A 72,089-nucleotide genomic window follows, 5' to 3' on the forward strand; every position below is an offset into this window, starting at 1 on the left:
CCTGGACCGATTCTAGCGGACACAGATTCACAAGATGCACGTCAAGTCGATGAAGCCTCGTGCACCGATGGTAGCGTACAGCATATCGACCAACGGGAAGCTCAAAAAACCCCGGCCCGGGAAGAACAGGAAGTTAGTCTTCATGTTATTTTTGAAATGTTGCAGACACGGCGGTTGGCTATCGCTCAGCTACAAAGTCACCTGGAGACTCCCAGCACAGTAGTGCCGGAAACATCTCCCTATGTCGAACGAGTACCCGAGAGATCAAGCAACAACTGATCGGCAGCCGACCCCACCACAGCGAGGATGCTTGGGGATCTCTTCAAAAGGATCGAGTCAGGTTCATGGAGGTTCATGTAATAGCTCCCCCCAGCGGCAGCGGTCCCGGAACCCGCTTCACAGAAATCTGGAATGCCAGAACTCCCTAGGCGCGACAGGACCTTGGATCCCGATGAGCGCACCACTGCTTACGCATGCGCGGAGAAAGGCAGTGACCTTCAAGATGGTAAGTTTGAGCCCATATCGCTGGATAAGCTCGGAGGAACAATCTCAAAAGAAACCATGATGTGGCGCTGCAGCCTGTCAACCGACCTTACATACTCGCTCACCGCACCAGCAAATTCCTCCGTATAAGCATATGCCAATGCCATCGAAGCAGTAACGGAAGAGCCCGATACATCGAAGGCCGAACAAAGAGAGAATGAAATACCTCAAGGGGTCATGCCTCGTTCCTTGACAGGCTGAGTGAGATCGACACTTAGTCGGATATCCAGCGGAGACCTGGACGTATGCCCGTACCCGGTACCGATCACAAATCGGGGCCACGGGCAATCGTTCGGGAGCCTCTACAGGCCCGGTGTACCCAAGCAGACCCCCATCGAAGAAACTATACCGAACAGGTAGAGATACCATCCATGCGCCGCGAATGGGAAGAACGCCACAAGGTGCGACCTACCTTGCAACAATAGGGAAATGGCCTGAGGACGACACCCTTGAGGAATCTCCAGTGGAACCAGATTCAACAAGGCACGGCCGGCAGGGTAACCCCGCCCAGCTAAGTACGATTTCAGCATTGCTATACCAAACATCGTGATCACCATAAGCGAACCCAAGGATGCCAAATGACTCGGGCCTATTCGACCAAGACCCCTTCAAAAGAATCACGACTCGGCGCGGGAACTGTAGAGCACGCGCAGCCATGAGGTCGAGAACAGACACCAACTCAGAAGGAAGACAGTCGTGATACTCAATAAAAATTACCACCAAGTATCATCGAGCGGTTAGATTTGAACCCTGCCCCAAGGGAGGAAAACAACCGGGAAGAATGAAGCAAACAAGCCACGTCGTATTACCGCAACAGTGAAGGAGCGGCGACACCTCTCAAGAACTCATGAAATGGAAAGTGAAAATCTTCGTCGCCAGGTAAAAACAGGTCCGGGTTCCAGAGGGCACCCCTACATCCAGAGAAGAGGACACAGAGACCTCGCCTCAGTCTCACATTGACACATTGGTAACCCTCCTACTCGTTTAATCTATTTTCAATAAAATGTATGTTCATGAGTTCAAGAGATTCAATCAAGTACACCTACAATGTCAGACCAAAATCAACTGAACGGTTCGGACTAACGAACCAAGTCAGTCCCACATCTCGAATCATTGACGGATTCCAAACGCCGATCGCCACAGCAATCAGGAAGACCGCTCCCTCTATACAGCCCGTCTAAGCTCGAACTGGAATGCCTAGCTCACAAGGCATGGACGTCCTATTCAGACGGCCACCGGCACACCGCCTGGAGATGGCATCAACCCCACTTCGCCGAAAAGATTAAATCCCATGCAAAGGGCGGGATTAAAATAAGGCGGCAAGGGGCAACACGCGGCGAGAGAAAATTCCTCACCACATAATGCATCGCCAGCATCAATGCCTCTGCCCTCAGAGGGATAAAGGGTAAGCAGAACTGTACCTTCGGCCAAGCCTAGTTGAACACAGCAAAAGGCTGTATTAAGGCTCGCGCCTCGGAACGGCAGAAACATACCGAACCTTGAAATGTTACCTACACATCCCGCAGTGAGGAAGAACTACTTCACTCCTCTGTTATGTTTTCACTAACCTATATGCAGGTAGTCAATCGGGGCATTCGGAAGTTCTAACTCTACCCGGAGATCCAAAGCCTTAGCAGGGCCCACCGTGTTCTCTTCCCTCGATCGGACTTTAGACTCGAAGAGGGTCCTGCCAGCAAGATTATTAACGGTGCAGCGTACCCCCAAAGAGGGTCTTGCCAGCAGGATCCGACAAGATTACAGGCCTTCTTCTTCAATCGGACGATGAGCGATGATTTTCTCTTATGGGCACCATCCCCTCGAAAGGACCGAAAATAGCGGACTGAGTTTCAAATCAAATGGTCCGAAGAGTCATATCTACGTGGGCCGATCTCACAACAACGAAAACACATGTATTTACAACATATATTCACGCCAAGCAATAAAGAATATCTTTTCGGCATTTCGTACTTCGGAAAAGGGATTTCAATATACTCGGGGCAAGGGCCTCTCTGTCGAATGCGTCCCGAGATACTCGGAGACATAGCATTAGCAATTCAACACCTGCACGACCCCAGTGTCGGAACTCCGGGCTCAAGAAGCCCCTACAAGGCAACTCCAAGCTCATGAGAAGTTGTCTTCTAGCTTAAACAAACTCGACGACTCGGAGACTGCCATTAATTGCCATACGCTGGAAAACCCGAAAATATAAGACCCCTAGCGGGCAGTCTCGGCGTAACCAGATCTATTCTACATTATACAAACTGTAAGAACTCAACAGGTATGACGAACAGTAAGACCTCAATAGACATGACAAACTATAAGACCTCAACAGGCATGAAAATCCTGAAGTTTAGGTTATACGTCGCATTTGTAAGAATACCTAAAGGGCATACCCTCGGTGTAGACACCTATACTACCACTCGGGATCAAAAATGGCTACGGCCAAACGCATATGACTACGGTCAAAACGGCTGATACAGCCAAAATAACGCGACTCGGGGACGCCCGACTGTCGCTAAAATCGTCGGCCACTACTTCGAATATACTTCGGAAAGAACCGGTTAAAATAGGCTTCGCTCAACAGGCAAAAACGAGCTCCGACCATGTCGGCTCCAAATCGCAAGAGCATCGATCTACTCAACCTACGAGCTATGAACCTTCCGAGGTGCTCGAAACATCACCGATAACGACTTTAAATTGAGGTTCTCCAGAACCGGTGATAGGTCAGGCAAAAATATTCCAAAAGACCTTAAAGAGCGGAAAACAAAGCCTACAAAAAATCCCATAGGCAAAAACAACGTAAGAGTCATTGTCGCCAGCTAAGCAGGCCTACGGGCCACACATTAAAAAGTCTCTATGACCAAACAGCGTAAGAGCCATTGTCGCCAACCAAAAATTGACAACGTGAGATTAAAGTTAGCTCAAATCGTAACCCGATTTGGAGACCGGATCCAAAATAGTTACCTATGCAAGCCTACGGGCCACATATCAAAAGGTCTCTACGACCAAACAATGTGAAGGCCATCGTCGTCCGCCTATGCGGGCAAGAAAGAACTTAACGGTCAATTACAGCTCGAATCGCAATGCGACTCGGAGACTGGACCCGAAACAGTTAAATTACAACATGCCTAAGGGCACAGCGTAAATGCCATTGTCTCCAGCCGAGCAAGTCTCCGGGCCACACGCCTGTAAGATCACTTTGGCCCGAAGCACAAAAGGCCATCGTCGTCCGCCTATGCGGTCAAGAAAGAACTTAAGGGTCAATTACAGCTTGAATCGCAACGCCACTCAGAGACTGGACCCGAAAGAGTTAAATTACAACATGCCTAAGGGCACGGCATAATTGCCTCTACCGACAGCGGAGCAAGTCTCTGGGCCACGCGCCTGTAAGATCACTTCGGCCCGAAGCACAAAAAGCCATCATCATCTGCCCATGCGGGCAGGAAAAAGCATGAGTGTCAATTAAAGCTCGAGTCACAATACAACTCGAAGGCTGAACCCAAAATAGTCGAAAAGGCAAATGCCCAAAGGCAAGAAACAAAAACAAATACTACCTGCCTGCATGGGCATAGAAGATTCAAGGGCAAGAAGGCTCGAGTCGAAGACCTACTCACAGACTAAGCCTAAACAGCCGGGCCAAACACGGAGGCCCCAGCACCTGCTCGCACCAAGGATAGCATGTAAGAGCCCCCGGGCCTATCCGATCAGTTCCGAACCTACGGGGATCCCGCCAAACACGAGCTTGGTCGAAAGCAATAACAGAAAAAAGGTACAGAAAAAAAAAAGTTTCAAGTTTCTTCCTATATATTATATATGCGAAAAAGGCAAGTTATCCATCTACAGGCATGTTCTACATATATCAGAAACAAAGCAACAAAACGGCGAAATCTATGCTCCGCACTAAAGGGATACAGCTTGTCAAGTTCGCCCTCCGCAACATTAGAGAGAAGTGACCGAGAATCGCGCTCATCCGCCCTTGCCCGAGCCAATTCTTCCTAGAAAACGAAGCCTCGTGCACCGACCTCCTCGTGCACCGACCTCCTCGATCCTCTTCTCTCGATAGAGTGCTCGCTTTAGCTTAGCTTGGGCATCAGCAGCATCCTTCATACGAATCTCCATCTCCTAATCAACCTTGGTCCGGCTTAGCACTGCTTCAGCCTGAGCATCAATTATCTCAGCCCTGACCTTCAAGAGATTAGATTTGAGTTTCTCAATCATGTCTGCTTGAACTTTGGCATTATCACGAGTCAAGCGGAGTTGGGCCTCAAAGGTAGGGACCTTGGCCGAGGCACTTAACTCCTCCAAAGCTCGAGCCTGCACTTGAGCCCTTAGCTCCTCACAAGCAACTCTGACGCAGTTGACGTCGCCTTTGAGGTACTCCAAGGCCTCCGCCTTTTTTTGCAGCCGATATAACAAAAGGGGTTAGCTCTAAGGTTAGAAAGGAGCGAAGCGTGTACTACAGGAATTTACCTGTTCCATCAAATAGCTCTCATAGTTTGAGCTCTGATACGCCTCATATCACCAAGCACCAACTCAGCCTCCTTCTCCTCGCTAAGGAGCCTAAGGGACTTGCCCTCATTCAGGATTTTATGGAGCCTGACCCCTTGACGGATCAGCTTAGACATAAGTCCATCACAGGCCTGCATAAGGAAAACTCAATAAAGGGAGGTGGGCATGTCATACAGGAAAAAATGCGCCTAAACTCACCTCGAAGAGAAGCCGACGGACTTCCTCTAAGTCAGAACACACTCCTGTTGATCCTGCCTCTCCGGCCCCAGGAAAACCAACCTCTGGCAGAGCATATTCACTCGGAGGAACCGCAGCCCAGGAATTTGATACTCCAGGAACATCAGGGTCGGACGATGCCCTCTCCTCAAAGATCCGGGACCGCCCAACACCACTAAAAGCTCCATCACACCGTGGGTGCCTATTCCCCTTATTGCCATCGTCCCTCGGCTTAGAGGCCAATGACTCCTTCCCCTCTTCGGAAGAATACTGCCTCATCCCAAAGAACCGCCCTATATTTGCATACGGCAAATCTAGTACAAATGAAAGCGGAAAATATTACCTTGAATATACGAAGGCCAAGGCAAAGGCAAGATATGCACATACCTTGGTACTTCGCTCCCCATTCGGTACGAGATACAGCTCACCACCTGCGCTCGTTATAGGTCGAATGGCTCACCAGCTTCCGGACCCAGCCGGGCAGGTCGAGGACTTCGCCTGGCATCCACGAAGTTGCTACAATAAGGGAGACAACATTATTACTCAACTAATTTTCGCTATAGGCAAAATCTGAAAAAGCGCCAGACGCCCCACTCACGTGCATGATTCCACCCTTCGGGAAATGGCAAAAGCCCCGCTGGGATAACGTCAGTCGTCCGGACCTGGATAAACAAGCTAGCCCACTCTTGATCCTCGCCTTCTCCATCGTCAACAACAAAGGGCGTGGAAGAACGACACCTCAGAGTTAGCAGGCCTTGATGATGTAAGGACTAGTATAGCCTAACGAGGTGATCAAGCGTGAATTCGAGCCCAGCCTTCTCCACAAAGAACCTCATCATCAACACCATTCGCCAAAACGACGAATGAATCTGTGCCAGAGTAACCCGATACTTCAAGCAAAAATCAAGCACAACCCTATCAGGGGGGCCAAATGTGAAAGGGTATAGGTATACGCTCAAGAATCCATCAGTAGAGTCCGTAATACCCTCATCTGAAGAAATCACCTGCAGTGTTACCCCCTCGCTCCACCTGCCCTCACCATCTCTAGGCGTTCCTCTCTTATCAAGGACACCGTCTTTAGAATGAACTCCCTCGGTTCCTGAGCGCCGGGAGAAACAACCCCCGTTCCCTGCCGGATCGGTCCCGAAGTGGTTTCCATGACTATGGTAAAGCTAACAGGTCAAAGCAAGGGCATGCACCAACACTTTTTGAGCCTGAAGAGATGAAGCACACTATGCCAAAGCAGGAAAATAGCTATCTAAAAATAGTGAGGTCTTGCGAAGAAGACGAAGCCGCCCCACATATATGCGAGAAGCAGCGACGACTCGCCTACCCGATGCAAGCCCTGGGAAGCCGACGGCCTTGATACAGATCAACGGATCGATACCTGATCCACATAGCATCCTTCAACAAGAAGTCAAGACCCGAGGGGCCGTCCATATTATCTCCAAGTTTGAGACAACATTATATCTCGAGGATCCCTGACCCAAAGAAGACGGACTTCGGGAAGCTTTTAACGCCATCACCCGACATGAGTCAGGTACCTGGTCTCGTGGTTCCCCTTTTCTGAAAGAGAGGAATAAGCACGGGAAGCTCCGATCACGAAAGCTCTACGAGGATCTGAGGCAGCACTTGAGTACAAGTAACTCCTTAGTAGAAGTCTACCTTATACGTTTTAAAGGTGCTATTTGCATCAGGATCAAAAGGGACCCCGGGTACCCGAAGCTAACCTTCATTCAGGATAACATTCCTGAAGGCTCCGTAATTTGGCACATTATCTCCATACAACTCGGAGGACCTCGGTAGCCCTAGTCTATCAGATCAATCCGGGATTGGTCCGAAGTACGGCGATGGGTTCGAAAGAGAGCCATGTCGATCGGCAGAAGATTGGAAAGAATGCCCACGCCCAAGTCAGATATCAGTAGTGAACGAATAAAAGAAGGCATTCAAAAGGCCTCGAAGGGCATGAGATCATACAGAAACAAAGCAAAAATCAAAATTTGAAATCAATGGGGTATATTCATATTCATAAAAGATCCATGTACAACAGCCCTCGAGGGGACACTACATACAATTACAAAAGCCTACAGGAGTCTACACCTAAAGTAGAGGAACAGAAGGATGTACATGTGATGAAACCCGGGCACACGGTCCACCCTCGAGGATCCATCTCCGATATCAGCATCCTTGAGCGCCGCACCCTCGAGCGCGTTTTCCTCGAGGGTGATTCCTTCGACCTCCACCTCCCATAGGTTCCCAGCTCAATCCCTCGAGGGATTGCCATCGGAGAAGATGAAGAAGAGGAAAAGGAGGGGATGCAAAGGAGGCAGAGAAAAGAGACATGGCCCGCTGAAGCCAGAAGTTAAAGATTCAGCGGGCCTGAGCCTCAACGGCAGGTAGTGCCACTTTATCCCTTGGGAAAAAAAACCCTAGGGATGAAGTGCCACACCAGGCCCGGGTAGGAGAGTGAGCAGCGTCGCATAATCCGAACAGTTGTCTACATGAGAGGGAAATCAATTCCCCGTCCATCATCACCTCGGGCCAATAGCAGCAGCCACAATGAACATATTAACGACCACAGCAGTAGCGGGACAGCGTGGTTATGCTCGACAAAGGGAAGCCCCTACAGAAGGCCACAACACAGTCTAAGGAAACTCCTCCAAACGGCCTTAAGGTCATGAGCCCCTAGCATGATGTCCAAGGTTGAAAGAAGATGATAAGAAGAAATAGGCAAGCAAACCAACGAAGGCACTGGGATAGGAAAAGCAAAGCCAAGGCACCCCCATTTATAAGGGGTTATGACATGGTCATCTAGGCTTTGGGAGATGGACTAATGGGCACAGTCAATGCATCTATGGAAAACCAAACCGACGGCAGTACCTTCACCTTAGGAAGCGAGAATCAGAAGTACAATGAATGAGGTCGAAAAGCACGAGCCCGTGGATGTCCAGTTACTACAAAGCTCGCGCCAGGAGTCGGATCATCGATATGACGTCACCGAAAGAAGCTCAAAGAGTCAGAATCATTTTCCATCACTTCATTATGGGAAACGCGGAGATTATCTGTACGCGGCAAAATCAGAAGACTTGATTTCTCGATATCGAGTCATTTCGGAAGCCTACCTCGGGACCTTGAGGATGGGAGGCCACGACCGAGTTCCCGACCTCGGGGCTCATCAAAGCTCGACTCCGAGGAAATGGAGACCGAAGCCAGAACAGAAGGGGAAGCTACCAAGGCACACGGCTAAGCCTGACAGGGCCGGCCTATCCAGAGCCTATGTTGAGGCATCACGTCAAGCCATCCCATCTCCATACTTTGTAATCAATCTCCACATACTAGTACCCGAGTCCCCCCTCCTATATAAAGTGGACTCACCCTACCTTGTAAGGGACTGATGTTTCTCCATTTCTCAACAAGTGCAATAATATCTCTCTCTCTCTCTCTTTTCTTTCTAACTTGTTCGTTCTCACTAGCCCGAGGTCGCTTCAATATTTATCGTACTCTTACTTGTTCTTCATTATATTGCTCAATATTGGTCGTATAGAGCCTTGCTTAACCGTATCCTTAATTGTTATCCCACTCCCGGCTTTCGAGCTCGACCCGAACCTGGACCTCGAGGTCCCTATCGATTAGCCCCACATATGGGCACCAGGCCCCTCGGTTTGATTACTACCTCATTTAGTCTTGCATTTCATCATTAAACTTAATATTATTAGCATCAACTGCTCTAACAACTAGCTCGAGAATAGATCACGTATTTTTAGAATCTCATTTACAAATTTAATTGTTATTACCATTTTCACTGTAAACAATGAGGATCTTAAGTTTGCCGAATACATACACAAAAATATTGGCCAAATAGAGAGACGCAATTCGAATAGAATTGGTTTCATATGAAAGACAAGTATTGGGACCTGCAGTTCAAACACTTGAAAGTATAAAGTCAATGGTATATGCAACCAATTTTCGATATCTTATTTGTCTAGCATGACATGAAAACTTGATATGCATCTAATTAAAATCTATTATATGAATTATATTACTTAACTTATATGACTGTCACACCTCCTTTTTTACTACACCCGGAAGGGTATAAGGGAGTTTTTTCAAATTTAAGTGACAATCGAAACGGGATTTATTATTAAAAGATTCAGAGGCGCCACTTGGGATATTTAATAGTGTCCCAAGTCACCGATTAAAATCCCGAGTCGAGGAAAGGTTAACTCTGCATTACAGTCCGCGAACCAGAAATCCGGGTAAGGAATTCTCTTAACTCGGGAGAAGGGGTTAGGCATTCCCGAGTTCTGTGGTTCTAGCACAGTCGCTCAACTGTCATATTTGGCTTAATTATCTGATTTTAGAACATATTTTAGCCTATGGTGCAATTTTAACTTTTATAACCGCTTTTATTCATTTTTAGGAAGATTGCAACGCTATTAAAACACGTCTTGGACCACGTCACATAAATGCACCCGTGATCTTTGACATATTTTAAAATTATTGAGATTTGGATTTTGGTCACATAAATACGCACCAGAGTTTTAAGAAGGTAAATTATTAAAGTAACGCGCCTAAAAATAACTATGCGTTTGCAACTTTGCAAGGGCCGTGAAAATTCTCTAAACGGCACGCCCCGATTTCTAAGGATAAATAAGAGTAACTAACCGAGGGCTATGCAATTATCATTTTTGTTTGACATTGCGAGCCTCAATTCTAATTTTAGGAGAAATTCAAGCTAATTTCTTGAGGGCCATAACTGTATTTTACTCGACTCGGCGTGCGTCAAAGAAATTTGTTCGTTAAAAGAGCTCAAAAGAATTTATCACTTCATCTTAAACTAATGTTTGAATCAATCTCAAGCCCATGTCCAAGGTCAGCAAGATCGAAAGAAAAGGCAGAAATGATCTCCAAAATAGCTTGAGCTCCAACAATTGGCCTTGAATATAAAGAAATGTGGCCGATTTTTAACCCAGGCCCAACGTGAGCCCATGTTCTTGGAGGATTGAGAATCAGCGGAAACGGGACTCTAGATTGAGTCCAAACATGCAAACATAAGATTATTTGAAGCAAAAAGTGAATCCAATTCAAAAGAAACACACTGGCAGTCTCAAAATGGCCCTGATTTCATTAATTGGGCCATCACCAGGTCCAGGTTCAGACCTCGCCTTTGTGTGCAATAGATTAATTGTAAGTCAATAAAGATACTACATGAAATATGAGATGGTATTAACTATCTACTTATGGATTGCAAGTTATTTAAATACAAATTAGTTAATTAACCTTTCTAGAATTCTAACACCACTGCTAACTTAAATTGTTCATGCACGACTAATCGTAAAAATTAACACATGCCATTTACACTACCAACTAATTAATAAATTCAAATTGAGATGAGCATGATCTAACATTATCAAAACCCCTGAAGTCGATATGCAGATTCACTCACTTCTTAACAAATTACCTCAGATCCTCAATCACAAGGACTTATTTTAACAAATGAGTATAGAAAAATGATAGAGAAAGACACGTATGCAAGCTTTGAATCTAGCTTCATGGAACATTCACATTTACTAAGAGAATCCTAAGGCTCTCCCCTGTTGATCCTACCACAGGTCGACTAATATAACTTCTAAGAGATGCATCCAAAACAAGTTGAATCAACAAATACCAGGCAAAATTCAATTACAATTATCATGAAACTTCACAATTCACAGCACAGTCCCATTTATACACGCCATAATAGCAAATTTAGGTCATTATATTAACTGAAACATTTTTAAGGTTGAATATTACAAACATAAATGAGGTTGGACAAAATGAATGAGATCCAACATGGATTTCATCATTCTTATTCAAATTCCAAAGCCAGACTTCAAATACACCTAGGTGATGTCCATGGAGTTTTGGAGAATACCTGTTCACAGCAAACAAACAACACCAAAGCATGAAGTTATGACCCAATAGCAGGAGCAGCTTAGCAAAGAAGAGACAGCAACAAAATCAATTCAAAACCAGTAATGGAATAATGACCAGCAGCTTTCGAATCAGTCTTTGTATCCCAGAAAAAGAGAAAAGTTATGAAGATTTCAGAATCAGGATCAGTTGCAAAAACCAGTCAATTTTTACCCAAAAATGCAAGAATTCTCCAGTACTTTCAGCTCAACTTTTCATAACCCCTTTCAGATTTTTTACCCGATTTTTTTCTTCTTTTTCTTTTTTTTTCTCCCCCTCCTCCTTTTCAGCTCTCTTTAGCAATCTTTATAGGCAAGCTACTAGGGCAGCTTTAAAATGTTCAGTTTTGTATTTTAGACCTTTTTGAATTTTCTTTTTTTTGCTTAAAAGTCTCTAGATTATTAACTTGTTGGCCAAGTAAAACCTATTTTCAGCTTCTAGGAAGCTTCTTCAGGTGGTTACCAAAAGATTCCCTAGATGAACTTACCCAAATTGCCCCCCCCCCCATACCCATGAAAATTACTTTAGTTTCAGCTCTCTAACCTTTAGCTTATGGGTCAAGTTGACCCAAAATTTAGCCCCGAAACCAGATTGACTTCCCTTACTTTGGGCCTTAGATTTTAACAGGAGCCCATTCCAATTTGATAATTAACAATGAACCCAACCCAAAATTCACAACCCAAACCAGTTACGAATTGCAATCAGAAACAAACAAAAACGAATTACCTAACACTAACATGAGAATCAAATAAATGCAACTAACATGATTTCACTTTAATCATCAAAACATTACTTCAACAAACTAACAATAATAAGGCACAGAAAAGATGAACAGCAGAAGGTGACAATGGGGTGATGAACAACAGAATGGAGAAAAGGAGAAGAACAGGGGTATCTAATCAACAGACGTAAATAAACGAAACTTGATGGAACTTGGACCTTTCGATTTCGAGCTGAACTTGGTCTCAATCATGCGTTCTTGTCAAGAACAGACAAGCGAGGCCAGTTTCGACTCTAAACCTCTTGCTAAAATTGGAGAAAAATGTTAGGAAATTCGTCCCCTAGAACTTCGAACCTTGGATTTCGAATTCGATGAATTCTGGCCTCACTCGAGAGGAACTGGCTTGGGATTTGGAGAGAGGGGAGTGTGATGGTGATTTGGTGTTAATTTGGGTGAGGTTGGAGCTTTGTTGCCTGTGAAAATGGTGGATTAGGGTTTTTTTAGAGGAGGAAGAGATGAAGGAGACGGGGCGGAACTGATTTGGTCTCTGGGGGTGGATTCAGACACTTTTAAGAGAAATGGGGAAAGTGTGAGAGCTGTTGGATGGGTTAGATTGAAGGGCTCAGATTCATTTTAGATTTGGAACTCGAAACTACGTCGTTTGTGGTATTAGGAAAGGCTGACCGGGTTGGGTGTAATATTGGGCCTGGAATTGGACGGGTATGGAGAATAAAGAATGGGCTCGAATGAAAATTGCTGAAGACTGGCCCAAACTTCTTCCTTCTCATTCTAATTTCTTTCCTTTTCATCATTTTTTCACAAATTCTTTTTTTTTTCAAAAATTAAAACTAAAAGTCCTAAATTAAATTAAAAACCGAACTAACTCATTAAAAATACTAACTAATCCTAAATAATTAACACCATTAATAAATTAAATAAAAACTACTCGAAAATCAAAAATTAAAATTAAAGGGTGCAAAATGACTATTTTTGTGATTTTCCTTTTTATAAAACAACTTAATTACTAAATAATTCTTAAAATGAAAAATTAACTCCTAAATGCACATGCAACACATTTTTTGTATTTTTCACTAATTAAAATACACAAACAAAAATGCAAACAATTAACAGAAAATGCTACGAAAATCCACAAAATTGCAAACACTGAAAGAAATTATTTTATTTTGAATTTATGGGAGTAATTCATATAGGGCAAAAATCACGTGCTCACAGCTACCCCTCTTTGCTCGGAAACATGCAGAGTTTTCGGACAAAAATAAAGTGAGCGGATACGAGTGATTTTTGCCCATTTGAATACTCCGTGGGAAGCATTTTTGAAAGAGTTGACCGCACCCTGCTTCTGAGGTTGCCTACATATCCTTGGCTAAAAAGGAATCAGGTCAGTGTAGTTTAGGAATGTCTGGTAGCTGGGACTACCATGAAGCTGTGATTTCACTGTTGCTGTTGCTGCTACTGCTTACTGAACCCCCTTATTACACCATGCCAAAAATAAAAGAAGCTAGACTAGACTATAATCTATGAGTTTACAAGAGATCCTATCTATATCTTTAAACTTGCTTCTTGTGGTTCTTGTTGCCTTGTTGACGTGTATTCTCCCAGTGAAATCCCTTTGTTGCCGCCTTGAATTGTAATATGAGATGTTTTCCCTTTCTCCAGGTGGATGTCTGACTACCAACTACACTTTGAGATGTTTTTCCTTTCTCTAGGTGGACGCCTGACTGCTGAACTTGAATGTATTCCATGCTCTCTAGACGGGCTCCTTATTGCTGAACTTGAAATGTATTCCCATGCTCTCTAGGCGGGCTCCTGATTGCTGAGCTTGAAATGTATTCCCATGCTCTCCAGGCGGGCTCCTGATTGCTGAACTTGAAATGTATTCCCATGCTCTCCAGGCGAGCTCCTGATTGCTGAACTTGAATGTATTCCCATGCTCTCCAGGCGGGCTCCTGACTGCTAAACTTGAATGTATTCCCATGCTCTCCAGGCGGGCTCCTGACTGCTGAACTTGAAATGTATTCCAATGTTCTCCAGGCGGGCTGCTGACTGCTAACTTGAAATGTATTCCCTACTCTCCAAGCGAGCTCCTGACTTCAACAAAATAGACAAAAACAAAGAAAATTTTTCTCCACCAGTTTGGGTATCTGGGCACATATGTAAGTGTAAAACGAACCACATTACCAAATATCAATAAGAACTTGAAAGCTAAAACTTGAGTTATACTCCCTTGTTCTCCAGGTGGGCTTCTGATTACTGACTTGAAATGTATTCCCTACTCTTCAGGTGGGCTCCTAACTGCTGAACTTGAATGTATTCCCTGCTCTTCAGGCGGGCTCTTGAGTTCTGAACTTGAATGTATTCCCTGCTCTCCAGGCGGGCTCCTAACTGCTGACTTGAAATGTATTCCCTGCTCTCCAGGCGGGCTCCTAACTGTTGACTTGAAATGTATTCCCTGCTCTCCAGGCGGGCTCCTGATTGCTGAACTTGAAATGTATTCCCTACTCTCCAGGCGGGCTCCTGACTGCTGACTTGAAATGTATTCCCTGCTCTCCAGGCGGGCTCCTGACTACTGACTTGAAATGTATTCCCTACTCTCCAGGCGGGCTCCTGACTGCTGACTTGAAATGTATTCCCTACTCTCCAGGTGGGCTTCTGACTGCTAAGTTGAAATGTATTCCCTTGTTCTCCAGGCGGGCTCCTGGTTGCTACAAAATAGACAAAACAAAGGAAATTTTCTTCCCCAGTTTGGTAGCTGTGCACATAGGTGAGTGTTAAACTGGATCATTATACCAACTATTATTAAGAATCTGAAAGCTAAGTCCTATTATCCAGAGAGGTCCTGACAACTCTTAATTAAACGACAATTATAGATCTAAGTTTTATCTTCTAAAGGTATTACTTCCGCTAAGTCCTGTTATCTAAAAGGGTCTTAAAGTACATCCCATTATCCAAGAAGGTCCTGAAACTCAAAATCAAGTCTTGTCCCTAAATAAATGACACTTTTATGACTGAATTATACTACCCTACGACAGAATTTATGATACATCTTGTGATCTAATGGAAATCTTAAAACTAGGTCCCATTATTCAGGGAGGTTCCTGAAAACTCCTAATTGAATCATATCTTAAACATGCAAACTTTGAAACCAACTTACCTTCCTCTATGCTATTCATGATTGTTTTGAATTTTAACTAAGCCACATTTTCCAGGAAGGTCCTGAGAGTTTACGGTCAAACCTGATTAGTGTTTGCTCTTCCCTTACGGAGAGTTCCTCTGAAACAAACAAAAATTTTTGCCCTTGTTTCAATCAAAGGAAAATCTTCTCAGTTTAATATGGTGGTTAGTTGATGGCATTCTTGCTGAAGGTCTTTTCGTTTACATGTTTCGTTTCGACCTACTTTCCCGAACTGGCCCTGAATCACTTGACTTTCTGTCTGACTTCAAACCCCATGACCTTTGACGACCCGAATGTTCTATACCCATACTGTTGTTTTACACATCTGACCCCTTTATCTGAACCTTTGCATCTCCTATGAAATTGCCAAATTATTTCACCGATGAAACTTCTGGTGACTTTTTATATCTCGTTTTACATCATACTGTCTTTGGTATGTTCTGGCCAAACTGTGCTTCGCAATTTTGGAAGTTGGTAGTGAGCTTTGAAATTCTTTTTTATTTTGCTTGACCAAGACCAACACTGAAACATCTTAGAGAAATGAGACCCAAAAGAAATGATATGCAATGACCCTGAGAGTTAAAGAAAATCCAAAACTGGATGGCTTGCTAAAAAGGAAAAAAGAAAGAGACTTATCTGAGTGGAACAGCTGGTACCAGTGATCATGACATGCATTTCGGATTAATCGGCCCAATTTTTCTAACTAATCAACTTTCAGTTGCCATACTTTGTTGCCCCGGAGTTTCCATAACCTGACTTCTTTGCCAAAACCTTGACCTTGTTCAGCCTGCGGTGCCCTGAAGGGTTTTCACCAACATGCCTCTCTCATTTGTTCATCTCTCCACTCACTTTCGCCTTAAGGTGCCCGTGAAGGTTTTCACCAATAAGACTCTCTCATTTTGATTTCTCTCAACTTTTGTCGTCTTATGGTGCCCGCGAGGGTTTTCACCAATAAGACTCTCTCATTTTCATTTTCTTTGTTTGGACCAGAGTGTTGCACCTAATATGAATCGCCTCCACTTGATCAACTTGGCATCTCTCAAAGACTGATCGGAAGGTCTTTCTTTGGACCGTAATGTGGGTTTGGATGGGGTTAGAAAGAAGGGGTGTCAAAGGCTCAAAACAATTCAAATGGGTTCAAAATTATAACTTTCGAAATCAAATTTCTTGCAACAACCACAGCTTCTACCCCAATTTCTTTGCTTGGGGGCTTTTGGATTTTTGTTTGATGGGACCGAACCGTGAGGCTGCATACGTATCCTTAAAAGAAATCAGGTCAAACGTAGTTCATATCATAGAAATTGCTTTGTTGTTGTGATTTTCCTTTTTTCTTCTCTTTTCTTTTTTTTCATTTCTTTCTCTTTTTCTTCTTTTTTTTCTTTCTTTTCCTTTCCTTCTCTCTTTTTATTCTTCTCTCTCTTTTCATTCTTTTCTTTTCTCTTTTTCCTTTACTCATCTTTCGCACTTGCGCTTCTGATCTTTGCTACTGATTCCAAAAGAGGGGTATGAAAGGAAATAAATAAGGCTCAAGGGGATAACAAAGGATAAATTGTTTAGATAGCAGAATAAAATGTCTTCATCATTCCAATCTTCAAAACATGCCAAGTACAAACAATTACAATTTAAACAAAGAAATCATACATAATATCTCTTGACCGCATCGGAATTGATGGTCATTTCTGCACATTTGCCTTCTATATCTGTTAAATACAAAGCACCATTGGACAACACTCTTGTTACGGCGAACGGCCCCTGCCAGTTTGGAGCGAACTTGCCTTTTGCTTCAGCCTGATGAGGAAGAATGCGTTTCAATACTAACTGACCCACTTCAAACTTTCGTGGACGCACCTTCTTATTATATGCTCTTGCCATTCTCTATTGATACAACTGGCCATGACACACTGCTGCTAATCTTTTCTCATCAATTAAACTCAACTGTTCCAATCGAGTTTTGACCCACTCATCATCATCAATTTCGGCCTCAGCGACAATCCGAAGGGACGAGATTTCAATTTTCGCAGGTATCACCGCCTTAGTGCCATATACCAACAAACAAGGAGTTGCCCCTACTGAAGTGCGAACAGTAGTGCGATAACCCAGCAATGCAAAAGGCAGCTTCTCATGCCATTGCCTGGAACCTTCCACCATTTTCCAAAGTATCTTCTTTATATTCTTGTTGGCCGCCTCAACTGCTCCATTTGCCTTGGGGCGGTAAGGGGTGGAATTACGATGCGTAATCTTGAATTGCTGACAAACCTCTTTTATCAGATAACTATTGATATTAGCCCCATTGTCTGTAATGATCACCTTTGGTATCCCAAACTGACAAATGATATTTGAGTGCACAAAATCAACCACCGCTTTCTTGGTTATGGACTTGAATGTTTTAGCCTCTACCCACTTGGTGAAATAATCGATGGCCACTAGAATGAATCTGTGCCCATTTGATGCTGATGGCTCAATTGGCCCAATAACATCCATGCCCCACGCGACAAAAGGCCATGGTGCAGACATTGTGTGCAATTCAGATGGTGGAGAATGAATCAAATCTCCAAGCACTTGACACTGATGACACTTGCGCACGAAACTGATACAATCTCGCTCCATAGTGAGCCAATAATAACCTGCTCGGAGGATCTTCTTTGCCAATACGTACCCGCTCATATGTGGTCCATAGACTCCAGAATGTACTTCGGACATGATAGATGTGGCCTGTCTAGCATCTATGCATCTCAACAATCCAAGATCCGGAGTCTTTTTGTACAAAACCCCTCCGCTGAAGAACAATCGGCTAGCTAACTGCCGAATTGTTCTCTTTTGATCACCTGTGGCTTATGCCGGATACACCCCCTTCCTGATATATTCCTTGATATCATGAAACCAGGGCTCACCATCAAGTTCTTCTTCTACCACATTACAGTAAGCATGCTAATCATGGACATGAATATGCAACGGGTCAACATAAGCCTTATCCGGATGATATAGCATTGATGCCAAGGTAGCCAAAGCATCAGCAACTTCGTTATGGATCCTTGGAATGTGCCTGAACTCTACTGATCGAAACCATTGACAAAGATTATGCAAACATTGCCGGTACGGTATGAGTTTTAGATCTCATGTTTCCCATTCCCCTTGAATCTGATGCACTAGAAGGTCTGAGTCCCCTAAGACCAAAACTTCCTGGACACCATGTCTGCAGCTAATCTCAAACCTAAAATGCATGCCTCGTATTCAGCCATGTTATTAGTACAGTAGAAGCGAAGCTGAGCCGTAACAAGGTAGTGATGTCCTATTTCAGAAATCAACACCGCTCATACCCAATGCTTTTCATGTTAGCAGCTCCATCAAAGAAGAGTTTCCAACCTGGCTCTCCAACTTGTTCCAACTTATCAATATGCATTACCCCTTCATCAGGGAAGTAAGTCTTCAAAGGCTCATATTCTTTATCCACTAGGTTTTCAGCCAAATGATCGGCCAATGACTGGCTTTCATTGTGGTCCTGATCACATAGACGATGTCAAATTCTGTGAGCAAGATCTGCCACTTTGCGAGCCTCCCTGTGGGCATAGGCTTCTAAAAGATATACTTTAATGGATCCAAACGCGAGATGAGGTAAGTAGTGTAAGATGACAAATAGTGCTTCAACTTTTGTGCTACCCAAGTTAGGGCACAACATGTCCTCTCAAGGTGAGTGTACTTAACCTCGTAAGATGTGAACTTCTTGCTGAGATAATAGATGGCCTGCTCTTTCCTGCCGGTGATGTCACGCTGACCCAGCACACAACCAAACGAATTGTCCAAAATCATCAAATACAGAATCAAAGGTCTCTCTGGTTCTGGTGGCACCAACACAGGTGGGTTTGACAAATACCCTTTTATCTTATCAAATGCTTCTTGACACTCATCTGTCCACTTGACTGCAGCATCTTTCTTCAACAGTTTGAAGATAGGCTCACAAGTTGTCGTAAGCTGAGCAATAAACATGCTGATGTAATTTAACCTCCCTAGTAAACTCATCACCTCAATCTTGTTCCTTGGAGGTGGCAATTCTTGGATAGCTTTAATCTTTGACGGGTCCAATTCAATACCTCGACGGCTGACTATGAATCCCAACAATTATCAGGATGGCACACCGAATGTGCATTTTGCAAGATTGAGCTTAAGGTTGTACCTGCGAAGCTTTTTGAAGAATTTTCTCAAATCTTTGACATGATCAGACTGCTTTCTAGACTTTATGATTACATCATCCACATAAACCTCGATCTCCTTGTGTATCATGTCGTGAAATATGGTTGTCATTGCTCTTATGTAAGTTGCCCCAGCATTTTTCAACCTGAAAGGCATGACCCTGTAGCTATATATTCCCCATGGTGTGATGAATGTCGTCTTCTCCGCATCTTCCTCATCCATTAAGATCTGATGATAACCCGCATAACAGTCCACAAAAGACCCAAGATCATGTTTGGCGCAATTGTCAATCAGAATGTGGATATTCGGTAGTGGGAAGTTGTCCTTAGGACTCATTTTGTTGAGATCACGGTAATCAACACACACCCTGGTCTTGCCATCCTTCTTTGGCACAGGTACTACATTGGCTAACCAAGTGGGATACCGAGTGACCTGAATGACTTTTGCATCAAACTGCTTAGTGACCTCTTCTTTGATTTTCATACTCATATCCGTCTTAAATTTCCTCAGCTTCTGCTTGACAGAAGGGAATGCCGGGTCGGTGGGCAATTTGTGAACCACCAAGTCAGTGCTTAAACCTGGCATGTCGTCATATAACTATGCAAAGACGTCTTTGTACTCAAGTAATGCTTTAATTATCTCTTCCCTAAGTTGAGGTTCAAGTTGGACACTTATTTTAGTTTCTCTGATATTATCTGGGTCCCCTAAATTGATTGCTTCTATATCACTCAGGTTAGGCTTGGGTTTTTCTTCAAAATGGCTTAGTTCTTTACTAATATCTTCAAAGGCGTCATCCTCGTCGTATTCTGATTTATTATCACACTCTATTTCTTGAATTACTATTTCCGAATTAGATTGGCTTTTAAGACTGGGTCGAAGATTCCTCATGCATGTCATGTTATTGAAACCAACATAAAAAAAGCTGTATAAGGAAGAAAAGAAGACAAAAATAAAACTGTTAGGAATGCGGAAAAGGGAAATTGCATTTCATTGAAATTGAAAGATAACAAGGTTTATACATCCAAACAGACGTAACATAGAATCTGAATTATAACCCTGGAATAATCCAGATAAACTGAAAGAAAATCAAAGCAAACTACCAAAACTCCTTCCTGGTGGGGAGAGGAGTAGCTTCCCAATTGTTAATCCTTGCACTGTGCTCAACAATTTGCACATCTGCCTCGCTAAAACCCTCTCCAGCTGCCACCATATTTACCTCGTTGAATATTTTCTCAAACCTTTAAAGCAACTTCTTATCAGGACCAACCACAGAACTGGGAACTGTTGTTGCTGGGCGTTTCTTGGTGCCGGGCCTGACAAATGATCTGGAGAGACATGGAATGGGCTTTGGGAGGACCCATGCCCTCTGTTTCAGCTTTCTGGCTCTTTTTATGTCCGCAACTATGGGCTTGAACCCCAAACCAAATGTATCCAAGTTTTTGGGGAGAGACACCGGTTGTACGATACCTTGCAGATATGCACCCAAACCCTTGCCTGGTACAAAACCATTTTTCAACATTTCAACGGCTACCATGACTGCTGCAGCGGCTACCCTTGGTGCTGGAACGCACTTCTCTTCTGGAATTTTCTCTACCGATACCATGTCAAAAACCTGATAAACCCATGGCCCCTTATCGTCTTCAAACTCTATGAACGGAACAATGGCATCACTGGGAACACAAATTATCTTCACCGTGCATAACAATTTCCTATCTATCCCATTCAAACTTGACCATTTGATGCAGAGTAGATGGGACCGCTTTTGCAGCATGAATCTAGGGCCGACCCAACAGCAAATTGTAAGAAACAGCCACATCGAGCACCTAGAACTCCATGGTAAATTCAACAGGCCCTATTGTAAGCTCAAGCACTATGTCCCCGACTGAATCTTTCCCTCCACCATCGAATCCCCAAACGCAGATACTGTTCTTGTGAATTCTTTCATCATCCACCATCAATTTGTTCAAAGTGGAGAGAGGGCAAATATTCGCACTGGAACCATTATCGACCAGTACTCGGGTAACCACGGAATCTTCGCATTTCACCGTGAGATAGAGGGCTCTATTGTGCTCAGTACCCTCCATGGGCAACTCATCATCAGAAAAAGTGACTATGTTTACCTCAAATATCTTGTTAGCTATCTTTTTCAGGTGGTTTACTGAGATTTTGTCAGGAATGTGGGCCTTATTCAGGATCTTCATCAAAGCCCGACGGTGCTCGTCTGAATGGATCAATAATGACAATAGTGAGATCCGAGCCGGTGTCTTCCTCAACTGCTCCACAATGGAATAGTCCTGCACTTTTATCTTTCTCAAGAATTTCTCTGCTTCTTCTTCGGTCACAGCTTTCTTCACTAGCACTGGGTTGTCTTTGGAGCCTTTAGCTTTTCTCAACTCTTCGGGGGCAAATCATCTCCCCGATCGAGTTAAACCATGGGTCTCACAAACTTCTTCTGTAACTTCTTTCCCCTTGTAAGTCACTGTCACTCGTTCATAATTCCACGAGACCGCCCTGCTGTTGACTATCAGTAATTGAGTTACCGACTTGATAATGATAGGGTCTATGCGGGCACCTTCCACAATTACAACAGGCTTGTTCGCCACTCCTGGCACAACCACTTTGGATACTTCTTGTTTTATTGTCACATCACTTGGGGTCCCCTTTTTGGCTACTACAGATGGTTCACTGTTTGCCTCGCTCAACCGGATCACTGATTTTTCACTTGTTGGATTTTCAACTGGCCTGACTTCACTGGCCCGGATCATCATGACGGTCTGTGAAGGCTTCTTGGGTTCCCCTCCCCTATGCACTATCTCGATCATATTTGTCTCAAGATGGGCTGGCAACAGATTCTCTTTGATATTGGGTGCCTCCGGAGCTTGGATCTCAATCCGATTAGTATCAATGAGCTCTTGAATAGCTGTTTTCAATTTCCAGCACTTCTCTGTATCGTGCCCCGTAGCACCAGAACAATATTCTCAACTCACAGAATGATCAAGGTTCCTCGGGGGAGGATTTGGCAGTTTTGGCTCGATCGAACTCAGCATACCCAATTGTTGCAACCTGTGGAACAAACTGGTATAGGATTCTCCCAATGGAGTGAAAGTTTTATTCTTTTGCAACCTCTCGTTCTTAAACGCTTGGTTAGGCCGGAACCTGATCTAGGAGGGTTCCGATAGGCTCTTAGGGGTGGATAGGCATTTTGTGGAGCTAGTATGTATTTTGTGGGACTGGCGCACGCCATTGTGCATGGGCCGGAGGTTGGTTGTATGTTTGGGCATGATGAACAGAAAAATGGGGGTTTGGTGGTGGGTAGTAGTGTTGTGGTGGGCTATATGGGGTATGAGGGTAGGTTTGGTGGTGGGGTCGAGGCTGGTTATAGTAATATGATGGACCCCTAAGTCTGAATCAAGCTCCTGAATCAATCGTTGCTCCATCCTTTTTCTTCTTCTTTCCAATTACTCTCCCAGTTCCGCTTTGAATGGCCTGGGTAGTTGCCTTAATAGCCGAATAACTCATGATTTTGTTCGCCTTGAGCCCTTCTTCTACCATACTACCCATCTTTACCACTTCATTGAAGGACTTGCCTACAACTGATACCAGATGACTGTAATAAGTAGGTTCTAAGGCCTGCAGAAAATAATCCACCATTTCACTTTCTTTCATTTGAGGGTCAACCCTTGCTGCCTACTCTATCCACCTAAAACCATATTCCCTGAAACTTTCATTGTGCTTTTTCTCAAGTTTTGTCAAAGACAGACGATCCGGAATAATCTCGAGATTGTACTGGAAGTGGCAAGCAAATGCCTGGGCTAGATCATCCCATGTGTACCATCTTCCGTGATCCTACCGAGTATACCATTCTAGCACTGATCCACTCAGACTCTAACTGAAATATGCCATTAGCAGCTCGTCTTTCTCACCATCTCCCCTTATTTTGCTACAAAACCCCCTCAAATGCGCTACTGGATCACTGTGCCCATCATATAAATCAAACTTGGGCATCTTAAACCTTGTCGACAATTGTACATCTGGAAATAGACATAGATCTTTGTAGGCCACACTTACTTGACCTCCCCAACCCCGCATGTCCCTGAATGACTGTTCCAGGCTTTTAACTTTCCTGAACATCTCCTCCTATTCGGGATTTTTAGATGGTTTTTCAGTTTCCATAGGGAGATCACAATGAGGAGTGTAGGAATAGGGTTCGGGGACCTTGAAAGTGGGCTACGGGGGGGTAATACTGGTTGTCGTGAGTCTGGAACAGAGGCTCACTGGAGAATCAGTGTAATGTAGCAGGTGGAGGTGCCACAAAAACAAGAGTGACTGGTGGAGGAGGGTACGAGACTTGTTTGGGTGGTGGAACTTGTGATGTATGGGAAGTGGTGCCATAGCACTGTTGGTAGAGGGGAAAGGCCGGAGATGAGTTCACAGTGGGAGGTTCCTGGGTCTGAGCCAATAGCGGGATAAAAGCAGGGTTGGCGGGGTAAACTGGCGGTGGGTGCCCTTTTGCCCATGCTTGGTATATTTCAACCATCTGCTGCTTCAGCTTATACAACTCATCTTTCAGATTAACCTCTGATTCTTCCACCTCTTTTGACGGATCGAAAATACTTGCCTCAAGTTCCTGGTTGGCCATGTTCAGCTTGTTTTTGGATCGGGTGTTGTAGGAGTGAGTTGCCAGAATGCCAATTAAACTAACCACATACCTGACTATTTTTCATCAATAAGAAACTTGTTAGCGATTAGGGCTTTAACAGATAGGCAACCACACATTTGAGGAGTGAATGCACCTAAGCAGTTAATTGTTTCTATTATGCATTTGATCGGTTGCTTGCATCATTCCGGCTTTTCCTTATTTCCATTTGCAACTTCTCTTTTCTCTCTTTTTTTTCTTTTCTCTTTTTCTTTTTTCTCTCTTTTTTATCTTTTCCTTTTTTTTCCTTCCTTTTCTTTATTTCCTTTTTATTCTCTCATTTCCCTCTCTTGTTTTGTCATTGTTTCATTCTCACGGTTTCTTCCTTTTCTTTTCGCTCTTATTTTTCTCTCCTTTTCTTTTCCTCATCTTTTTACTTATCACTCTTTTTATTTCTTTTGGGTTATGGTCGAATCCTATAGAGATTTCCTACGTATCATGACCCCGCATGAATCAGACCGAGCGTAGTTCTAGAGATAAATGTAAAAATAAGTAATAAAATATTTTGGGATTTTCAAATTTTATAAAGAAAGAAAACACTATGATTACAACGATTCAAAAACTAACGAACTCAAAAGAAACTAACAGACTTTGATGAAAAGATGGAAATACAGACTTAAAAGCAAACTAACAGACTCCAACAAAAGACGAAAGCACAGACTCGAAAACGGACTAATAAATTCCAATGAAAGTCATGAATACATCAACGCTTCAACTGCTCCTAGGGCCCGCAGGACATCATTCGGTCTAGCCACGGGCCTACGCACTAACTCCCCTTGGAGGTGGTAGAGATCTTCCATTATCTGGCGAACAAAGGTCATCGCGGTGGCAAAGAACATGGATCTAGTCATATCCTCACAACTACTGCACTTCATTGCAATGTAGTTGGCGATCCTTCTGAATCTCTCTTTTATGACACCCTTTTCTTGCAACAAACGCCCAATCTGCTGGGCCCTGGCTTCCAAAGTTTGTTCGACTACATGATTTTATTCTTGAAGTTGTTGCAAATCTCTCTCTAACTGTGCCATTGCTGCGTAACAGTGTTCCCTTTCTGCCCTAAAGTCTTTTGCCTGCTTGATCATTTTCTTCTCAAAGATGGTGACCCCTTTCTTCAACCCCACAACCTCATTATCATATTTCTCTTTTAATTGCTTAACCAAGTGCTCTCGTTCCTCTGTATTTTTAGCTAGCTTTTTTCGAGCCCTTGCTAATTTGCCCTCTGCCTTGTTCAAATCGAAGCCATACTCACTCACCTTCTGCCTAAGGTTCTTTATAAGCTTTTCATCTTTTGCACTTCTGGAGGGATTTTCAGCTGCTATTTTTATTTCCCGAATTTGGGCTCGAAGGACCTCATTTTCTTTGGCTAGCCTTTTCTTTTCACCCTCATCTGCCGCGACTTGCAAACCATTCTCGAATTGGAGATCCCTGACTTGCTTATACAGTTTTCCTATCGTGGCCCTGTACTCATTCTCCTTGGCCAACCAAACCCACTGTTCTTGCGACGCCTCAACGAATCCCTGAATGTGAGGCTTCTTGGCAGGTCTTTCAGGTTCAGCCCTTGAGGCGTTCTTCTTTCTATACTAGGAAAGATAGGCGGGTGAGACCTCGCCTTTAGATAGGTCACGCACTCGAGTGTTCGTTGTCAAATACTAGCATTCGTTCCAAATAGAACGAACTGTTTCTTCATGAAATTGGTCGTCGGAACTAACCTCGACCACATAAACACTAAGATCTTCATCTGGGTGCATCACCTCACACCTTCCCAATTGTCTCATCACCCGGTAAGGAGTGTAGGGCTGAATACTTCGCAGACCCATTAGGAGGAAGTAAGGACCAGTGGCGGGCATATACACAATTTCTTCAACAGGAAGCCAACCCAGTGTCCATTCTATTTGTCCCACAGTGATGGAACAAAGGCGAGATACCCAATCTCCAAACCCCTCTGGCAGCTTGAACCTTGAAATCCTTGTGTCAAACTCTTCAATGCAACTTTTCTCTATGGATCCGTAACTCATATACTGAGGGCGATGACACAGGTGCTCGATCATCCACATCTGTAATAGCAAATTGCATCCCTCGAAGAAATCTGCCCCAGCTTTACAAGCTGTGAGAGCTTGGTATATCTCAGACACTATCATAGGGGCAAGAGTGCTCTTGGCATTGGTAATCAGGACCTTGATGACTTCAGCCACCCGCAAATCGATATTCCCGTCTTTTCGGGGAAACACCACAAGGCCTAAGAAAGCTACCATGAAGGCGAAACGCCTATGCTCATCCCATTTTGTTCGGTTCCCTTTGCTACAAATCCTGCTTCCGGATCGTTGAACCCTCCTACATGCCCGTACCTCTGGTATATAAAACGTAGAGTGGAAAAGCCACCCTCCAACTCGGAGTACGAGACTCTCTTGCTTATCTTTAGCAAATCCATGAATTTGTGAGAGTTAACGACTCTTGGAGAGATCAGATACTTATGCCTCAGCCCTTCAGTACTTTCCATATAACCTGCTATCTCTTCCAAGGTTGGGGTGAGTTCAAAATTCGAGAAGTGAAATACGTTATGGGCCGGGTCCCAAAACGTAACCAAAGCCTTTATGATGTCTCCTCTAGGTCTGATATTTAACAACCCGGTGAGACCTCCCAAATGTAGATTGACCTTATCTTGCTCCGATTTTCCCAGATCCTCCCACCATATATGCAACTCCAAAGGGATCTTGTTCCTGACTGATATCAACAAACTTGGACCTGTGCTCATTCTGCGCATTTATTAGGGTAATTAAGCAAAAATCAAGACATATTTGACTCAAAGACAAAGTTGACACACTTTTTTTTCTTTTTTTCAAATTAAAAATAAAATCCGACTTTGCAAATACGGCCTTTCAGCACCTCGAAGACGAAGATTTTAAGGCTATGTTGGCTAACCGGCGAAAACCTTGAAAAATGACCACATGCGGCTGTTCTTGTAAAAGCAGCCTTCTGGCGCCCTTTTAGGGACATTCGACTATTTTTGACAAGAATGGCATCACCTTAATTATTTTCAAATAAAAGTAAAGTTTTTGTTCTTTTGGGCTATTTTTGCAAAAGGGAAGTTGGACCCGATGAGGGTTGCCTACGTATCCCACACCCTGTGAGAATCAAACTGGCGTAGTTCGGGAAATTTTGACAAAACAAAAACCAACTTTTTTTTCTTTCCTTCTTGAAAACGATAAAGATTCTCTTTTTTTCAAAATTTCGGTAGAGTTTCAGTATATTTTGGGACATTGGTTTTCAAAACAGGTCATTACCTCCCTTAGCCCTCACACTGCTATTTTCTTTTCCAAACTTTCTCCTTTTATTCAAAAGCCAGTCAGCATGCAAATCCGAAGCAAATGAGTGTACAAGTAGCAAGTAAGATACATCAGGATGGTCTTTTCATTTTAGGTACACCTGTCCTAGACAGACCCAACCCCTGTGTTGAGTCTCCAAAGTCAAATGTACATGATGCAGATAAGTGTTCCTACTAGGGATCCGGCATGAGGCTGAGTTATTCTAGGTTTAAAACCTGGGAGTATTGTTCTAGACCTGGCTTACCCGAGCGGACAACTCGAGCCGAGGGGGGCTGCATACCGGTAACCAAAAGATCATCCGGCTTTGCAACCTGTCTAAACCTCGTTCTATTTGGGATATGACATTAACAGAAGGAAGTCACGACCAGCGTGCACTCCTCGGGGGAGAGAAGAGAGGGGTTTCATAGCAGGAGAGAGAAGAGAGGGGTTTCGTAGCAGTATATATATATAGTTCAGATAATATCAAAGCGGTAAAAAGCAACATTTAGCACATTAGGCATAAAATCAGATAATAAATAAAGTCAAATATAACAATTCATCTAAGCTCGAATTCTGAACCCTGAACCAGAGATTCTGGGTTCGATCCCCAATAGAGTCGCCAGAGCTGTCACACCTCCTTTTTTACTACACCCGGAAGGGTATAAGGGAATTTTTCTAATTTAAGTGACAATCGAAATGGGATTTATTATTAAAAGATTCAGAGTCACCACTTGGGATATTTAATGGTGTCCCAAGTCACCGGTTAAAATCCCGAGTCGAGGAAAGGTTGACTCTGTATTACAGTCCGCGAACCAGAAATCCGGGTAAGGAATTCTGTTAACTCGGGAGAAGGGGTTAGGCATTTTCGAGTTCCATGGTTCTAGCACGGTCGCTCAACTGTCATATTTGGCTTAATTATCTGATTTTAGAACATGTTTTAGCCTATGGTGCAATTTTAACTTTTATAACCGCTTTTATTCATTTTTATGAAGATTGTAACACTATTAAAACACGTCTTGGACCACGTCACATCAATGCACCCGCGGTCTTTGACATATTTTAACATTGTTGAGATTTGGATTGGGCCACATAAATGCACACCCAAGTTTTAAGAAGGTAAATTATTAAAGTAACGCGCCTAAAAGCAACTATGCGTTTGCAACTTTGCGAGGGCCGTGAAAATTCTCTAAACGGCACGCCTCGATTTCTAAGGATAAATAAGAGTAACTAACCGAGGGCTATGCAATTATCATTTTTGTTTGGCATGGCACGCCTCAATTCTAATTTTAGGAGAAAGTCAAGCTAATTTCTTGAGGGCCATAACTATATTTTACTCGACTCGGCGTGCCTCAAAGAAATTTGTTCGTTAAAAGAGCTCAAAAGAATTTATCACTTCATCTTAAACTAATGTTTGAACCAATCTGAAGCCCATGTCCAAGGTCAGCAAGATCGAAAGAAAAGGCAAAAATGATCTCCAGAGACGCTTGAGCTCCAACAATTGGCCTTGAACATAACGAAATGTGGCCGATTTTTAACCCAGGCCCAACGTGAGCCCATGTTCTTGGAGGATTGAGCATCGGCGGAAACGGGACTCTAGATCGAGTCCAAACATGCAAACATAAGATTATTTAAAGCAAAAAGTGAATCCAATTCAAAAGAAAGACACTGGCAGTCTCAAAATGGCCCTGATTTCATTAATTGGGTCATCACCAGGTCCAGGTTCAGACCTCGCCTTTGTGTGCAACAGATTAATTGTAAGTCAATCAAGATACTACATGAAATATGAGATGGTATTAATTGTCTACTTATGGATTGCAAGTTATTTAAATTCAAATTAATTAATTAACCTTTCTGGAATTCTAACACCACTGCTAACTTAAATTGCTCATGCACGACTAATCGTAAAAATTAACACATGCCATTTACACTACCAGCTAATTAATAAATTCAAATTGAGATGAGCATGATCCAACATTATCAAAACCCCGGAAGTCGATATGTAGATTCACTCACATCTTAACAAATTACCTCAGATCCTCAATCACAAGGACTTATTTTAACAAATGAGTATAGAAAAATGACAGAGAAAGACACGTATGCAAGCTTTGAATCTAGCTTCATTGAACATTCACATTTGCTAAGAGAATCCTAAGGCTCTCCCCTGTTGATCCTACCACAGCCCGACTAATATAACTTCTAAGAGATGCATCCAAAACAAGTTGAATCAACAAATACTAGGCAAAATTCAATTACAATTATCATGAAACTTCACAATTCACAGCACAGTCCCATTTATACACGCCATAATAGCAAATTTAGGTCATTATATTAACTGAAACATTTTTAAGGTTGAATACTACAAACATAAATGAGGTTGGACAAAATGAATGAGATCCAACATGGATTTCATCATTCTTATTCAAATTCCAAAGCCAGACTTCAAATACACCTAGGTGATGTCCATGGAGTTTTGGAGAATACTTGTTCACAGCAAACAAACAACACCAAAGCCTGAAGTTATGACCCAATAGCAGGAGCAGTTCAGCAAAGAAGAGACAACAACAAAATCAATTCAAAACCAGTAATGGAATAATGACCAGCAGCTTTCGAATCAGTCTTTGAATCCCAGAAAAAGAGAAAAGTTATGAAGATTTTAGAATCAGGATCAGTTGCAAAAACCAGTCTAATTTTACCCAAAAATGCAAGAATTCTCCAGTACTTTCAGCTCAACTTTTCATAACCCCTTTTAGATTTTTTACCCGATTTTTTTCTTCTTTTTCTTTTTTTTTCTCCCCCTCCTCCTTTTCAGCTCTCTTTAGCAATCTTTATAGGCAAGCTACTAGGGCAGCTTTAAAATGTTCAGTTTTGCATTTTAGACCTTTTTGAATTTTCTTTTTTTGCTTAAAAGTCCCTAGATTATTGACTTGTTGGCCAAGTAAAACCTATTTTCAGCTTCTAGGAAGCTTCTTCAAGTGGTTACCAAAAGATTCCCTAGATGAACTACCCAAATGCCCCCCCCCCCATACCCATGAAAATTACTTTAGTTTTAGCTCTCTTACCTTTAGCTTATGGGTCAAGTTGACCCAAGATTTAACCCCAAAACCGGATTGACTTCCCTTACTTTGGGCCATATATTTTAACAGGAGCCCATCCCAATTTGATAATTAACAATGAACCCAACCCAAAATTCACAACCCAAACCAGTTACGAATTGCAATCAGAAATAAACAAAAACGAATTACCTAACACTAAAATGAGAATCAAATAAATGCAACTAACATGCTTTCACTTTAATCATGCAAACATTACTTCAACAAACGAACAATAATAAGGAACAGAAAAGATGAACAACAGAAGGTGACGATGGGGTGACGAACAACAAAATGGAGAAAAGGAGAAGAACAGGGGTATCTAATCAACAAACGCAAATAAACGAAACTTGATGGAACTCGGACCTTTTGATTTTGAGCCGAACTTGGTCTCAATCATGCGTTCTTGTCAAGAACGGACAAGCGAGGCTAGTTTCAACTCTAAACCTCTTGCTAAAATTGGAGAAAAATGTTAGGAAATTTGTCCCCTAGATCTTCGAACCTTGGATTTCGGATTCGATGAATTCTTGCCTCACTCAAGAGGAACTGGCTTGGGATTTGGAGAGAGGGGAGTGTGATGGTGATTTGGTGTTAATTTGGGTGAGGTTGGAGCTTTGTTGCCTGTGAAAATGGTGGATTAGGGTTTTTTTAGAGGAGGAAGAGATGAAGGAGACGGGGCGGAACTGATTTGGTCTCTGGGGGTGGATTCAGACACTTTTAAGAGAAATGGGGAAAGTGTGAGAGCTGTTGGATGGGTTAGATTGAAGGGCTCAGATTCATTTTAGATTTGGAACTCGAAACTACGTCGTTTGTGGTATTAGGAAAGGCTGACCGGGTTGGGTGTAATATTGGGCCTGGAATTGGACGGGTATGGAGAATAAAGAATGGGCTCGAATGAAAATTGCTGAAGACTGGCCCAAACTTCTTCCTTCTCATTCTAATTTCTTTCCTTTTCATCATTTTTTCACAAATTCTTTTTTTTTTCAAAAATTAAAACTAAAAGTCCTAAATTAAATTAAAAACCGAACTAACTCATTAAAAATACTAACTAATCCTAAATAATTAACACCATTAATAAATTAAATAAAAACTACTCGAAAATCAAAAATTAAAATTAAAGGGTGCAAAATGACTATTTTTGTGATTTTCCTTTTTATAAAACAACTTAATTACTTGGTCATGAAGTACCATATGATAAGCGTAATTTGTGCACATATGTATCTTGCTATAACTATAAGTATGATAATGTGATAACATGAATTTTTACCCCTATGGAGATATTGAAAAGGTTATTCCACGACATTATATGAAGAGATTACATATATACAAGAATGGTGATTTCAAGGTGCAACATATTCATTCAAGTGATAATATGGCTGATTTGTTCACCAAATCTCTACCGATGTCAACCTTCAAGAAGCTAGTGTACAAGATTGGGATACAAAGGCTCAAAGATGTGAATTAATGCTCTCATAAGGGGGAGTTAATATGCGTTGTACTCTTTTTCCCTTACAAGATTTTGTCCCACTAGATTTTTCTTTCAAGGTTTTTAACAAGACAACCAAAAGGCGTATTGTTAGATATGTGTACTCCTTTTCCTTTACTAGAATTTTTTCCCATTGGGTTTTATTTTAGTTAAGGTTTTAACGAGGCACATTATCTGTTGAATAGACATTCAAGTGAGAGTGTTATAAATAAAATTCGATCTAAGGTGAATGTATATTTAGAGAGATTTTAGGGTTTGTTACTTGGTGGTTAAGTCACTTTTCCCCTATAAATAGAGGGGTTCTATTCCATTGTAATTCATCCCAAATCAATAAAAATTCTCTTTCTCTACTTTTCTCTACAATATTCTTTTCTTCTTTTATTGTTTAATAACAAAACATGACTTATACTCATAAGTTCTAAAAACTATCACAAATACCCAACAATATTATTATCAATAACATTCATTATGGTATCGCAAACCATAGTCCTGAACATAAATAAATTTGGTACAAATTTATCATTTTTATAATGAACTACATGATACACTATTAGATGACCGAGAAGACGAAGCAAAATTGTTACAAAATAATAAATAGTGAGCTCTTTTATAAAATACAAAAGTTTGGGGCAATTTTTTAAAAAAATGTAATAGTAATATTTTGGCTCAAAATTTAGGATTTTGCCAAAATGTAGGCAAAACCTATGACCAAACATGTGTTTGCCAAATAAAACCCAAATTTATTTTGGCAAAATATATGGCCAAACGAGTCCTAAACATCCCAATGGCGAAATAGGGGTATTTGCATCTATACCTGCTTTTTGTGTAACATTTTAATTTGTGCCCGCTTTGCAAAAAAATTACAAGCGTACCCGCTTTTCGCATAACTTTAGCACACGAGACTGAAGTAGCAAAGGCAATCACACAAAACTTCAGCATTCTAGTAGCCGGGCCTGAAGTTCAGCTTACAGCTGAAGTTTTTGTTTTGTAACTAGCGAACTTCAGCTCTAGAGCTGAAGTTTTTGTATTGTAACTGGAAACTTTTATGTTGTAACTGGGAAGAGCTGAAGTTGTTGTCTTTGTATCTGGGGAATCCCACTATCAAGATGTTCTAGATAGATGATCCAATTAATTTGTGAACACACTAATTTGCAGTGGGGGAAAGAAGTGTAAAAGTGGGTAAAAGGACTACCATGTAAAAAACATTGGTCTATCATTTAAAGCAATTTTGTTCTTTATTTTCCTTCAATAATCCCGATTCAGATTGATACTGTACGGTACTACTCCCAACTCCAAAACCCACACCTCTGTGCCCTATACAGGGAACCGTTCTTCTCTTCTTGCCCTTCTCATTTTTAACTTTATTTATCCATCTTTTCATTGAAAGTTCTGCTCAGTGTTTTTCAGATCATTCACGTGGTGCAAAACAGGTTCCTTTTTTCTGAGATCTCTATTCACATTTATTTTCTGTCCCTTTTTTTTTTTTTGCTTATTGATTAGGTTCATTGTTCCATCTTGAATTGTGTTTCGGTTTTAGATCTTTTCTTTTATTCATATCTAACTTTATTAATAGGTTTCATTTCAAGATTCATCGATCTTGGTCCCCAATTTGTACTTTCCTTTTATGGTTTGTCCTTTCTGTTTTCTTCTTTCTTGAATTTTCATGTTTTAGTGCATAAAAATCCTTGATAAATACACTCAAATTAATGTGTGAATTATTGAAATAAATATGATTTGCCTTTCCAGCTCCACTTTGGGCGTTTATTCTATTGCTTATATGCAAGCACTGTATTGAGGTCCAGGCGAGAATAAACCCCTTTAACAGCTCTTGTGAATACAATGTCTGCAATCAGATTTGATGCGTCAAAGCAATATTATGCTACCAGCAGTCTTGTGGTTGGATATGCCCTCTGTTCCAGCTTGCTTGCTGTGATTAACAAGTTTGCTATAACCAACTTCAACTACCCAGGTCTTCTTACTGCATTGCAATACCTAACTTCAGCTTTAGGGGTTTGGGTTTTAGGAAAATTTGGGCTGTTGCATCATGATCCGTTTACGTTGGAGAATGCCAAGAAATTCTTGCCTGCTGCCCTTGTTTTTTACATGGCAATATTCACCAACACCAATCTTTTGCGCCATGCCAATGTGGATACTTTCATTGTCTTTAGATCCTGTACGCCTCTGCTTGTTGCTGTTGCTGATACAGCTTTTAGAGAGCAACCATGCCCGTCAAAGTTGACGTTTCTCTCTTTGGTGGTCATTTTGGGAGGTGCTGTTGGGTATGTTGCTACAGATTCAGGTTTTACTCTGACTGCTTATTCTTGGGCGTTTGCGTACTTGGTAACCATTACAACCGAGATGGTCTATATTAAACATATGGTAACTAATCTGGGGCTGAATACTTGGGGCTTCGTGTTCTACAACAATTTGTTGTCATTGATGATGGCTCCTTTATTTTGGATTATTACTGGGGAGTATGTTGATGTGTTCATTGCTATGGGATCAAATGAAGGGACATTGTTTAACCCTGTTGCCTTCGTTGCAGTCTCATTATCCTGTGTGTTTGGACTGCTCATCAGTTTCTTTGGATTTGCTGCAAGGAAAGCAATCTCCGCTACTGCTTTTACAGTAACCGGGGTGGTGAATAAGTTCTTGACAGTTGCCATTAATGTTCTCATTTGGGATAAGCATGCTAGTCCGTTTGGTTTGATGTGCTTGTTGTTTACTATTGCTGGAGGTGTTCTTTATCAGCAATCTGTAACTGGTGTTAGTACCACTCCACCACAACGGGATTCTGCTGTGTCTAAGCAGGACAATAAGAATGACCACCACAACTATGGAGATAGTGATGAAGAGAAAGGAATATCCGGTAAGATTTCTGGTCTATAAGCATTTTGGCATTTGTGCCTATTGCTGATGAGGCTATTGTTAGTCCTCCCACTGCGTTATTTACCTATACTTTGATCCTATTCTAGTCATTACAAACTTTTGCTAGATGCTTTTTAGATTGGCCTTGTTATCGCTATCGATTAGTAATCATTTGACTACTATTTGTGAATTTTTGCTCCCTTTCTTTTGGCATGCTATCGTGTTGATTTCATTCATGTATCTCTTGTTTTACACTGGCGGTGTCCAGTTTAACAAAAGTCCTACAGAAATGTATGTTTTGTTTTTCTCCACAATTAGATAACCTTTGCATCTTCAACTTTGTTCTGACATACCTTAAAGAAATGTCATGCTGTGATGGTTGAATTTGTTAAGTAAGAAAACAAAACTCATAATGAGTCAAACTACTTGATTCGTATACCAAGCAAGAATCTGATCAGTCGCCCGGAGAGGGAACTATATTAGATGGCTTATTATCTAGTCCAAGTTAATCTCCTCCTCTAGAGCATTTGAGTTAATTATCAAATCTTTTCGTTGCGTTGATACTTTCCGTAGCTCTATTCCACGTCTCGAGTATCCTAATATATTCAGCTGAAGCATTGGTCTTCCAGTTGTTGCTTCCTTTAGGCTGACTGAGAAATTTTATCATGATATAACTAGGAATACTTGTTTGAAGAACTTATTATGTGAAAGTGGACTATGGGCCCATAATGCCCAAACAATTTCACCCACCAAAATCCCAGCACATCTGCGAAAGAGAAACCTCTATTATTCTCCCTTATTCTCTCTCTGTCCTTTTACATTCTCCCTAATTTCGTCAACTTGCTTTATCTGCCCTTTGTAATCTTAACCAGGCATCAAGTATTATTCAACAATTTTCTCCTCAAGGAGACCAAAACTGAAAGGAAATGAGCTAAGTCTGTAGAGAAGGGTCTCTCTTTCTCAAGATTGGACCGTTAACTCTGTTGTTTGGAAAAAAATCAGCAAATAATCACATATCATGCACTCTTATACTGAATGCATGAACCTTAGCTTATCTTGAGCATTTTTAAGAATTTTGCATATCTCAAGCGTTGTTGGTCGTTTAGAGAAGTTCCTCAATGAGCATAGCTTGAGCAGAGAAAAGAAAAGAAAAGTAGAACCCCTCAGCAAGGACAGTGTTGGTGTTAATTTGAGAGTAGGTGCTGGGTTTCCAGAAGAGGGGGGGGGGAGCCTGTTGGTGTTTCATTGTCACTGAGGGAGAGAGGTTTGTCTATATTGGTCTGCAGTGGTGAATATCTATGTCAGTGAAGGGTTGGTTTTGTGTTGGTGAATGGCTGGTGTTGCTTCTATAGAAGAGGTGGTTGGTATTTATTGTTTTTCCCTTTGAGCGAATGTTTGCTAAAGTTCTTCATTTTCAGAAGGAGATTAGGGGGAAAGATAACAATAGAGAACACCCCCCCCCCCCCCAATATGTGTTAGTATTGCGTGCTATATTTGTGGCAGAAACTTTCTGAAAAATGAATTGTAAGGTGGCGTTTTTGGTTAGAGGGAGCTAGGGTATCTCGGTGTGTTGTGGGGGAAAAATATTAAGATGGAAGAGAGGAAATAGTTGCAGAAGAGAGTTTGGAGAGAGAGAGAGAGAGAGTTACAAAGTAAAAGAGATGGGAGGAAAGAGTTGAAGTAAATTAGAGAAGGGGGAGAGTGATGGGCAGAGAGACAAAGTTGGAGGAGTTGTTGGAGAAGTGATTTGTTTAAGCAAGTAAATAGGCTAATACATGTAGTAGCGGTTGTTGTGTAAAATTTCTCAGGCTGACTTGCCTTAACTTTTCTTGAAAACGTTTAGCTCAGCTTAGATGTTTTGAATTTCTTGATTTGCTCATGCTAAACTTCTTTTGACAAATGTTTAACCCAAGGATAAAGAAACTTACTTCAATGGTACCAATTTACTGGACCTTAAGGTAGGAGCTGGAAATTTATATTTTATTTGATGAAATAAAATGCAAAAAGGTAGAAATTTAATCCGGGATGGAAGTAGTACTTCTTAAGTTTAATCTTTTAAGCCTTTTAATTAAAAAGAAGGTATAGTAAGTGGGCAGGATGTACATGTATTAGGTAATATGAACACTTAACATGAGTCATTTTATTTTCAAATTGGTCAAGAGGAAATAGAGAAACTGGTAAAACGACGAGAAAAGAAAAATAAATAAATTAAAGAATCATAGCATATTTGGCCAAGCTTTAAAAATTAGCTTATATTGAGAAGTGTTTTTTTTCTCAAAAGTGTTTTTCTCAAAAGTATTTTTGGTGAGAAACAGTTTATGTTTGGCTAATAAATTTGAAAAACACTTCTAAGCAATCATTAGTGTTTAGCCAAGTTTTTAAAAGCTGCTTCCAAGGCCTCATTTGTTTGCATTTAATGGAGGTCTGAATCTTAATTATTCAGATCCCAGACATTAAATGCGTTTGTTTTTAAAATTTGAATCTTAATTATTCAGATCTTAATCGTTAAGTGTGTGTTTTTTTACTTCACAATTACTTAATAAGGCCTGAATAGATCTGTATCATTAAGATCTATAACAGAGACTTAATTTCATTAAGATACCATTACCACACTCAACTACCACCACTACCACCACCACACTCAACTACCACCACCACCACCACCATCATCATCCTCAATCATAGCCACCACCATTGTCGACTACCACTACCCATCATCCCCACCACTTCCACCACCATCATTCTTAATGACAACCAACACTCATCCACCTCAACTACCACAACTAACCGCCCCATTAACATCAACACCATAGCTGGCACTGCCCATCATTATAAACTACCACCACCCACCACCATCTTCCTCAATCACAACTACCACCACCACCACCCGCCATTATTAACTATCACCACCCACCACCACCCACCACTATCTTCCTCAATCACAACTACCACCACCACCACCCGCCATTATTAACTATCACCACCCACCACCACCATCCTCAATCATAATAGTTACAATTACCAATCACCACTAGCTACTATAAACTACCACCATCAACCAAATCTACCACCAACCACCGCTTTTAGTCTACATTCACAAGCACTATCGTTAGCTATCACCACTAACAACTATCATATTTTAAAAAGATGTATATTTTAGTGATGAAATATTAGATTAATTAGTATTTTATAATTATTTATTTTCAAATAAACGTAAATTTTATATATTCAGATGTTAAAAATCAAACAGTCTTAGTCATTTAGTATTCAGATCTTAATACACATCTTAACATTCAAATGTGTATTCAGATTCAGATGTCTTAATCTTAATACACATCTTGATATTCAGACGTGTATTCATATTCAGACCTCTTAATCTTAAAAAAGAAAATGAGACCTAAGTGTATTTTTTTCAAATATGCTTTTCATAAAAGTGCTTTTGGAGAGAAACTATTTTTTTCTGCTTCTCCAAAACTGCTTCTGCTTCTCCTCAAAAGTACTTTTTTTTTCTTCCAAAAGTTTGGCCAAACACTTCAACTTTAAAAAAAAAAATATTTTTTTTGAAAAAAATTTGCTTTTATAATTGGAGAATCTTAGCCAAACAAGCTATCAAACTCGGATGAGAAGGGCCTTGGGCCATTTCTAGTACATGAAACCCTAGAGCCTAGGCTTATCCGAACCGCCAAGCCTGGGATACATGCCAAACCTTGGCCTTTGGCCAAAGGTCAAATAACCCTTATACCTCTTAAAAGCCGCCTTTAAGTCATCGAGATTGGGTTAGGAACAAAAATTGGCTGATACATATGTTGGTGAATGATGGCAGCTACTTATTAGCTAGTGCCTAGTGAATTGGTTAAAGTGTACGAGGGGCTTGGGCACCAAATATATGTAGAGGAAAAAATAGTTTAGGAATATGTTTATGGTATTTGTACACGATAAATTTATGCAAGTATTAATAGCCTATATATACTACATTTGCTTTAAAAAGAATGAAAGAATTTGAATTACGAGTTTTAACTTTCAATATTCAGTCTCTATTTAAGCATCAATTTCTTAACTTTTTTGAAATAAAGTTTATATAAATAAAACAAGATAAAATGTAATAAAAAAATAAATTTTTTATATAGATATAAAAAAAATTGTTATTAACTCCAAATAATAGCAACGTCGTACAAAATAAAACTGAAACGGATAGAATAATAAAGGTTTAGTACTTCTGCATTAGCCATTATGTGGAGGAGTGATTCGTGTTTATCTTTCCTCATGAAAATTGCAGTTCTCTTTAAGGAAGGCAACTTACCTGTTGAATTTGCTTTTCTGATAACACTCAAATATACTTGATAAATAATATGCTAGAATTTTAAAGTCAAAGAATTAACCTGGAATGCAACAAAATTGAAAAAAAAAATAGAAAAAAGAGAAAGACAATGGCAATGATTATTACCAATAAAATAAGTTTGAGACTTCCCTCACTGACCTATATCAGACGGGATGATTCAGCTCTGAAGCTTTGTTCTAATTGTCTTCGCTTTCTTCCACACAATAAAACACTATAATAGTTGTATGTATTTTTTATAGTCGGGTTTGTCTAATTGAGGATTGTCCACATTAACCCGGCGTATGCATTATTTAACCCTCTTCAATAGCACGCCTCGTAGAACTAAGCCAAACTTTATAGAATTTGACTTCTGAAAGAAAACTCCTTAGAAATTAAATATACACATCATTAGCCTATGTGTTACCTAATCAAAAAAATATTAAATATTCTATGACATTAATCTCCACCATTCGTTTCTACCACTATGACGACAATTCCACATAGGATGCCCCCTACGCTTCCTTTGTCTTCTCCACTATAACGTCGACTCATCATTATTTTACGGCACTAAAGAATAAATTACATGATTAATTAATTTCACTAAGCCAAAGACACTGTCACAATATAAACAAAGCCATTGCAACAATTAAATGTAGTTACATACAAAGAAAATAATTAATTATTGGTTTTGTAACGTTGATGGAAAGTCATCGGAATTTGCCCACAAATGCCATCAGTTTTTGCTTACTCCCCTCGGAGCTCATCCAATATATAATTCTTCAGCTTGCCTTGCCTGAGATTATCCGACTGAAATCTGTCAATAAGTCCATTTCCTCTATTATTTCTGATCGGGATTTCGTTCGCGACTACAATCTTCAATCGAGCTCCGCCACGTGGCTCTTCCTCTACAAGAAACGGTGGCGCCGTGAAGCTGTGCTCTATGGCTTCGCCGATTCTTCCAACCGGTGGTTTAATATATTGATCGCCGATTTGTTGAAACAAGTGGTTCCGCCAGGTGAAGATGTCTACTTTTTGACTGCTTCTGGTAATATATTCCTCTTTGCTTTGAATAACAGGCAGGAAGTTATGTCAGTTGACATTATGACTAGGATGGTGAAAAAGATCCCTCCAAGTCCGTTAGGTCCACGTGGCACGTCCTCATGGCGAAGATCCGGTATGAAATTACTGTCTTGCCCTTCTAGTTCCAAGCATTTCCGATTTTTGTTTGCTGAGTTACATGAAAGTCATCCAACTTTATTCGAGTATGATTCAAGAGTTGAGAAATGGCAATTTATGCAAGCAAGAGAGGTTACCCAAGACTTACAAGGTGATTTTATTTTCCTAAGTGCATCTAATGGACGTAACGGAAGTGTCATCATAGCCGTGCGACCTCAATGCAACAGCACTCCAGTGGTCATCCGACCAACATTCATCACCCGAGGGAATGAGGAAGATCAATTAGCTGTTGGATTTAGTTGGGGAAATGCGATCGATCTATTACACGTGTACGGTGATGGAAATATGATTACTATTAGATCAGGCAAAGTTGATGATGTGAATAAAACAGTTAGAAAGATAAAGGGAATAGAGTTATGGGGGTTGAGCACAAATGGGAGGTATTGGGAACTTGTATCAAGGGCACCAAATGATCTAATTTATAAAATATGCAAGCCATATGGTGCTATGTTGGGGTGTATGCAAAAAGGGGAAGGGATGACAAGGGCAATTTTGATGACCAATCTACAGGGTACATGGGACACAATTTGGTTAAGCTATGACAAAAACGACGACCAGTGGGCGTGGCTCCCGTTACCTGATTGCAAAATGAAGGGCTCAAACTTGGCTGGAGTCACATTCTCCTCTGGTTTAACCTTGTCCTAGGATTGTCACATTTTAATTAGATTTATAATGTTTGGTTCAATGTGATGTGATTAAATAGTTAAACCATACCAAAACTGAGAAACAACACCCCTCCCCCAACAAAAAAAAAAATCCCAGAAAAAAAAGCAAGATTAATTTACTTTTGTATTTAACATTTCTCACTGATTTCTAAGGTCTTCATAATCCAAGTAAAACACTATGCCTACGTAGTAGCAAAGTAGAGGCACTAGTGGTCGGCAGCGGCGGATGTTGAGTTGCGGCGCCGCTTCATCTGTATTCAGGACTTTCGACGCGAGAAATAAAATTATGTGAAAAATTTATTAAAATTACAAAGAATGATAGTCTGCACCCATAAGTTTAAGAATATAATGGGTTCAATTGTCACTACCCAAAATCACACCAAAGGTCGTGATGACACCTAAGCTCAACATGCTAAGTAACCAGCTACAAATCAACCAATTCATGATAATACAAGATAAACTACTATCATAATACAAATAAAGAACAATAATCTCAAGAACATCAATCAAAGTGGGAAATACTATAGTATGTCCCAAAATACGAAGTCATGAGCTTCTAGGATAAAATACAACTGTCTCAAAAATATAACAATATTGTCAGAATCAAACAATAGAAATGGATAAGACGGGAACTCCATAAGCTGCGTAGCAAGAAAGGCAGTTCACCACAAAGTCTCAAAACAATCTCTAAGGGGCCTTTCTGAATACCGCTAGGTCCAGTACCAAGATCTGCACAAAAATATGCAGATGTGTAGTACGAGTATAAATATAACATGTACTCAGTAAATATCAAGTCTAATCTCGAAGAATTAGTGGCAAGATTTTAATTAAAGCATGATACTCACTTTCTCAACTTGGACAGTCCATAACAACAATGATATAATGGGAAAATAACCAAGAATAACATATATAACAACTAGGTACAAAATCAGAGATAGATTAAGCATGATTCTCAAACAAGATAGCGAAAACATAATATAATTGTTAAACAATATATAAAGATGACATGCACTAGGTAGCATCTATATAAATGCTTCTATATGAGTCTAGGATGATCATGCATACTCAAGGCTCGATCATAATCAATACCCAGCACATTCCATGTGCTCTAACATGATCCAACATGTCCCATGTGCTCAACTTGATACGCATATCACCTGCACTCATAGGGCCCAATGTAACATGGATAATCACCTAACTCTTGAGGGATAGATCCATATCCAAGCGCCGCATAGAAACTCATCATGCCATAATACATTAATATTACAATAACCGCACGAAAATAATCATCGTGACACATCAATATCAATCTGCTCAAATGTCCAAATGTACCATAATCTTATCAATCCGTACCAACATATCCATCTCTATGGTTGTATGCATATATTCAAGAAACAAAATAAAATACATAAGGACATAATAAATAAAGATCCGGATAAGTAATTATGACATAAATTATGACTACGACCAAAATAAGTATATGAACATCTCAAGAATAGCCCATCATGTCCAAATAATATGTCATAAGCTAAAATGTGATTTCTAGCATGATTAAAATAGGCTCACGTAGTCATACAATCAAATAAAACATAAGTCAAGAAGAATAAACAACAAAACAATGCATAAAGAAGCTTAAAACTACCCCAAACATGGTATAACCTTAGTGCACGTATATATGTTCATCACCTCGCATATATGTTACCCCTAAATCATGTAACATATAATACATAAGACCAATTTGTTGAAAATTCGCTCTTAATACTGCTTCCTCTATCTAGTACCTTCAATGCTCAAATCTATCCAAATAATACTTAATAAGGTCAAACAATGCTTTAAGAAGTAATCTCAAATCAAAAGGTTTCAATTTAAATTAAATCTGAAAAGTCAACAAAAGTTAGTCCGAGCCACATGGTCAAAATTCGGGTCTAGGGGTAGATCCCATTGGCCCATAACCTTACGAGTCTAAATATATATTTTATTCCCAAATTCGAGTCCAAGTCAGTGTTCAAAACCTCAAAATATACTCTTAAGTTTAGATAAATATCCTAATTTCACTTTAAAGTTCTATATTTTTGGTGTAGAAGTCCACGGGGAATCAAGATATATGATCAAAATCAAGTAAAAATTATTTACTCTCGAGATTGGGCTAAACTCCTCCAAAATTGCCTCTTCTCGATCTCCAAACTCAAAAATGGTAGAAATGAGCTAAACCTCAACCTAAATCCATCTGTCTGGCATCCTTGTAGGTGCATACACTAAGGCGCAAGTGCACACATCTTGTCCGAATGTGCGGCCTGTACCTGCCAAGTCCTTAGAAGGTGCACTAAATCATCCGTAGGTGCGACCCTCACACGTGCGACCACAACAACGCATGTGTGACTACAATTATTTCGAAACTCACCAGAGCCTCTCGAAACCCTGTCCAATCATTCTAAAAAGTTAATATACCTTATTCAAACTTATCCAAAAGCTCAAAACACTACAAATAACATCAAACTAAGGGTCGGACATCAAATAAAGAATATCAAATTCTCTTAAGTTCAAACTTCTAACTTTCGATTAGAAGTGCACCAACCATGGGCCACCCGAGCCCCGAACCAAACATAATAACAAGTGCAAAAGCATTAGACGAATCTATTAGAACTCTCAAAATAGCAATCTAGGGTTGTTTACTCATACTATTGACTTTGATCAACTCTTCCAATATTAAGCCTCAACTTAGGAACTATGTGTTCCAAATCAATCCCGAACCTCCCGAAAATCAAACCACCATCCCCATAAGTCATAAAATAGCAAACCAACCAATGGAAGCATCAAATAAGGGAATGATGTTGTAGAACACAAAATAGTCGGTTGGGTCATTATATTATCCACCTCTTAAACAAATGTTTGTCCTCAAACGAGTTTAGGAATATACCTGGACTGTTGAAAAAATATGGAGACCTGCTCTGCATACCTGACTTGTCTCCCAAGTAGCGTCCTCACTCCGTTGTCCTTTCCAAAGCACCTTCACCAAAGTGATCTCCTTTGACCTTAACTTTCGAATATGCATGTCCAAAATAGCAACCGACTCTTCTTTATAGGCCAAATTCTCATCTGGATGTATTGTGCCGAACTCCAAAACATGCTATTTATCCTTATTATTCTTTCGAAGCATAAAAACATGAAATATCATATGAACTCCCGATAAGCTAGGAGGCAAGGCAGGCCTATAAGAAACCTCATCAACTCTCTCCAACACCTTAGTGGACCAATAAACCTCGAGAACAACTTGACCTTCTTCCTAAACCTCATCACACCATCCACTTTGTGAAACCTTCAGAAGTACCTTTTTTTATTCTCCATAAATGCCACATCACAAACTTTCTTGTCAGCATAACTTTTCTGCCTACTCGGAACTGCCCGAAGTTGTTCTTGAATCAACTTCACCTTCTCCAAAGTATCATGAACCAAATGTGTACCCAACAACCTAGGGTTACCAGGCTCAAACTAGCCAAGAGGTGAAGGACACTATCTACCATATAAAGTCTCATGCCATCTGAATACTGGATTGATAACAGTTATTGTAAGAAAACTCCGCCAAATGTAAGAACTGATCTCAATGGCCTCCAAAGTCAATATCACAAGCTCGCAATGTGTCCTCAAGGATCTGAATATTTTGCTTAAACTGGCCATCTGTGTGCGGGTGAAATATTATGCTAAGCTTCACCTGAGTACTACCCTCTAGCTGAACAACTCTACAAAAGTAAGATGTGAACTGAGTGTCATGGTTTAAAATGATAGAAATGGGCGCTCCATGAAAATGAACTACATTCCGAATGAAAATCTAGCCAACCTCTCTGAAGTATAAGTCGTCAATACTGGTATGAAGTGCACGGACTTAGTCAATCTATCCACAATGACCGAAATAGCATCAAACATCCTTAAGGTATGTGGTAATCCTAGCATAAAGTCCATAGTAATATGCTTCCACTTCCACTATGGTATAATTATTTTTTGAGTCAAACAACCTGATTTCAGATGTTCATACTTAACTTGGTGGCAATTCAAACACCATGAATCTTGACTAGAAATATACTTTTTTATCCTCTACACCAATAATATTGCTTCAAGTCATGATACATCTTTATAGCTCTCGGATAAATAGAATATCGCATACTGTGAGCCTCGTGAAGTATTAGCTTCCTGAAACCATCAACATTAGGAACATAAAGCTGGCCCTGAAGTCTCATAACACCATCATCTTCAATAGATACCTTCTTAGCACTACCCCACTTCACTATGTCCTTAAGTACCAACAAATGGGGATTATCATACTTACAAACTTTAATGTGCTCAAACAAGGGCGTCTGCGCAATAACACAAGCAAGAACTTTGCTACGCTTAAAAAAATCTAATCTTACAAATCTATTAGCCAAGGCCTAAAAATCCATAACCAAAGGCCCCTCCTCAAAGAGAATGAATGCCAAACTACCCATACTCTCCGCTTTTCTACTAAAGGCATCCGTTACCTTATATGCCTTACCTAGATGATACAAGATAGTGCTATCATAATCCTTAAGCAACTCAAAACACCTTCGCTACCTCAAAGAAAAGTCCTTTTGCTTGAACAAGTGAAAAACTACGATGATCAATATAAACCTCATATGATACGCCATACAAGAATACCTTACAATCGCTGCCAACTCCAAATCATGAACTAGATAATTCTTCTCACGAGTCTTCAATTTTTTAGCACATAATTTGAGAATCAAAACAAAGAATCACACATCCAATCAAGAATCTGTAATTCTCTTAAATTCAAAATTTTTACTTTCGACTAGAAGCGTCGAACCAATTTCGGACCATACGAGGTCCAATCCAACATTCGCTGTCACGATCCAAAATTCCACCAACGATTGTGATAGAACCTAAACCCATTCTAGGTTAGCCATTATCTAATCATAGATCAAACTAAGCATAACAAGATATAATATAATTGTCATAGAATAATTATGCGGAATGAATCCTTCAACAATCACAAATACAGAAAATATTACGGTAATACTTCTCCCAAAACCTGGTAGTATGGATTCATAAACTCTAAAAATAAGATATAACGAAATCTCTCAACAATATGGATACTATCTGAAATGTAAATAATAATACGATAATAGCAGGAATGGGACTCTAAGGGTCCGCAGGCAATCATGCAGCACTACATCAAAACTTCTATATCAGCTACTGGGAACCCTCCTGAGGTTTTCTCAACCCAATGTTTTGTGCCCCGACCTTGGGGAGCCGGACCAACACTCAGCCAAGTTACCGAGTCGATCAAGCCTACCTAATGCCTACTATCCAACCTTGCCATGAGTAATTTTAAAATGAATGAAAAAAGATAGTCAACGAGAGGATAAAATAACAAGTTTGTAGTATAAAAATGGAAACATCCGACAACTACAATATTTTTAGTTTGTTTCCCCCCATTTCAAAACACAACCCACAGTACATCTATAAAGCTTCTAAGTGAACATGAGTACAATATGGAAGTGCTGGTGATAAGGCCTCGGTTATACCTCAAAATATATTTTACAAGAATCAAAATAACATAAGGCCCCGATATGGAGCAGGGCTCACCGAGTCAGCTGAGAGGAGGGTACACCTATCAAGAACCTGTGTCACCTACTGAGGAACCACCTGCATCCATTGAAGATGCAGCGCCCCTGGCAAAAGGAACGTTAGTACATATTCAATAGTACTAGTATATAAAGGTAAGTACCCTCACATGGAATGGAATGCCAACCTAAGTAGAGCGAAACAAGGAAGCAGTGAGAACATCAAAATATATTTAAATACCAAGTTGAAACATAATAAATTTTCAAATAAGCATTAACATTTTTGGTTGGGAGATCATTAGTTACCGACGCTCTTTCATGCACGTAGCATGGAGTCTGATCTCGGCCCGATCGTCATGCCGCCTCACCCCAATATATATGGGTTGAGGTGTATTCCACAATACCACAATCCCTACACAAAGCGATCCTATCGCCTCACCCCAATATACGCAGGTGGAGGTGTATCAAAATACCACAATCCCTACACAAAGCGCAATCAAGGGGAATAATCTCAAGAGGATTTGTCCCTCAATCAACTCCTATACCGGCATGTGTAGTTTCAGGCTTAAGACTTTACAACCCACTCTTACTCGGTAACTTAACGATACTCCAAAATACATTTCTATATAAAATAAATATGTTCATCTCATAGTCTTTCATAAAAACTTTTATTTCATTGGCACTCTTGGCCATACATGATAATCTTCATTCTTGGCAAGATGGTCGCATTTCATATTATATACTTTCATTACTTTACTTGTCATGGATCATCATCAAACATTAAATACATTGGAAAAATCAAAGCTTCAACTCATAAGTTCGTAAAATCTCAAAACACATTGAAAATAATTACAAAAAAAAGAGTATAGTGATTTCAATGAAATTATGGATTGAGTTCATAAGTGGTTGATTAGTCAATCATACTTAAATTATTTCCCAAGGTATAACATGATATAATTAGAGCAATTGAGACATGACTTGGGTAAATAGGTATTTGCTACATCAATCATTTGAGGCAATTTAACACAATATGGATAGGAACTTGGACACCATACTTGGAATTCATAAGGATATCATGGAATCCAATTATATGGAGGGGATTTATCCAACATACCTTACATTCTCCCCTTAATAATAATACGATGGTCCACCACAGCCAAAAACTTCAATCTATAGCAACGCAACACAGTTGTACTAATATTAGTAAGGATATTTTACATTTTGCTCACTTAGACATTATGTCAAGCATCTAGTGTGCATATTTCTGTACCACCTCATCAATGATATTTCTTCATCCAATACCCATTCTTTGCCTACCAATTCATACTACAACCAACCTTAGATAGTTTAGGACCTCCAACAACATATTCATGTCTTACAATTTACTCCAACCGACAAATGCATCAAACAAATAAACTTTCATTCTCTATAAATTCTCAAGATTTTCAATTGGTTAACTTATGGATTCCAATCACCATCCCATAAGTTCTACCTCTAAATTATACTCATATGTTCATTATTAAGTCATGCATGCAAGTCCAAGGAGATGTAACCTTTTGGGAGTAAATCTTGCATAGTCCTCACTTGTTGGGAAGATTCAAATCTAATGACTTCTGATGATAAGCTATAATTGCGTATTTTAGTCGATTATTACATTCCAATTTACTGCATTTTAATTGAGTTTGAACTTTAATCGCAAGTGTTTTGCACTAACGATGTGTTTTATGCCTTATATGAATGATTCCGAGCTATGTAGATGTTATGGAATGAATTCAAGTGATTTGGAGCTTTGAAATCTGAGTGAAAGCCCAAAGAATTAAGCCGGGATCGTGTTCGGGGATCAACGGATGATAGTTAAGAACGAACGAAGAATCGAGTAGGCATATTGTGCACTGTCTAATAAAATGCACATAAATTTTTTCTCGGAACTCCATTTGGACTCCACAATATATGGTTGGAAAGCTAACTCAAAGGGATAAAACTTTCATGTTTTACGTTTTTCCAAATACCAAACAAAACAGGGTAAAAAATGTGCAGAAAGTGCGCGGCTGCGCACTGGCCGCGCAAATGGAGCATAACACTGGGCAAAATCCGCGGTCAATCTGCGGTTGATCCGCGGTCGCGCACGTCCTGTCCGGAAAAAGTGTCCTTTTTCGTGTAGGAGAAGGTTGAATTGTTTGTGCTCAACCCTACTTGGTATATATACATGGAAAACGGTATTTTGAGGATTTTTTGACATAATTTAGACCTAAGGAGGCTAGGGAGACCGGGAATTCGACCTAAGGAGGTAAGAATACATTGGGAGCAAGGTGGAGAATTCTTCTACGAGTTTTTCACTTCCTTCTTCTTATTTCCATTATTGGTTATGAATTCTAGTATTGTAGTTATGCATACATTATGAATAGCTAATTTGTTATCTAGGGTTTTTATGGAACCTATTGAAGGATGATTTTCTTGTTACATTAATATAGATTTGTCATAGTATTTTCTCTATTTGTTCAACTATATTATTATTGTGGTTGGTTGAAGAGCTCTCAATCGACTGTGCCTATTTAGTATGTATTACTCGGGAAAGAGTGCATATTTAGGTAGTTGTTGAACAACATCACTCCTAACATATATGAGGGATCAATACGGCGGTTTTAAAGGTAGAATTAGGGATAACGAAACCTTGGGTTCGATCTGAGTGAGCCGTACTTAATGCTAGCTAGTGTAATTTGGGAGAATATGTCTAGTAAATTGTGGTAATTACTCGGGAGACAGTTACGACAGTTAGAGCGCTCATGATCGGTAGAGAATACTTAGGCAAATTTATAGAAATATAGCGGGAAGAATTCCGATAATAGGGAAAATCATAACTCTAGACCTCCTGAATCTTGTCTCTAACCCTTAGTATCTTTAGTTTTTAATTTACTATTTTAATTTGTAAGTTAATAAGTTAAACATAAGAATCTTAATATCTATAAGTTAGGAATTTCTCAAGCTTGTCTTCTTGGTGATATTGAACAGTTGTAGATAAGCCTTAATTCTCTATGGGATTCGACTCCGAACTTGTAAACCGGATTATATTTGCAACGACCGCTTAGTCCTTTTTATAAGGTATAGTTGGGCGTGATCAATTTCTGGCACCGTTACCGGGGAACTAATGGTGTAGCTGTAGGTGTACATATTTCTAGGTTGCAAGTTTGAACTTTTATTTTTATTTTTTGTATTTGATATTTTTTTATTTTTGTTTCACTTGTTGATTTTAAAAACATGGCATCTTGGAATTTGAGAGTTTTGATGTTGGTAATTCTACTTTTGATCCTCCTTATGCATATAGTGGAGGAAACCACCCATGGAAAAATTATCAAAATATTTCCGAGAGCAAGTTATGTGCGCCAACTCAATCTTATGTGTGGAATGTGTGTGATGTGTGTGGTGGTCAAGATGGTCACTTTCATGGTTGTTATTATATTTATTATCTTCCCCCAACCCCCTACTTTGATGGTTCTTCTTTTTCTTGTGAAGTTAATAGGAACAAAGAACCCAAGGATGATGACCTGAAAAAGATTGAGGATATGTTAAAGTGTCATGTGGAACAATATGATGAGAACCACAACAGATACAAAGGCAAAAGGAAACTATTCACCACTTGGAGGCTCAAACGAATAAACTAATTAAACTTTGTAAAGCGCAACAAGCTGACATTGTGGATAGTAGCCAATATGAGTATGAATTGGTTGTAGAAATTGCCATTATACTGGAGGATTTAAAAAAATACGGGGATGAGCTATAGGAGAAGTCCAGAGTAGAACTCCAGCAATCAATCGAACAAGATTTTGAGGATTCTGATGTCGTAGAAGAGATACTAGAGTCAAACAAGGATATTGAGGATACATATTTAGTTGACTCTAGTGTCATTAGTGTTAAGGATGTTGACAATCCCATTTATGTAGTTGAACGCATTGGTCCACACTCCAAGCATTTTTCTACATTGTTTTTGGACGATGATATGGAAATAGAGTCGTTCGAGCCACTTGAGGAGTCAAGGAGTAAGGAACAAGATACCTATATTCTGGAATTCTTCTTGCCAGAAAGTCGGGAATACACATCTCATCTAATTGCCAAGAAGTGCGGAATAGTATATTATTTTATTGGGCCTGTTAGATTCATTCTACCACCCTAGGAGCATGATCACAGAGCAGAATCAAAACTTGGGGTCCAATTCATAAGTTCAAAGTGGAGGCAGAAAGTAATTCGCGTCATAACCTTAAATCAAGATTGACGTTAAATCAAGCGCTTGTTAGGAGGAAACCCAACTTTACTGCTTCTTTTATTTTATTTTTTAAGTTATATTATTATTGTATTGTCGATTTTTGAGTTTCTAGGAGCATGGAAAGCAAAGCTATTGGAAGGATGCAATAGCAAACCAGATGGTTGGAACTAAGTGCGAGGTACCCGCACGAAGGGCCAAGCATGGGAGAAGTCTGAGTACCTCATGAGCTGCTAGTGCTTCGGCCTTTGGCCTACTAGAGAGTTTCTTTTACCCTCTTATTATTATGGTGTGCATTGGGGAAAATGCACAATTTTAAGTGTGGGGTGAGGAGATTGTCTGGATGACTTTCTATGCTATTTTAGTTGTGTAAGTTTAATTGAATATTTTTTTATGTTTTAGAAAAATGAAAAAAAAATTGGACTTTTCCTGACGATGGATCTATTAGACAACTTTCTTGAGGGATTTATGTCTAAAGAAAAAGACAAAAAGATTTTCTTTTGTTAGGTAGTGTAGCAATTACCCCTTGATTTTTCTTTGTGCCGCGATTCTTTTCCAAGGGTTTTATTTGAACCGGGTATAGTCAGTTTTATTTTTTTAGGAGTAGGAGCTAGTGTGAGATAAATTGAATTGCAACGATATCTCTTAACTTTTTTATGCCTTGAGAATAGTAAGTATTCTGGTTGTGACACTTAGGCTCAGTTTTTGACTCTTGTAGAAGTACCTTAAATTGTATGATCTTAACTTTGCTTAACTGCTTTGACTAGAGTGTCTTGATGAGTCGAATCCTGAGTGAGTTATATACCATGTGTGTGTAAGATTTTGTGTTATTCTATGCATTGTATTTGATGTCTAGAACTTGCCCCGTATTTTTGCAAAGTGAAATAGTAGTTTTGTTCAGTCTTGGAAGTGATATAGGCGTTTTTTTGTTGAGCCATAAATATATTTTACCCGCCTAATTGTTATGTATCGTAGTTAACTCCTTTGAGCCTATAATCTTGTTTCTTTGGCGACCACATTACAATCCTTAACCATTTTTTGAATTAACCGAACCTTTTAACCTCTCATGAGCACTTCAATAGTTATGAACTTTGTAAAAGTGGTGGTTGGTTTGGATTTTGAGTAGAACTAATGAAATAAGGAGAAAGGTGCACTTTTGAAAAAGTAAGAGCCACTTGAATTGAAAAAAGAAAGAACGGGAAAAAATAGTTGTAGTGTTGTGAAAAAAATAAAAATATTCCTTGATAAGTGCTGACTCTTGATGTAATTGTGCTTAAAGAAGTATGGGGTAATAGACATTGATGTGAAGGTGGAGTTTTTGTTTGACATAAGCATGGGCTTGAGTATTAAAGTATATGTACTAAAGTGCTTAGAGAGATGTAGTCACTCTTATATCTAAATGTATCCTACCCGACCCGCAGCCTACATTACAACCAATTAAATTCCTACTTGATTCTAGACTAAATGAGATCGATTAGTAGAGTAGTACACTATGGGCAAGCCTATGGTGCATCTTTTGTGGCATATGAATATTATTTCTGAGAGTGAGTGAATTCTTTCTATCTTGAGTTCCTAATTGTTCTTAAATTGTATTGTGTGAGGGCACTTGATTCATGAAGGAAAGGTAATGTCATTGACCTCTATGTTAGAGTAAGTGGGTGAGTTGTGAATAATGCGTGGTACTCGTGAGTCAAATCTTGAGGTAAAGATGTTACGCTTTTGTGCTTAGTCTATTTTAAATATTCTTGGTGTGATGAGTTAGGAGAATTGTTTAAAACGGTCGTGTCTATATAAAGTGTAGTTTGATTGCTCGAGGACGAGCAATGGTTTAAGTGTGGGGTGTTGATAATAGTCTATAATTGCGTATTTTTGTTGCACGCGGCAAAATCAGAAGGCTTAATTTCTTGCTATCAAGTCACTTCGGGAGAATGTCTCGAGACCCTGAGGACGTGGAGCTGCGACCGAGTCCCCTCCCTCAGGGCTCGTCGAGGCCCGACTCAAAGAAGATGAAGATCGAGGCTAGAACAGAAAGGGGATTTCCCATGGCACGTGGCTAAGTCTGACAAAGCCGGCCTAGCCAGAGTCTGTGTCGAGGCGTCATGTCTAGCCGTTCCCATCTCCATGCTTTTTTGATTAATATATATGTTGTACTTTAATAGGATTCCCCTCCTATATAAAAGGAATCCACACCACTTTGTAAGCGGCTGATGTTGCTCCAACTATTCTCCACAAGATCAATAATCTCTCTCTCTCTCTCTCTCTCTCTCTCTCTCTCTCTCTCTCTCTTTTCTCTCTAACTTGCTTGCTCGAGGCCACTTTAGCATTTATCACTTTCATACTTGTTCTTCATTTATTACTCGGTATTGGCCATAAAGAGCCTTGTTTGATCATTCTTAACTATTATCTCATTCCTGACTACCCCCGATAGCTCGAGATCGAGCCGAATGTCGACCCTGAGGCCCTTCATTGACCAGTCCGAAGCTCGGACAACAAGCCCCTCAGTTTGATCACTACCCCATTTTAGCTTGCATCTAATCATTAAACTTCATACTCTTAGCATCAACTGCTCTAAACAACGAGCATAAAAATAGATCACATATTTTTAAAGTCTCATTTACAAATTTAATTGTTGTTACCATTTTTACGGTAAACAATTTGGCACCAACCGTGGGGCTAAAAATAATAGTGATTATTTTCTTACCGGTTTCATTGCACAAATGCAAGTTATCTTTCACACCCTTTCTTGTCCAAGATCTCTTGATTTTAGGTCGAAATGTCTGGCTCGGTAAACGAGGTTGAGAACGACTACCTCGAAAATCACAAAGAAAATGGTGTGGTTGTTCCAGTCATTGGCGCGCCACCGAAGAACCTTGATAACGCACCTTGACCGATTCCAGCAGACGCGGGTTCGCAAGACGCACAGTAGGTCGACGAGACCTCACACACCAATGGAAGCATACAACATGGCGACCAACAGGAAGCCAAAAATACCCCGGCTCGGGAAGCACAGAAAGTTAGTCTTCACGATATTTTTGAAATGTTGCAGGCACAGCAATTGGCTATCGCTCAGTTGCAAAGCCACCCGAAGATCCCCGACACGGTGGTGCCGGAAACTACTCCCCCAGCCGAATAGGTACCCGAGAGATCGAGCAATAACGGATCGGTAGCTGATTCCGCCATCATGAAAATGCTGGAGGACCTCACCGGAAGGATCGAGTCAGGCGAGAAACAAATAGCAGCCAACGATAAGAAGGTCAAAACTTACAACTTCAGAATCGACCAAATTCTGGGCGCGCCCCGGGTCCTGAAGGGTGTGGGTTCGTGGAAATTCGTGCAACGGCTGTTCCCCGAGGAAGCGGCCTCGGAACCCATTCCAAAGAAGTTCAAAATGCCAGAACTCCCTAAGTACAACGGGACCTCATATCCCTATGAACACATCACTGCCTATACGTGCGCGGAAAAAGGCAATGACCCAAAAGACGATGAGATCGAGTCCATCTTATTGAAGAGGTTCGGGGAAGCACTCCCGAAAAGGACCATGATGAGGCGTCATAACCTAGCACCCAATCCCATAAACCCACTTACCATACCGGCAGATTCCTCCATAAAGGCACACGCCGATGCCATCGTACTAACGACGAGAAAGTCCAACACATCCAGGGCCGAACAAAGGGAGAATGAAATGATGCGGCAATTCGCACCTCATTCCCTAATGGAACGAACGGGATTATCCTTGGCCTTGGATGACTGGGCAATACAGGCCTTCACTCAAAGCTTAAACAACCCAAGCCCGACGATTTCAGGGCAGTGCAAACAAAACTTGATCGGGTACCCAGCCAAGATCTGGTCGGATGGCCGTACCCGGCACCAGTCGCAAATCAGGGTCGTGGATGACCATCTGGGAACTTCCTCGGGCTCAGTATACCTAAGCAGGCTCCTAGCAAAGAAACCAATGCCAAACAGAGAAAGGTACCGCCCGTACGCCACAGATAGGAGGAACGCCCCGAGGTGCAAGCTACCTCGCAACGATTGGAGAATGGAGACAACATCCTCGAAGAATCGTTAATAGAGCCAGATTCGATGGAGACGCATGTCCGGCAAGGGAGCCTTGCCCATTAGAGTACAATTTCAACATTGCTATACCAAACATTGTATTCACCGTCAGCAAAACTAGGGACGTCAAATGGCTCAAAACAATTCGGTCGAATCCCTCTCAAAGGAATCACAGCCTGGCGCAGGAACTATATAACAAGTGCGGCCATGGGGCAGAAGATAGCCACCAACTCTGAAGGAAAGACGCCAAAACGCTCAACAAAAATCACCGCCGAGAACTGACCAGCGACCGAATTCAAGTTCAGTCCCAAGTATGGAAAGCGGCCAGGAGGAACGAAGCAAATGGGCCGAAGTGTATTACCATGATAGTGGAGGAGCGACGACCCTTTCCAAGAACTTGTAAAAGGGAGAGCAAAACTTCTCGTCACCGGAGAAAGGTGGATCTAAGGATATACTCCCAAGGACGCCCTTACATTTAGCAAAGAGGGTACTGAGACCTCGTCTCGATCTCACATTAACGCATTGGTAACTTTCTTCCTCACTCGATTCATATTAAATAAAACATGTGTTCATGAGTTCAGATGGCTCGATCAATGCTGTTGGGACGAGGATGATAGGGCGGTTCGGACCGCCGAGTCAAAACACAATCACCTCTCGAATCTTTGACAGATTCCAAACGGCGATCGCTACGACAAGGAGAAAGACCATTCTCTCAGTACAACATGACTGGCCCAGACTGGAATGCCGAGTTCCATATCATCAAAGGAGGCGCAAGGCACGGACACCTTATTTAGACGACCACAGGCGCACCACATGAAGATAGTGCCGTCCCCACTTCGCTAAAAAGGATTAAATTCCACGCAAGGGACAAAATTAAAACCGTTGGCAAGAAGAAAAACACGGCAAGGGGAAAATCCGTTTCATATGACGCATCGCCGACACCAATATCTCCTCTCTTGAAAGAGTCAAAGGGTAAGCGAACCACATCTTCAGCCAAGCCCGATTAAACACAGTGGAGGGCTATACTAGAGTCCTCACTCCGAAACAGCAGGAACATATCAAACCTCAGAACATCGTCTACACGTCCTGCGGTAAAGAAAAACTACCTCCCTCCTTCATTATTTTTCACTAACCTATATGCGGACACCCGGCCAGGACGTTCGGAAGTGCTAACTCTACCTGAAGATCCCAAGGCCTCAACGATACCCGTCGAACTCTTTCCCCTCGGCCAGACTTTTGTCCCGAAGAGGGTCTCGCCAGGAAGGTTCTTAGCAGAGCGACGTGCTCCCTAAGGAGGATCCGACAAGATCGCAGGCCTTCTTTTGCAATCAACCCCGGACGATGAAGAGCGCCCCCCTTGAAGGTGTTGTCTTCTCTGAAGGCCCGGGGAATGATAGATTGAGTTCCAATAGGGAATCCTGTACTGGACCAAATGGTCAAAGGAGCCATGCCCGCACGGGCCAAGCTCACGACAACGAAACAACATGTATTTACACCAAGCAATTAAAGAATATCTTTCAACATCTCGTACTCCAAAAAGAGGAAAAAAATCAGCATGCTCACTGCAGGGGTCCCTCCGCCAAATACGTCCCGAAACACTCGGAGACTTAGCGTCCACAATTTGGCACCCATGCGACCCTAGGGTCGAAACTCCGGGCTCATAAGGCCCCAACAAGGCAATTCCGTGCTCACGAATAGCGGCCTTCGAGCCTAAGCAAACTCAATGACTGTCATCAATCGCCATACACTGGAAAACCCAAGGCCATAAGATCCCGAGCAGGCAGACTCGGTCTAGCTAGATATATTTTACATAGCAACAAAAACTATAAGACCTCAACAAGCATGACAAATTGTAAGACCTCAATAGGCATGTCAAACTGTAAGACCTCAACAGGCATGACAAACTGTAAGACCTCAATAGGCATGACAAATTCTAAGACCTCAACAAGCATGACAAACTGTAAGACCTCAATAGGCATAACAAAACTGTAAGACCTCAACAGGCATGAAAATTTTGTAAGACCTTATTACAGGCGTAAAACTCAATCCCGAAGTTTAGGCTATACGTCACATTTGTAAGAGTCCCGAAAGGGCATACCCTTGATGTAGACGCCTAAACTATTACTCAGGATCAAAAAAATGGCTCCGGCCAAACATATATGACTACGGTAAAAACGGTTGCACCATCCAAATTAACGCGACTCAGGGACGCCTGACTGTCGCTAAATCATAGGCCATTACTTCGAATCTACTTCAGAAAGAACCGGTTAAAACAGGCTATCCTCAACAGGCAAACGAGCTTCCACCATGCCAGCTCCAAATCACCAGGCTTCAAGCTACTCAGCCTACAAGCTAAACTTTCTGAGGTGCTCGAACATCACCGCTAACGACTTGAAATCGAGGTTCTTCCCAAATCGACGATGGGTCAGGCAAAATTATCTCAAAAAGACCTTAACGAGAGGAAAACAAAGTCTACAATATGCCCACAGGCAAAAGCATAAGATCCATTGTCGCCAGCCAAATGAGCCTCCGGACCGCACACTAAAAGGTCGCAATGACCAACAGCGTAAGAGCCACTGTCGCCAGCTTGAAAATTGAAAACTTGAGGATAAAATGAGCTCGAGGAGTAACCCGATTCGGAGACCGGATCCAAAAGAGTTAACTACACATGCCTAAGGGCACAACATAAGTGCCATTGTCGCCAGCCAAATGAGCCTCAGGGCCACACACTTAAAAGGTCGATTCGACCCAAGGCTTAAGAGCCATCATTATCCGCCCATGCAGGAATGAAAAATCTTGAGGGTCAAATAAAGCTAGAGTCGCAACACGACTTGGATACTGAACCCAAAATAGTTAAAATACAAATGTCCAAGGGCAAGGAATAAAAACCATCATCATCCGCCTGTGAAGGCACAAGAGATTGAAGCTTAGGTATGCTCGAGTCAAAGACTGACTCGGAGACTAAACCCAAAACAACTAGGCAAAGCATGAAAGCTCTAACTCCTACTCGCGTCAAAAATTGCACTTGACCAAGCATGAAAGAGCCTCCGGGAATGTCTAATGAGCTCCGGATCCGTAGGGCTCCCGCCAAACACCGAAACTCGCTCGCCTAGTCAAAAGAAATGCAGAAATAGATACAAAAGAGATAAAGCTTCAAGTTTTCTTTTATTTTACAAAAAAGGTACGTTCTCCATATACAAACATGCTCTGCGAATGACAGATTCAAAATGGCAAAATAGCAAAATCTACGCTCCGCTCTAGAAGGTTACGACCTACCAACCCTAGCTTCGCTCTCCATGACGTCGGCAAGAAGTGATCGAGCATCACGCTCATCCGCCCTCGCACGTGCTAAATCCTCCGAGAGAATGAAACCCCTAGCGCCGATCTCTTCGAGTACCTCTCTTCGGGATCTGGAATGAACATATTCCTTGATCCTCTTCTCACGATTGAGGGCTCTCTTCAACTGGGCTTGGGCATCAGCAGCGTCCTTCAAATGAATCATCATCTTCTGATCAACCTTGGTCTGACTCAATGCTGCTTCAGCCCAAGCATCGATTATCTTAGCCCTGACCTTCGAGAGATCGGACTCGAGCTTCACGATCATATCCGCTTGAACTGAAGCATTGGCACGAGCCAAGCGGAGTTGGGCCTCGAAGGTGGGGACCTTGGCCAAGGCGCCCCTATCCTCTAAAGCTTGAGCCTGCACCTGAGCCCTCAGTTCACCACAAGCATTCCTAACTCGGTCAGCTTCGCCCCTAAGGTACTCCAAAGCCTCCATCTTTTTCTGCAGCTAAGATAGGCAAAAGGATTAACCTTAAGGGTCAAAAGAATGTAACGCATACTAGAAAAGGTTACCTGCTCCATCAAATAGCTCTCGTAATTCGAGCTCCGGTATGCCTCATATTGCCAGTGCATCAACTCAACGACCTTCTCCTCGCTGAGGAGCCTAAGGGACACCCTCATCTAGCGCTTTTTAAAGCCTAGCCCCATGACGGAGCAGCTTAGACTTGAGCCTATCAAAGGCCCGCAGAAGAAAAACTCGATAAAGAAAAGAAAGACGTGAAAGGCAGAAGGGCCACGCCAAAACTCACCGCAAAATGAAGCCGGCAGACTTCCTCGAAGACCGAGCACACTCCTGTTGGTCCGGCCCCTTCGGCCCTGGAAGAACCAACCTCGGTTGAGACATATTCACTCGGAGGAACCACTGTTCCGAAACCAAATACTCCAGGAACAGCAGGCTCGGGCGATGTCCTCTCCCTGACGACACGGGCTCATTTAGTCCTACTAAAAGCTCCATCACGCTGCGAGTGTAAGTCCCTTACTATCCAGCCTTGCTCATGAGTAATTTAAGAATAAATAACAAGAGATAGACAACATGAGGATAAAATAACAAGTTCTTAGTTTAAAAGTGGAAAATCCAACATCTACAATATTTTTAGTTTGTTTTCTCCTTTTTCACAGCCCACCATACATTTACGGAGCCTCTAAGTGAACATGAGTACAATATGGAAGTGCCAGTGATAAGGACCTGGCTATAACTCAAAATACAATGTACAAGAATTAAAATGACATAAGGCCTTGATATGGAGTAGGGATCAGCGAGTCGGTTGAGAGGAGGGTACACCTATCAAGAACCTACGTCACCTGCTGAGGAACCACCTGCATCCATTGAAGATGCAGCGCCCGTGGCAAAAGGGACGATAGTATATATGAAATATTACTAGTATGTAAAGTGTCATGCCCCGACCTCCGGGAGTGGGACCAAAGCTCAACTGAGGTATCCCGGTCAAGCAAGCCTTCCTGATGACCACTACCTACCGTTATCCAAAAAAGATTTAGGAAAAAAATGCAGAGGGTAGCCAAGAATATTTATAGGGGTAACATCCAACGTAAATCGTCCATTACTTAAGCAATTTCATTAGTATCTAGCAAAACATTACAAGTTGTTTTAAAATTCTTTAAATGGAAGCAAAATGACATACAACACATCGAATCCCCATGTAGCACATGACCCATACTGTGTCTATGGAGTCTCTAAATTGATGTGATAAAAATATGGAATGCTAATGACTAGGACCTATTTGTACCTCAAAACAATGTGTAAGGATCAATATAATATAAGAGCATTGATACAGAGTAGTGCTCACCAAAGATCAGATAATGGAAGGTCCGCTTCTATCAAGGGCCTATGTCACCTATGGGAGTATTACCTGCATCCATAAAACATGCAGTGCTCTCGGCAAAAGAGATGTTAGTACATGTGGAATAATATTAGTATGTAAAGCGGACAAAACAATGTACAAAAATACGGTAGCTCAAAGAGTGAAAAATGAAGTACATCAAGAAGATATGAAACAACTATCATATGTCAAGTCATATTATACTCGAGTCATCCTACACTTCTTTTGGATCGAGTGGGCCATATGAGCTATGTATGAGACACAGAAATATAATGTCAACGTAACATTATGTTCCGGCATAAGACAATGAAAATGGCACATATGCATTTCATCAGGCCATCCATAGGGCTCACCTATTTTCTGTGATGACAATGAATTCCACCGGTTCATCCATAGCCAACCTTTATTATGCACCTATGCGTGTCACCAGACCGTCCATAGGGCTCATCTATACTATACACCCATGTGCTTCACCAGTCCGTCCATAGGGCTCACCTATTGCCTATGCTGATTATGCGTTCCACTAGTACGTCCATAGCTAAACTTTACTATGCACCTATGTGTGTCACCAGACTGTTCATAGGGCATATAACATATTATTATGCACACGACCATATACAAGATCAAAGCAGCACGAATAACATTAAATTTATGGTCTTAAGTTCCTGGATCATTGGAATGCTTCAAGTACATGTTCATCATGCAAAAGCATAACTTATTACATTAGCACATGTATGGAGAATCAATGAGTAGATTACAATGGCACATGGGCCCAATTCATTATCATTAAGGTTCACAATCATTTAGCATAGGACACCTCTCTTTCGTTTGTTATGCACTCGTTTGTCATCTTAAGGTCATTAGCTAAGTTTGTCGTTCTTGAGGACTTAACAATAAAGTTATTTGAATTTATTATTTTAGAAGCGTACATACTATGATTGGAACTATTAGAATGCCTTAATTTCATCGTCATGCTTATTTGTAAACTTGAATCTCTATAACATTGCCATGGGTCATCATAAAACATTTAAAGACATTGGAAAAGTCATAGATTCAACTCATAAGTATGTAAGAGCTCAAAACAAATTGGAAATAAGAACAAGGAAGAGCATAGTGATTTGCAATTTGAAACATGAAGTTAAGATCACAAGCCTTTAGGGTGAATCAATCATTAGAAATAATCTGGAACAATAGGAATATAACTTGGACAAACCATACTTGGAGTTCTCAAGGAAAATCATGGAATTCGATTCTACGGATGGAGTTTATCTAACATACCTTGATTAAGCTTTCCTTAGGATTACTAAAGGATTCCACTACTCTTAGCAAATTTAATCTATAGAAACATAGTCAAATTGAACCAAAATTAGGAAGGTGATTTTAGATTTGGCCCTTGGAGGCATTTCATCAAACTTCAAATATGCAAAATCGACTCTAAGGTTCTAAAATGGAAATCTTTCACCCCACAACCATTCCCCAAGTCAATAATTCACCAATATTTGATAAACAACCTCCATACCACCTTCATTGGCACATGCATGCTCAAATGACCAACTCCCAACTCAATAATCATATCTCCCACTCTTCACATTCCACCAAAATTCGAAACTGAGAGCTGAGGATAAAACCTTACCTCTTTTGTAGAAGACCTTGTGAGCTTTCCCCTTGAATTTCCGAGGTGTGATCAAGAACTTAAAGTGCGGAAGTGTTAGAGATGCTCTTTATCTCCCTAGCTTTCTCTCTTCACTGTAAAATAGCAGTTGAAGCTTTGTAAAATAACATGCAATGCCTTTTTATTAAAATACGGTGGGGTAAAAAATTTCCAAAAAATTCAACCTCCGAGTCGGGTTAGCAATCACAAATAGGACCGCAGAACAAGTATGTGGTTCACAAAATGGTCCTCTAAATCTAGGCTGGCCTGATTAGATCTGTGACTGATCTGCGGTTTGCAGAACAGTTATGCAGACGCACATTGCACCGCAAAATCCCCCTCCAAAAATTTTCATGCTGATTATGTGACTGATATGCGGTTTGCAAAATGAATATGCAGTCTCACATTGGACCGTGAAGTGTCCTTTAAAACTAATCCTTTCCTGGTTCAATCCATGATGGTTCTACGGTTAGTAGAACAGATCTACGGTCACAAAAATGCCATATTCTGCAAAATAATTCCAACAACTCATCGAAGCATTACAAGTCCAAAAATCCGTACAATAAGCCTCAAATTCTTGGCTAACTTTTACGGGGCCTTACATAAAGGTAAGTATCCTCACATGAAATGAAATGCCAATGTAAGTAGAGTGAAACATGGAAGCAGTAAGAACATTAAATAATATTTAAATATCAAGTTAAAAAATAATAATTTTCAAATAAGCATTAATATTTTTTGTTAGGAGATCATTAGTTACTGACACACCACCATGCACGTGGCATGGAGTCTTATCTCGGCTCGCTCGACTAGGCCGTCTTGCCCAAATGTATGTGGATTGATGTAGAAATACGAGACCACCATGTGCACGACATAGTGTCCGATCTCCACCCGATTGGCTAGGCCGTCTCACCACAATACCGTGTGGGTCGACATGGTCTTTGCTAGCTATCAATTCATCCCAATCTAGGGGAATAATCTCAACATAATATAATGGGATTTTTCCCTCAATCAACTGCTACACTGGCACGTGTAGATTCAGGCATAGTCCTTTACATCCAACCCTTCCTCGGTGACCTAACGATACTCAAAAATATTTTTATATAAAATAAATATGTTCATCTCATGTCCTTTCATAAAATCTTTCATTTAATTGGCACTCTTGGCCATACATGATAATGTTCGTTCTTGGCACGATGGTCGCAGTTCATATTTCATACTTTCATTCCTTTACTTGTCATGGATCATCATCAAACATTAAAGACATTTAAGACATTGGAAAAATCATAGCTTCAACTCATAAGTTCGTAAGAGCTCAAAACATATTGGAAATAATTATAAAAGGAGAGCATAGAGATTTTAATAGAATCATGGATTGAGTTTATAAGCGGTTTATAAATCAATCATACTTGAATTATTTTCCTATGGAGAGCATGATATAATGAGAGATGATACATGACTTGGTAAATAGGCATTTTATACATCAATCATTTGTGGTAATTTGATACAATAAACATACGAACTTGGGCAAACCATACTTGGATTTCATAAGGAGATCAAGAAATCTAAATCAACGGAGGGGGTTTAGCCAACATACCTCAAATTCACCCCTTAATAATACTATGATAGTCCACCATACTAAATAACTTCAATCTAAAATAATGCAACACAATTGTACCAATATTAGTAAGGATATTTTACATTGTTGCATCCCAACCTTGGGAGGTGCAACCGACACATGATGCCCGAAGGCCCGTGAAAACCGATGTCCATCCTCATCTTTTCTTAATCATGAAGCGTGGGCCAACGAGTCCTCCAAGTAGTAATACCGGAAGTATAAATTTTGTACAATTTTGAAAAAGAGACATTGACATTTTTTACATATTTACAACTGTAACAGAGTCGTAATCCACCCTTTTTACATACAACCAAACTCTAGTCTGCAAGTCTCTAAGAGAACCAAAAGCAGATTTACATATATATATATATATATATATATATATATATATATATATATATATATATATAACTTGGTCGGGACATGGCCCGCCATACCCAAAATGATTAGAACACAAAATTCAGTACCTATCAGCTTTTGAATAGCTACTCCAAAGGAGTGGAGTGCCATAACAAATCAGCTGGAACAAACACCTTACTGGGGAGGGACGTCACCAAGTCTATCTGCACCTGTGGGCATGAACACAACACCCCAAGAAAAGGGCGTCAGTACAGAAAATGTACTGCGTATATAAGACTAACAAAGCATGAAAATCAGGAACATAACATTAGATATATGAGTACATGATTTTGGCATGGGTATTGAAGACAAGACACCAGGGGCATAACTATAGAAATCATCAAACTTAAATCTTGCAAGTTTTATAAAAGGGTAAGCCATTCATGGAAACTATGCATTGATTATAATATAGTAATACTTAGCTACTCTTTAGGGCATATTACTCATATCATGCCCGGCCTCGTAATGGACTCGATAAAGTTTGTTTCTTCCATTTAATCGTACCCAGCCTCAAGAGGACTCAATTGGACCTGATGTTCAACAAAACTCAACATATTTGGTTTGAACACGTGATTTTTGCCCTATGTGAATTACTCCCATAAATTCAAAAAAAAATTCCCATTATTTGCAATTTCGTAGATTTTTATAGTATTTTTCGTTAATTGCTTGCATTTGTCTGTGTATGTTAATTTTGTTTAATTAATGAAAATCACAAAAATACATTACATTTGCATTTAGGACTTAATTTTGTATTTTTGTATTAATCAGTAATTTAGTTGTTTTACAAAAATAGAAAATCACAAAAAATAACTCATTTTTGCATTTAGCTTCGAATTTTGTAGTTTTCTTTTAATTTGGTAATTAATTGGTTGTTGTAAATATTAGTTTGAGTAATTAACCTAATTTGGAAGTATAATTTGGGTTAGGAATTAATTTAGGTTTTATTTTTAATTTTGAGAAAAAGAAAAGATTTTTGAAATAAATGAAAAGAAAAAAGAAGTAAAAGAAATCAGATTTTTGGGCCAAATCAATTAGAATTTCCCCAGGCCCAAATCTGTACCCTCAATTACCCGCTCAAACCGGCCCAAACCAGTGGTGTAACCCGGTCTAGCCTTCTTTTAAATCAAAACGGTGCCGTTTAGAGTTCCCAGTCTTGAAGTAATCTAAGCCCTTCATCTTAGTTCATCCAACGGTGGAAACTACTTCTATTATTTCAATTAAATATGTCCTAAATCTGTAGAGACCAACTTAGTCCAAACAGACCCCCCCTTCCGTCCGTTTCTCTCATATCTCTCATAGACAACCCTAGCGCCGCCTCTAGGAGACCCGCCATTTTTACCGACGAAACACCACCAAATCTTCACCAAAATCTCACCACGCACTACCCATAGTCTCTCAAATACTAAACCATATTTAACTTCCCTGAAATCCTCTCTGTTGGCCTTTAATTTTAGATCTTTAAAAAATGGAACCCTAATTCTTTCCTCACTTCTGATCCATCATGCAAAGGTCGACGATAATTCTCTAAGCATCGAAGACATTTCGACCCGAAATGAGTGTTAGACGGTTGTTCTCACGAGAACAACCCGACTAATACTCGTTTTTGGTCCAAATCAAGCTGGCCGGAGTTTATCAAAGTTGAAGTGTGAGGTATTTCCTCTTTCAGTTTTTCTCCCCTCACCTATCTCAGTGTTTCTTCTTTGTTTTCTACATCCTCTTCCTTTTTTTTGTTTTCTCTGATAAAAGTTTCATTGGGGTCTTTGTAGTTTCCTTTGTTTTCTTTCCATCTATTTTCCTAGGTTTTTTTATTATGTTCTTAGTTCTTAATTTCTATTTACAAGCAATTTTAGTTTTGTTTTTCATAATAAAAAAAAAAGGAAAAAAGAGTCATTGAGCTTTTGTGTTTCTCTTCGCGCAGATTACTGATTTTAGTTATAGCTTAGCTTGAAAGTCAAGCCCAATTTGTTGGTTTGTGTTTAATGAATTGGTAACAAGATCAGAAAGATTGCTCTAGATGCCCACGACTTTGTTTCTTTCTCATTCTATTTGGTTTGACTGTATTGGGTTGTTTAAGCCAGGACTCATTTTTGTCTAGATTTACGGGGTCACCTTGTCCCATGAGGTTTCAGGGGTAAATGTTGGGTCTTTAAAGGGTAGTTCGGGTAGTTTAAGTAAAAGAATCTCTCCTAACTAAAAAAGGAAGCTTCCTAGAAGCTGACTTTGGGGCTTATGTGAAAATACTGATTTTAAGCTAGGGATTGAGCAGCAAAAATGAAAATTCAGAAAGGATAAAGGTGCAAAACTAATTCCTTTCTCTGCTACCCTAAGTCTTGTCTATAAAGGCATCTTTTCTTCATTAACAAGTGGGGGGGGAGGCTAGAAAAATCCTGAAAAGGGGAAACAGCTGGCTCTCTTGAAAACAATTCTAAAATAATATCAAATTTCCTTGAGTTTCTTGGGAAAACAATTGAAAACTCTGCTTGGTCTTATTTTTCTTATCCTCATATTCTAGTTCAAAACCATTGAAATCTCACAGTTTTATATTCTAGTTTGAAAAATGGATTGAATAGTGAATATTTAAAAGTCTGGGTTTGGATTTTGCTGGGGGAACATTGTTCCATTGCTGGTTTTTTTTAACTGACTCCGATGTTGCTTCATTTTGGTTGAGCTTCCTGCTGCTGAACTATACTGCTTCCTCACTTTTTTTCCTTTCAATTTCCAGGTACATGCTCTATAAACTTGTCTAATATGATGCTTGACTTGAAGAGTGAAATGGAAAGTGGAATTTTGAAGCTTAGCATTAGTTTGTTGTTCATAGTTTAGCTCATTTCTTTTTCTTTTTTTTCTCTGAATCCTTTTTTTCTGAAATCATTTCTCCTGTTTTTGTTATCCTTTCAGTATTTAGTGGTAAAGTTTGTATTACACTTGCCTTGATAACCATGTACTGGGAAAATTGAAGTTGAATTTCTGAAAGTTTATCAGCATGCTAGATTTGGATGATATAGAAAGTCATACGACAATTACATGTTTATTTTCAGTCTTCCTTTCCTGTCTTCATTTGTTGAAGGAATGAATCCATATGGTTGAGAGTAACCTGATCGAGTTTAAGACTGTTAAGTAGTAGCCAATTTGAAGTTCATGAGAAAAGACAAAAAAGAAAAATGGTTAAGATTGCTTTTAAGAGTGAAGGCGTGTTATTGATTTAACATTGGTTATGCATGAATATGGTGTTTAAATTTCAGAATTATTAGCTAATTAATGTGTGCTTGAATAGTTAAAATTTAGAAGTAAAGTTGTTAATTCGGTGGCATGTCTCGATTGGATCTGCACTTGTACTGTTACTAACGATAGGTTTCTGAAATTTGGGCTTAAGTTGGCCCAGCAAAAGCATGTCCCTCTGCGGACTCATTTTGCACATCCCGAGTCCTTAATGCTTGTTCTTTTGTGGATTGGGCTCATCTTGGGTCCGAATCGGATGAGACTTGTAAAAATAGAATTATGTATTTTGTATCATTTGGGCTTGTTTTGGCCCAAGTTCTCTCATTTGGTTAGCTGTTGAAGAAATAACGTTTCTTTAAATAAGTTGCTTGTTTAATAAATTGCCCATGGGTAGCTAATTAAGTTTGAACTTTAGCATAGAAGGCATTTCGAATTCCTTTAGGCTTTTTCTTTAATTAACTAGACTCTTTAAAATGGTTTGAGGTGCGCCATATTAGCTAAATGTAGAATTTATAGCCCTCACGAGCTAATTTAGAAGCCTTTTGGTTAGAATAAATCGAGGTGTGTCATGCCGAACAAAATCTTAAAATGCATGGCCCTCGCTTAATTGATATTTTAATCCTTAGAAATCGAGGCGTGCCATTTAGTTGAATTTCCATGGCCCTCGCAAAGTTGAAAGTGCGTAGTTGCTTTAGGCGCGCTATTTTTAAAATTACTTTCCTAAACTCGGGTGCGCATTTATGTGACACAAATCCAAATCTTAACAATGTTAGATAAAATGTGTTGTGGACTGCGGGTGCATTTATGTGACGTGGTTCAAGACGCGTTTTATGTGACGTTGAATCTTCCTAAAAACATTTAAATAAAAGCGGTTATAAAATTGAACCATAGGTTAAAACATGTACTAAAACCAGATAATAGGCCAATTATAACAGTTGAGCGACCTTGCTATAACCACAGAATCTGGGAATGCCAACACCTTCTCCCGGGTTAACAGAATTCCTTACCCGGATTTCTATGTTCGCAGACTGTAAAACATAGTCAATCTTTTTCTCGATTCGGGATTTGAACCGGTGACTTGGGACACCATAAAATTATCCCAAGTGGTGACTCTGAATTTAATAAATAATCCCATTTCAATTGTCACTTTAAGTTGGAAAAAACTCCCTTATACCCTTACGGGTGTAGTAAAAAGGAAGTGTGACAGCTCTGGTGACTCTGCTGAGGATCGAACCCAGAATCTCTGGTTCAGGGTTCAAGAATTCGAGCTTATAATAATTGTTATAATTGGCTTTGTTTATTATCTAATTTTATTACATGTTTGGTCCTAATGGGTTAAATGCTGTTTTTTATCGCTTTGATACTATTTGAACTGTACATAAACTGCTATGAAACCCTTCTCTTCTCATTTTCAGGGATGTGCACGCTGGCGTGACTCCCTATTTTACTAGTGTCATACCTTGAAATAAGAAAGAGGCTCGAACAAGTTACAAAACCGTATGGCCTTTTGGTTCACGGTACGTAGCCCCCTCCTCGGATCGAGTTGTCCGCTCGGGTGCACAAGTCTAGAGCAGTATACCCAGGTTGGATACTTAGAATAACTCAGCCTCATACCGGATCCCTAGTAGAAACGTTTGTTTGCATCATGTGCATTTGACTTTGGAGACTCGATATAGGGGTTGGGTCTGTCTAGGACAGGTGTACCCGAAATGAAAAGACCATCCTGATGTATCCTACTTGCTACTTGTGCATTTATTTGCTTCAGACTTGCATGTTGACCGGCTTATACGGGGAAAGTTGAGAGAAGGAAAGTCAATGTGAGGGCTGAGAGAGATAATTGCCTGTTTTTGAAAAAACCGATGTCCAAACTATATTGAAACTCTGTCGAAATTTTGAAAAAAAAAAGAAAAGAAGAAATTTTTTGTTTTAGTTGGTTTTTGTTTTGTCAAAATTGCCCGAACTAAGCCAGTTTGATTCTCACCGGATGTGGGATACGTAGGCAACCTCCATCGGGTCCAACTTCCCTTTTGCAAAAATAGCCCAAAAAGAACCAAAAATTTATTGCTTTGTTATAAATAAGTAAGGTGATGCCAATCTTGTCAAAATATCCGAATGTCCCCAAAAGGACGCCGGAAGGCTATTTTTGCAAGAACAGCCACCTTTGGTCTCTTTTCCGAATTTTGGGTTGGTTAGCAAGCACAGCCTTAAAATCTTCTCCCCGGAAGTGCTGAAAGACTGTATTTGCAAAGCCGGGTTTTATTCTTGAAATGAAAATTTGAAAAAATAGGGTTAACTTTTCTTGAGTCAAATGAGTCATGATTTTGCTTAATCACCCTAATAAATGTGCAGAATGAGCACGATTCAATATTTGCCAATAACAGTCATGAATAAGATCCCTTTGGAGCTGTATATGTGGTGGGAAGATCTGGGTAAATCAGGGCAAGATAAGGTCAATCTCTACTTGGGAGGTCTTACCGGATTATTGAAGATCAGGCCTAGAGGAGACATCATAAAGGCGTTGGTTACGTTCTGGGACCCGGATCACAACGTATTTCATTTCTTAGATTTTGAACTCACACCAACTTTGGAAGAAATAGTCGGATATATTGGGAGCACTGAGGTTCCTCTGAGACACAAGTATTTGATTTCTCCAAGAGTCGTCATTGTGCACAGGTTCCTAGATTCCTTAAAAATAAGCAGGGGGTCCACAACCCAGATCTGGCAGCAGGTTTTTCCACTCCACAGTTTATATACCAGCGATACGGACACATAGGGGGGTTTAACAATCCAGAAAGCAAGATTTGCAGGAAAGGGAATCGCCTCAAATGGGAAGAACACAGGTGCTTTGCTTTTATGGTGGTATTCTTGGGTCTTCTAGTCTTTCCTAGGAAGGATGGGAATATCGATATACGGATAGCTGGGGTCATCAGCACTTTGCTTACTCAGGCCAAAAGCACCCTCGCACCCATGATAGAGTCTAAAATCTTCCGAGCTCTCACAGCCTACAAAGCCGGAGGAGACATTTTTAAAGGGTGCAACTTGTTGCTACAAATGTGGATGATTGAACATCTATGCCATCGTCCTCAATACATGATCTATGGGTCGACAAAGAAAAGCTGCATAGAGGAGTTTTATACAAGGGTTGACGGGTTTAGCATGCCATAAGGGGTCACAGAATGGATATCATACCTCCGTTCTGTCAATGCAAATCAAATAGAATGGACATTCGGGTGGCTTCCTATAGACGAAATCATATACATGCCAGCTACCGGGCCTCACTTTCTCCTGATGGGTCTCAGAAGTATCCAACCTTATGCCCCATACCGGGTTCTGAGACAATTAGGGAGATGCCAAATAGTTCCAAAGGATGAAGACCTTAGTGCTCAAGTAGTCGAGATTGGTTCTGACAGTCAATTTCATGAAGCAGCAGTTTGCCAGATCTAGAGTGAGTGTCAATACTTGACAGCAAGCACCCAAGTCCATGATTTATCCAGAGGTGAAGTTTCACTAGGGTATCTTGCTTGGGATAAAAGGGAAGTTGAGTTCGTAAGGCCGGTCAAAAGACCCCATCTTCAAGAATTTGTCGAGGCGTCACAAGCACAATGGGATTGGTCGGCCAAAGAAAATGAGTATAGGGCTACCATAAGCAAGATGGAAAAGCAAGTCAAGGATCTTCAATTCGAGAATGATTTGCAAGCCGCCGCGGATGAGGGCGAAAAGAAAAAGTTAACCAAGAAAAATGAGGCCCTTCAAGCCCAGATTCGGGAAATGAAAATAGCAGCCAAAAATCCCACCAGAAGTGCAAAAGATGAAAAGCTTATAAATAACCTTAGGCAGAAGGTGAGTGAGTATGGTTTTGTTTTGAATAAGGCCGAGGGTGAACTAGCAAGGGCTCGAACAAAATTGGCAAAGAATGCGGAGGAATGAGCCCATTTAGTGAAACAGTTAAAAGAGAAATATGACAATGAGGTTGTGGGGTTGAAGAAAAGGGTCATCATCGTTGAGAACAAAATGATCAAGCAGAAAGAGAACACTGTTATGCAGCGATGACACAGTTAGAAAGAGATCTGCAACAACTTCAAGAACAGAATCAGATAGCTGAACAAACTTTGGAAGCTAGGACCCAGCAAATTGGGTGTTTGTTGCAAGAAAAGGGTGTCATAAGAGAAAGGGTCAGAAGTATCGCTGACTACATCACAATGAAATGTAGTAAGTGTGAAGACATGACTAGATCCATGTTCTTCGCCACTGTGATGACCTTTGTCTGCTAGATAATGGAAGATCTCTATTATCTCCAAGGGGATTTGGCGCGTAGGCCCGTGGCGAGACCGAATGATGTCCTCCGGGCCCCAGGAGCAGTTGAGGCATTGATGTATTCATGATTTTGGTTGGAGTCTATTAGTCTATTTTCGAGTCTATATTTTCATCTTTCTGTTAGAGTCTGTTAGTCTGTTTTGATTCTGTGTTTTCATCTTTCTGTCAGAGTCTGTTAGTTTTTATGGTTAAAATTCGGTAGGATGAGTCGTTGTAATCAAAACATTTTATTTTTATGGAAAATTTGAAAATCCCAAAATGTTTTTATTATTTTTTTTTTTTACACCTATCCCCCAGAACTACGCAAAGATCTAATTGATTCGGCGTCATGATACGTAGGCAATCTCCATAGGATTTGATCATAACCAAAAGAGAAAGAAAAAAGAGAAGGAAAAAAAAGAGAAAAAGAAAAAAGCGAGAAAACAAGAAACTGTGGGAAGGGAACAATGGCAAAACAAGAAATCAAGCAAAGAAAGGCAGGAGTGGAAAAGAGAGAAGTTGCAAAATGAAAATAAGGGAAAGCCAGGATGACGCAAGCAGCCGATCAAATGCATAATAGAAAGGGTTAATTGTTTAGGTGCATTGCATCCCATGTACGGTTGCCTATCTGTTAAGCTCTAATCGCTAACAAGTTTATTGTTTAAAATCAGTACAGGCAGGTGGTTAGTTTGTTTGGCATTCTGGCAACTCATTCATACAATACTAGGTCCAAAAATAAGTTGATCATGACTAACCAAGAACTAGATTCAAGTGTTATTGATCCGTCGAGGGAGGGAGAAGAGTAGGATGTTAATCTGAAAGAGGAAGTGTATAAGCTGAAACAATAG

At 40.6% G+C, this 72,089-nt stretch overlaps 2 protein-coding genes across 3 annotated transcripts; both read left to right on the plus strand.

Annotated features, from left to right (window-relative positions):
• Positions 1-33,127: 33,127 nt before the first annotated feature.
• On the plus strand, positions 33,128-35,003 carry LOC107759812 (GDP-fucose transporter 1-like). 2 transcript variants are annotated; one of them, XM_016577827.2, is made up of 3 exons: positions 33,128-33,325; positions 33,469-33,522; positions 33,642-35,003. In XM_016577827.2, the coding sequence occupies exon 3, from the start codon at positions 33,735-33,737 to the stop codon at positions 34,782-34,784; it is 1,050 nt and encodes a 349-aa protein (XP_016433313.1). In that variant the 5' UTR covers positions 33,128-33,325; positions 33,469-33,522; positions 33,642-33,734; the 3' UTR covers positions 34,785-35,003. The 2 variants fall into 2 exon arrangements, with proteins under 2 accessions (XP_016433313.1, XP_016433312.1); XM_016577826.2 differs by lacking the exon at positions 33,469-33,522 and having other exon boundaries at positions 33,129-33,325.
• Positions 35,004-38,836: 3,833 nt separating this feature from the next.
• LOC107759814 (uncharacterized) lies at positions 38,837-41,073 on the plus strand. The gene has a single exon (XM_016577828.2). It carries the CDS (start codon positions 39,781-39,783, stop codon positions 40,960-40,962), a length of 1,182 nt encoding a protein of 393 aa, XP_016433314.1. The 5' UTR covers positions 38,837-39,780; the 3' UTR covers positions 40,963-41,073.
• Positions 41,074-72,089: the final 31,016 nt, after the last annotated feature.

This window comes from Nicotiana tabacum, chromosome 1 (genome assembly GCF_000715075.1).
Source record: "Nicotiana tabacum cultivar K326 chromosome 1, ASM71507v2, whole genome shotgun sequence".
In the NCBI taxonomy this organism is placed as follows: domain Eukaryota; kingdom Viridiplantae; phylum Streptophyta; class Magnoliopsida; order Solanales; family Solanaceae; genus Nicotiana; species Nicotiana tabacum.

Bases quoted from the DNA above. Each gene is read 5' to 3' on its own strand.
- LOC107759812 (XM_016577827.2), top strand. From the start codon at position 33,735: ATGTCTGCAATCAGATTTGATGCGTCAAAGCAATATTATGCTACCAGC.
- LOC107759814 (XM_016577828.2), top strand. From the start codon at position 39,781: ATGGAAAGTCATCGGAATTTGCCCACAAATGCCATCAGTTTTTGCTTA.